The sequence below is a fragment of the Physella acuta genome, unplaced genomic scaffold (assembly GCF_028476545.2).
Source record: "Physella acuta isolate Inbredline_101_S28 unplaced genomic scaffold, ASM2847654v3 ptg000074l, whole genome shotgun sequence".
Classification (NCBI taxonomy): domain Eukaryota; kingdom Metazoa; phylum Mollusca; class Gastropoda; family Physidae; genus Physella; species Physella acuta.
In genome coordinates, this window is record NW_026731594.1 from 430,362 (window position 1) to 502,450 (window position 72,089).

General features: G+C 36.3%; 2 protein-coding genes and 1 long non-coding RNA gene across 4 annotated transcripts; 2 read left to right on the forward strand and 1 right to left on the reverse strand.

The window, feature by feature from the left end:
- Positions 1-18,766: 18,766 nt before the first annotated feature.
- LOC131953040 (putative amine oxidase [copper-containing]) lies at positions 18,767-41,446 on the reverse strand. 2 transcript variants are annotated; one of them, XM_059316028.1, is made up of 18 exons: positions 41,265-41,446; positions 36,446-36,489; positions 35,603-35,886; positions 34,211-34,343; positions 32,953-33,106; positions 32,268-32,331; positions 30,977-31,098; positions 29,085-29,258; positions 28,367-28,520; positions 27,539-27,688; positions 26,779-26,880; positions 24,846-25,003; positions 23,858-23,946; positions 23,186-23,367; positions 22,451-22,605; positions 21,664-21,871; positions 20,865-21,070; positions 18,767-20,235 (listed from the first exon to the last, which is right to left on the reverse strand). In XM_059316028.1, exons 3-18 carry the CDS (start codon positions 35,882-35,884, stop codon positions 20,124-20,126), a joined length of 2,445 nt encoding a protein of 814 aa, XP_059172011.1. In that variant the 5' UTR covers positions 35,885-35,886; positions 36,446-36,489; positions 41,265-41,446; the 3' UTR covers positions 18,767-20,123. The 2 variants fall into 2 exon arrangements, with proteins under 2 accessions (XP_059172011.1, XP_059172020.1); XM_059316037.1 differs by lacking the exon at positions 41,265-41,446 and adding an exon at positions 36,795-36,928.
- Positions 41,447-55,563: 14,117 nt separating this feature from the next.
- On the forward strand, positions 55,564-56,643 carry LOC131953082 (uncharacterized). Its single transcript, XR_009388590.1, has 3 exons — positions 55,564-55,772; positions 56,099-56,163; positions 56,481-56,643. It is a non-coding gene; the product is annotated as an uncharacterized LOC131953082 (long non-coding RNA).
- An 8,959-nt stretch (positions 56,644-65,602) lies between these two features.
- LOC131952917 (uncharacterized) lies at positions 65,603-68,733 on the forward strand. The gene is made up of 3 exons (XM_059315856.1): positions 65,603-65,877; positions 67,307-67,504; positions 68,430-68,733. Exons 1-3 carry the CDS (start codon positions 65,603-65,605, stop codon positions 68,731-68,733), a joined length of 777 nt encoding a protein of 258 aa, XP_059171839.1.
- The last annotated feature ends 3,356 nt before the right edge of the window (positions 68,734-72,089 follow it).

A 72,089-nucleotide genomic window follows, 5' to 3' on the forward strand; every position in this document is an offset into this window, starting at 1 on the left:
TCCCGAAAATGTATTCTAACCGAGAGGAAGAGTGGCATCATCAAACTTATTAAGAGTTTAAAAAGTTGTGATGATTAGATAGTGGGGGTAATTAAAGGAGGGGGAGATTTGCATAATTAGATATAATTATTTGATTGACTAATATTACTGATACAGCTTAATTAATGAATCTCCCGAAAATTTATTCTACCCGAGAGGAAGAGTAGCATCATCAAACTCATTAAGAGTTCAAAAAGTTGTGATGATTAGATAGTGGGGGTAATTAGAGGAGAAGAGATTTGAATAATTAGATATAATTATTTGATTTTAAAATTGGTATAATTTGTAAGTGAAGTCAGCCTTACATTTTGTTTTTACACATTAGTAAAATGTTAGAATTAATGGCATATGTGGGATTCTGAAGGGCTATGTTGTGTTGGGCAACAGTGTGTATATGTTAAATAATGGCTTAGCATATGTAAAGAAAGTGCAATGACATAAAAGGCACTTCACATACGCCCCAACACTTTTTGTAACCTTTGTGTACACCATGCAGTAGTTGTCCATATAGACAGATTTAGGCTCAACTGGCTATTTAAAAAAAAATAAAGCGTTTTGTTAATCTTAGGAATGAAGACATTCAACTTTGAACATACTGAATGTATGTTATTTCTATTTCTGTTTTGGTCACATTTTTCTCACTAAAAATTAGAATTTCAAAAAAAAAAACAAAAAAAAAACTCAAGTCTGGTTTTACATGTCACTTCTCTAGTAAACAGCAAACGTAATTTGAAAAAAAAAATAAAACATCAAAAAGCTTCGGTTACTAATTTCACCAATGCCAAAAACACAAATAATTCGTCTATAAGAGTTATCTGCCAACCATAACTATGATTAATAGGATAATGGGGGGGGGGGGGGGGTAATGCTAACGAAACGCTTCCCCTTGATTGCATAAACAAATAAGCAGATCATATTTTAAGAAAAAAAATCGTTCATCTATTTGACAAAGTACATCAGCGATACCAAATTAAAGCTTCAACATTATGAACAGTGGCATAAATGTATGGTAAAGGACAGTGGCTAATGTCTAATCCATCTGAATACACATAAATTTAGTAATCTAAAAACTTAAATAAACACGAGAGGAATGCATTACAAAATCAAAAGTATCTGGTTTCAGAATTAATTAGAATTCGAGAAATAAAAAAAAGCTTTAAAACATAATGCATGCATTAGTAGTTAAGAATAGTAAATGACAAATTATTCAAAAGTTTACTCCAATAAGTTCATTTTAGTATAATTTAGTAATACAAATATTTTTTAGACAAGTTGTAGGCTACATTTAGAAGTAATGAGGCAAAAGTAAATAATAACAAAAAATGAACTATTAAAAATAAAAACCTAGTAAGAGTTTTCATCATGCATTGCTCCATCCATTTAAATACACAGGTATGTGCATGTTAGTCCACGGTTATGCTGCAGAAATAAACACAATGCTCTTCTTACCCCAGCCACCAGTGTATACGTGAGCACTTTGTATACCCAGCCTCCAGTGTAGAGGTGCACACTTTGTATACCCAGCCTTCACAGTAGAGGTATGCTTTGTTTATAAGTAGCGTCACTGTAACTGTACAAATATGGTTTTACAACAGTCTTCACTAGATGAATATGTAGACTAGAGCTGAAGTTTCCAAAACCTGAAATAGTAGGCCACGTATTACATTTCTATAACTAAACATTAAACAAAACAATGATTCACATAATTATTTTAAAAAGTGAGTGTAAAGAAACAAAACATAAAATGTAAAGAATGTTTAAAAGGATAATCAGGGGAAGCAATCAAACGGAAATTTAAAAAAAAAGAATTCTGGCAAATTTATTCGTTTTTAATTTGAACAATACAAACATTTAAAATAAAATTATATTTTCTAATATGTGTATTTGAACTCGGTGTAACTGTGCTGAAGAAGACCTTATGTTTGAACAACATATGTCGTAATCGTTGGTCTTTTTTAACACATGTAATTTCATGTCAAATGAGGTACTGTACCAGAACAATTTTAAAATTATCTGCCCCTACCGAAGGAAATTTTTGTTTTAAAACGCACCTGACAAAATTTTATACTATTAGATTGCAGATAACCCTTAGCTACACCTGGGCAGATACAGACAAAAATATTTTTTGACAATTGTATATGTAAAAAAAATATATCTGCTATTCAATACACATTACTGGAATAACGGATCCTAAATGCTAGATGCCTGTTTTTAAAATTAGCATTTAAATACAACATAAATCTACACATTTTATTCACACCATACCATGTCGGATGTTTTACAAATTAGTTTAAGCTTGATTGATGAATTAGATGTTAAAAATTTAATTTATATTGATACATTGAGGTAAAATTAAGAATTTAAAAAATATCACTTACTCTCAATCTTGTTTGAACATTTTTTGACCATGTAAATTATATACATTGTATACAGGTCCTGTCCGTAGCTTTATAGTTTTTACCTGCAATGAAGAATACTTATCAGGAAAAGTAATGGTTATTTGTAATGTGATAACTTAGCCTCTCCTTATCAATAACATAACCCATGGTCAAAGTCGTGAATACTAGTAACAACATACGTTTATCTATAGCTGGTATGAATTCAATGTACATTTTTATGAGCCCGCTATGGAGTAGCAATTTAACATGTTTGACGTATATTCTATTTGAAAATTCTCAGCTGCAATGTTTCAATGTTTGGACAGAGTTGCTACTATAAGTTTCATTACTAACATTATAGCTAACAATATGCAGGGACCATTTACGCAATGTTGAGGCATTTAAATGAACAATACTCTAATACTGACTGAAAAAATACCTAAGAATGTTGTAAGCAACTTAAATCATCGAATCTAATAAGTGTATATATAGTTGCTTTATATATATATATATATATATATATATATATATATATATATATATTGATGTAAGCATATATATATATATATATATATATATATATATATATATATATATATATATATATATATATATATATATATATATATATATATATATATATATATATATATATATATATATATATATATATATATATGCTTACATCACTGAATAAATCTTTTTTTTTTTAATCAGTCATAGCTGTGGTGCAAGCTATATTTAATTGAACACTAGCTTTACCAGATATGCTGGAATTTCAGGTTCAACGTTAGAAAAGGGATGTTAATGACTGGAATTTCCAAAGTACGCTCGTTGCCTTCTTTGCGTCTGTCCTCATCACAGGAAATTTTGTAACATCACCAGACAAATCTAGTCAAACATTGGGGAAAAAAACAACACTAAGTATATTATTCTGGAGCAACTATGAAGTATTGAGAAAACGATGTCATAATTTAATGCAAAACATATTTTATAAACAAAGACCATAACCACTTACAGTGGCGTAGGCAGGGGGGTGTTAGGGGGGGTCATAATCCCACCCCCCCCCCATAGACCCCTCGGTATATATATATATAAAGAATGAGGGGGGGTGGAAATTGAAAGTTTGAGGGAGGGGGGGGTGCAAATCGAAAGTTTGTACCCGGGTAAAAGTAAAAATTGGAACCCCCCCCTTGAGACGATCCTGGCTACGCCACTGCCCACTTACATCGGGTAACATCAATAACAATAAAGCTAGGCTGTTTTGCTGTAATGCATGCTATTATTCATTTAGAATTTGTATAACTAGGTTTTGGTTAAGGTTTTATGCTGGTAAGGTTTAAGGTGACTAGTTATAACCTAATATGACAAGACAAGATAAAGAAGATGAGTAATATATGATTTTCTGCGTCTAAAGCCTACACAGTGTTGAAATAAATATTACACTTTTCATAACTAAATCCAAATTTCTAATTTTCTAAGAGTGCTACATCTCTAGTCGAATGAAAATAATAATTACATTTTTGTATGTCAGACTTGTTTAATAAAAGTTAATCAGGATCTGACTGATACGTATCTTAACAAAAATACTATTTTAACATCTACATATTTATTCGTAGTTTTTTTTTAGATATTTTAAGATTATATACACTTACTCTTATCTTAAACAGCTATTTTGAGTGGGATTTCTTTGAAACTTGTTAGTTTTTTCGCTTGATATGTAAACATGTCTCCAATCCTTATTGTCTCATTTCTCCAATGGGTTTGTCGCTTATCTTGTACTAGTAAGATGTTTCCATTCCTATTAGACTTGCCGTATGTTATTCGTGTAAATTAGCTCCCCTAGAAATAATTAGGCAGATAAGGATTATTGTTTCTGCCGCACAAAATTATCCGACACAGAATACTGATTGTCTAGCACACGTTATGTAATAGTGGATATATGTGGGATAGGATTAGGGATTAGCTTAAGTCTGTAATCTAGACTGGATAGATGCAGAATAAATATTACCCGTTTGTTACATTAGAAACGTTTAAATACAAAAAGATAGACTTAAAATTTGGGTTTAATTTAACTCCGTATCTGTGAAAAATAATTGATTCCAAATTGTGTAGGAGCAGGACATATAGCAGCCCATCCACATTCGTAATTACACATAAGGACCGACCTACTAAATGACCGGAATTGATGTAGCCGTAATCAACGACTAATCAGCTCTGTCAAGCTGACCCGTATTGTAGTCCTAAAATCATCCAATGCGACTTAATCTTAAAATAACATCCAGAGTTAAAAATTGTTTAAAGAGTTTCGTTTCAAGAATTTTTAATCCAATTATTATCTAGAGCCTTAAAACCAGTAGCGTAGCGAGGGGGGGGGGGGGGCGGGGGGGGGGGGGGCGGCGCCGACCTTAGGGGGCGCAAAAATGGGTTGGAAAAATAAATTGAAAGGTTGAGGGGGGGGGGGGGGGGGGTACAAATCAAAAGTGCAAATCGAAAAGTTTGTCCCCGGGCAGTTTGAAGAATATGAGTTAAAAGGGAATTTCGCTTCTCGTACAAATTAGTTTTTATTTTGTATTTTGGAAAACCACGACTCTAGTATAGAATATAGTTTGATTATTAGTTTTGTCGAACAAAGTCACAAAACTATTGCAGTCTAAGGCTTGTACCTTAGTGATGAGCCACAACTGGCTGTATGTCTCTTTGTCATTGATATATTGCGAAACGCTACGTATAATCATACTCGTTAGATAGGCTGAATGATTTAAAACACTAGACTAAGTGGTAATCATGTTTGGAAAAAAACAGCCTACCACTTCTTCACATGCTACCTTGCAACAGCAGATTTAATAATAAAGTAAAAACTATATTAGAGACTTTTGAGTACATTCCCATAGGGTTTTAAAAAGATATGGTAAGCATCACCTCAGTGTGAAAAATTAAAAAGCACTAGATAAGTAGACTCACATGAAATTAAGTTTACATAAACGTTCATTATACCAGACCTTCAAACTCTATTGATACAACATCAGCAACCTTGTTGTTGGACACAAGCTTCGCATTTTATAACCACACAAAACCCGTCACTAATACAACAACTAAAGCACTAACAGTACACTTTTTTGTAAATACCTATAAATGCAAACCTAATTATTTTAGGTTCCACATTAAAAATCCTTGTTGTATTTTTTAGTTATAATACTTCTTCGAAAAGAGGAATATGCCCATCTGTTTTGGCTGTTAGGCTGTTATATATTTTGCTGTCTAGATACCATCTTCAGATCTCATGTTAGTAATATCTCTTCAATACAATTGAGGCAGAACATAGCTATAGCAATAGAGTAAAAATATATCTTCCTTCACGTTAAAATTGAAAGAAACTTCTTAACAACAGGGAAAATGTCGTGTCAATAGATTGATCAACCATGTTTTACGTTATGATATATTGTATGTTGATGCAATTGATTTTTGTTCCATGTGTTTACAGATTTTAGTACATAGCCGGTAAAAATATTTCCGATTTACGTTAGCGTGAAAACGCTTTCTCCCCCAAACTGGATCAGTTTTCGGCGATTTTCAAAGGTAAACGACCCTTAAGGGTATATTTTTTTCTCATAACACAAGTGTTATAGAAAGGCTGCGGCTATACGTACTTAACAACAAAAAGCCCTATGAAGGCTATTCGTACTCTAACCAATCAGCGCGAGGCATTTTTTCTGTGATTCTTGAATTCCCTTTTTCATCTTTTACATGCTGTATAGATCTAGAACTAATTTATTTTTTAGATCTTACTAACCCTAACCCTAACCCTAACCCTAACCCTAACCCTAACCCTAACCCTAACCCTAACCCTAACCCAAACCCTATCCCTATGCCTAACCCTAACCCTAACCCTAACCCTAACCCTAACCCTAACCCTAACCCTAACCCTAACCCTAACCCTAACCCTAACCCTAACCCTAACCCTAACCCTAACCCTAACCCTAAACCTAACCCTAACCCTAACCCTAACCCTAACCCTAACCCTAACCCTAACCCTAACCCTAACCCAAACCCTATCCCTATCCCTATGCCTATGCCTATGCCTATGCCTATGCCTATGCCTATGCCTATGCCTATGCCTATGCCTATGCCTATGCCTATCCCAAACCCTAACCCTAACCCTAACCCTAACCCAAACTCAAACCCAAACCCTAACCTTGCGCTAACCCTAATCCTAACCCTAATGCTTAACCCTAATCCTTAAGTAAAATTTTAAAAAAAAGCAAAGAAAAAAACAGAAAAAAAAACTCTAACCTAAAGGGAATTGAACCCAAGCCTCGAAAACAAACTAGCCAATGCACAACCACTTCGACCACCGGAGTTACGATGATTTACAAAATTTGAATGTCATACACAAACTAATAAAAATAATTATGCACGCATGCACAGGATGATACATTTTTTTTAAAATTTTGATTGGTCGGCTAAAAATAGCGAAGTACGAATAGCCTTCTGAGGGCTATTTGTAGTAAAGTACCAATAGACACTCTCTATAGAAAACATTTAATATTCAGCTTGTAAAACATAACTGCAGTCTTTTTACCAAAATTCGACTGTGCATAACTTAATAGTTAAGCTCAAGGTAGCGTTTTAAAACGTTCATTAATGTTGTAAAAAAAAGTTGAGTTCCGTTTCAAACCTGATGGTCTACGAGGAAAGAGAAGTAGAGTTCACTTGTTTCTGTGATCTCGGTATATGAAGGGATAGTGTGGTCAGCACTATGCCCAGCCGCCTTTACTTACCCTAACTTGAGTTAGGTACCCATCAGAGCTGGGCGGACTCAAAGACGGTCTATTGACTTGAACCCGGATTCGAAAGATACTTACTGGTTAGTAGTCTAGTTCTCTAGCACTAGATCTAGATCACTCCGTCCCTTTCATTAATGTGGTAGCGCCCCTAAAAAATTGTTGGCACCCTTGGCGCTAAGCCTCTGAATGAGCAAAAAAAGTGTCTTACCTGGTAGCCTCAAACATTCGTTGTTCAGTACACATGAATCCCTTTAACTTAACTTTCTTGAAATCATCTTTTGAATCTTTCAGACGTGAGCGTGAAAACCTGGAACAGTCCGCCCAGCCTAGCAGAAGTCACGTTGGCAGGTAGGTAAGCAGTTCCCGTCAGCTGACTTGTGTCATGTGACTAAGGTGTCGTGATGTCTGCTAGCCAATCAGACGGGTTTCTATTGGACGAGATCCCCCTCCCCTTCCCCAACCGTCCTGAAATCTAGATCTAGCTGGTCCAACGTTAATTACTTTTTTATAATTAGTATTTAAGTGCATTACCAACTGGGCCGATCCGCTTCTATTGACGTTCTTGCATCAAGGAAAAAATAGGTCGTCTAAATGGTTTTTTTCCATCACGAGTATTGCTAGTGAGTGACCATGACATTGATGTAACCTTACTAAGGGTCCAGGAAATATTTTTTTTTCTTTTTATTTTAAATAGACTACTCACATTGTTATAGGTCTGAATTCTATATATTAGGCTATTTAACTTATAAGTATCTACGAATTTTATTTTATTCTATTTTATTTTGTTATAACGCTATCCAATGCCTTAGTTTGTTATGATACTATTTTACGTTCTAACATTCTACCCCACAAGTAAACACTAGTTATCTCTAACGTACATGATCATACACCCTTGTTTTATTATTAGATTTACTCTACTTCACCGTCCTAATGGACAGTAGACCATCTGGTCAGAATAGCTAGGGTTAGGTTACTGTACTTAACTTCTTGTATGAATCTATCCATACTTGCCATTGTGGACCTGCGCCCAAAGCTAGGAGTTATTAGGTTAAGTCAACACTGTATACATTTTTTTTCTTTGCTGGCTAATTAATACGTAATGCGCAGGCATGCAGGTTAGATTACTATAGGGTAGTGTTAAGCTTGTTTACAATGACATGTAAACGGAAACTATTCAATCTATAATAAGAATTAAATAATTTCATTTTAAAAACTGATTCGTTTTTTTTTTCTCACTCTCTCGTATTCTAAATATATGGAAAAAATATTGTAAACGTGCAGAAAAACGAGGTTTTGAGGCATTTCGAGGTTTTACACCTTCCTGAGTCGGAAGAGCCCAGCTTTGTAGGCATTGTAAAACTTGAGGGGAGAGAGGGAAAGGGATGTAAAACTTGTGGGGAGAGAAGGAGAGAGATGTCAAAATTATGGGGAGAGAGGGAGAGAGATGTAAAACTTGAGGGGAGAGAGGGAAAGATGTAAAACTTGTGTGGAGAGAGGGAGAGAGATGTAAACATTGTGGGGAGAGAGGGAAAGATGTAAAACATGTGGGGAGAGAGGGACAGGGATGTAAAACTTGAGGAGAGAGGCATGTAAAACTTGTGGGGAGAGAGGGACAAGGATGTAAAACTTGTGGGGAGAGAGGGAGAGAGATGTAAAACTTGTGGGGAGAGAGGGAGAGAGATGTAAAACTTGTGGGGAGAGAGGGAGAGAGATGTAAAACTTGTGGGGAGAGAGGGACAAGGATGTAAAACTTGTGGGGAGAGAGGGAGAGAGATGTAAAACTTGTGGGGAGAGAGGGAGAGAGATGTAAAACTTGTGGGGAGAGAGGGAGATGGCGAGAGATGTAAAAGTTGTGGGGAGAGAGGGAGATTGAGAGAGATGTAAAACTTGTGGGGAGAGAGGGAGAGGGTTGTAAAACGTGGGGAGAGAGGAGGAGGGATGTAAAACTTGTTGGGAGAGAGGGACAAAGATGTAAAACTTGTGGGGAGAGAGGGAGAGAGATGTAAAACTTGTTGGGAGAGAGGGAGAAAGATGTAAAACTTGTGGGGAGAGAGGGAGAGAGATGTAAAACTTGTGGGGAGATGGAGATGTAAAACTTGTGGGGAGAGAGGGAGTGGGATGTAAAACTTGTGGGGAGAGAGGGAGCGAGATGTAAAACTTGTGGGGAGAGTGGGAGAGAGATGTAAAACTTATCGGGAGAGAGAAAGAGAGAGATGTAAAACTTGTGGGGAGAGGGAGATGTAAAACTTGTGGGGAGAGAGAAAGAGGGATGTAAAACTTGTGGGGAGAGAGGGAGAAAGATGTAAAACTTGTGGGGAGAGAGGGAGAAAGATGTAAAATGTGTGGGGAGAGAGGGAGAGAGATGTAAAACGTGTGGGGAGAGAGGGAGAGGGATGTAAAACTTGTGGGGAGAGAGGGAGAGAGATGTAAAACGTGTGGGGAGAGAATGAGAGAGATGTAAAACTTGAGGGGAGAGATGTAAAACTTGAGGGGAGAGAGGGAGAGTGATGTAAAACTTGAGGGGAGAGAATGAGAGAGATGTAAAACTTGAGGGGAGAGAATGAGAGAGATGTAAAACTTGTGTCAAGAGAGGGAGAGAGATGTAAAACTTGTGGGGAGAGAGATATGTAAAACTTGTGGGAAGAGAGGGAGAGAGATGTAAAACTTGTGGGGAGAGAGGGAGAGAGATGTAAAACTTGTGGGGAGAGAGGGAGAGAGATGTAAAACTTGTGGGGAGAGAGGGAGAGAGATGTAAAACTTGTGTGGAGAGAGGGAGAGAGAAATAAAACTTGTGGGGAGAGAGGGAGAGAGATGTAAAACTTGTGGGGAGAGAGGGAGAGAGATGTAAAACGTGTGGGGAGAGAGGGAGAGAGATGTAAAACTTGTGTGGAGAGATGGAGAGAGAAATAAAACTTGTGGGGAGAGAGGGAGAGAGATGTAAAACTTGTGGGGAGAGAGAGAGAGATGTAAAACTTGTGGGGAGAGAGAGAGAGAGATGTAAAACTTGTGGGGAGAGAGGTACAGGGATGTAAAACTTTTGGGGAGAGAGGGAGAGAGATGTAAAACTCGTGGGGAGGGAGGGAGAGAGATGTAAAACGTGTGGGGAGAGAGAGATGTAAAACTTGTGGGGGGAGAGGGAGAGAGATGTAAAACGTGTGGGGAGAGAGGGAGAGAGATGTAAAACTTGTGGGGAGAGAGGGAGATCGATGTAAAACGTGTAGGGAGAGAGAGATGTAAAACTTGTGGGGAGAGAGGGAGAGAGATGTAAAGCTCGATGGGAGAGAGGGAGAGAGATGTAAAACTTGTGGGGAGAGAAGGAGAGAGATGTAAAACGTGTGGGGAGAGAGGGAGAGAGATGTAAAACTTGTGGGGAGAGAGAGATGTAAAACTTGTGTGGAGAGAGGGAGAGAGATGTAAAACTTGTGGGGAGAGAGGGAGAGGGTTGTAAAACGTGGGGAGAGAGGAGGAGGGATGTAAAACTTGTGGGGAGAGAGAGAGAGAGATGTAAAACTTGTTGGGAGAGAGGGACAAAGATGTAAAACTTGTGGGGAGAGAGGGAGAGAGATGTAAAACTTGTTGGGAGAGAGGGAGAAAGATGTAAAACTTGTGGGGAGAGAGGGAGAGAGATGTAAAACTTGTGGGGAGATGGAGATGTAAAACTTGTGGGGAGAGAGGGAGTGGGATGTAAAACTTGTGGGGAGAGAGGGAGCGAGATGTAAAACTTGTGGGGAGAGTGGGAGAGAGATGTAAAACTTATCGGGAGAGAGAAAGAGAGAGATGTAAAACTTGTGGGGAGAGGGAGATGTAAAACTTGTGGGGAGAGAGAAAGAGGGATGTAAAACTTGTGGGGAGAGAGGGAGAAAGATGTAAAACTTGTGGGGAGAGAGGGAGAAATATGTAAAATGTGTGGGGAGAGAGGGAGAGAGATGTAAAACGTGTGGGGAGAGAGGGAGAGGGATGTAAAACTTGTGGGGAGAGAGGGAGAGAGATGTAAAACGTGTGGGGAGAGAATGAGAGAGATGTAAAACTTGAGGGGAGAGATGTAAAACTTGAGGGGAGAGAGGGAGAGTGATGTAAAACTTGAGGGGAGAGAATGAGAGAGATGTAAAACTTGAGGGGAGAGAATGAGAGAGATGTAAAACTTGTGTCAAGAGAGGGAGAGAGATGTAAAACTTGTGGGGAGAGAGATATGTAAAACTTGTGGGAAGAGAGGGAGAGAGATGTAAAACTTGTGGGGAGAGAGGGAGAGAGATGTAAAACTTGTGGGGAGAGAGGGAGAGAGATGTAAAACTTGTGGGGAGAGAGGGAGAGAGATGTAAAACTTGTGTGGAGAGAGGGAGAGAGAAATAAAACTTGTGGGGAGAGAGGGAGAGAGATGTAAAACTTGTGGGGAGAGAGGGAGAGAGATGTAAAACGTGTGGGGAGAGAGGGAGAGAGATGTAAAACTTGTGTGGAGAGATGGAGAGAGAAATAAAACTTGTGGGGAGAGAGGGAGAGAGATGTAAAACTTGTGGGGAGAGAGAGAGAGATGTAAAACTTGTGGGGAGAGAGAGAGAGAGATGTAAAACTTGTGGGGAGAGAGGTACAGGGATGTAAAACTTTTGGGGAGAGAGGGAGAGAGATGTAAAGCTCGTGGGGAGGGAGGGAGAGAGATGTAAAACGTGTGGGGAGAGAGAGATGTAAAACTTGTGGGGGGAGAGGGAGAGAGATGTAAAACGTGTGGGGAGAGAGGGAGAGAGATGTAAAACTTGTGGGGAGAGAGGGAGAGAGATGTAAAACTTGTGGGGAGAGAGGGAGAGAGATGTAAAACGTGTGGGGAGAGAGGGAGAGAGATGTAAAACTTGTGGGGAGAGAGAGATGTAAAACTTGTGTGGAGAGAGGGAGAGAGATGTAAAACTTGTGGGGAGAGAGGGAGAGAGATGTAAAACGTGTGGGGAGAGAGGGAGAGGGATGTAAAACGTGTGGGGAGAGAGAGATGTAAAACTTGTGGGGAGAGAGGGAGAGAGATGTAAAACGTGTGGGGAGAGAGAGATGTAAAACTTGTGGGGAGAGAGGGAGAGAGATGTAAAACTTGTGGGGAGAGAGAGATTTTAAACTTGTGGGGAGAGAGGGAGAGAGATGTAAAACTTGTGGGGAGAGAGAGATGTAAAACTTGTGTGGAGAGAGGGAGAGAGATGTAAAACTTGTGGGGAGAGAGGGAGAGAGAAGTAAAACTTGTGGGGAGAGAGGGAGAGAGATGTAAAACTTGATGGGAGAGAGGGAGAGAGATGTAAAACTTGTGGGGAGAGAGAGATGTAAAACTTGATGGGAGAGAGGGAGAGAGATGTAAAACTTGTGGGGAGAGAGGGAGAGAGATGTAAAACTTGTGGGGAGAGAGAGATGTAAAACTTGATGGGAGAGAGGGAGAGAGATGTAAAACTTGATGGGAGAGAGGGACAGGGATTTAAAACTTGTGGGGAGAGAGGGAGAGAGATGTAAAACTTGATGGGAGAGAGGGAAAGATGAAAAACTAGTGCCCATCATTTAGTGAACAACATTAAATAAACTAGAGCATTCAGTCGTTTATTTAACTGGGCCTGTCTGTACTGAACATGTGAGAGGGAGGCGAGGGGGGTGGGGGGGGGGGGCGAGAAAGACAAATATAGCATACTGCCGTTTATTTAATTAAGTGGCACCTCGTGTAATAAATAAGAGAGAGGGAGTTGGGAGCGGGAGGAAGCGATAAAGAGATTACCTGTATTAATGGTTTGTTTACTTTAGGCTGGTCCTGTACTGAACATAGATCTAGATAGAGGGGGATAATTAGATCTATGTTGTAGTTTATCTGGGTGTTCTCTTATACCTGGTGATGAACATGAGAGAGAGAGAGAGATTGAATATTGGCCAGCACATAACAGTTATTGTAACCGCCCCCCCCCCCCAGCAGATGGACAAGCAACGAATGTAATGACCCCACTAATGACTCTGTTAATGACTCCAATGGTGACCCAACGGTTGAATCCTCTCCTGACACTTCTCCTTTTTAAGAAAAAAAAATAATATTTAAAATATAAAAAATAAATGATATTTGACATCTGCATACCGGTGTTACTTTCTTATAAACCTTATCAAATGTTTACAGCATCTTGACCTTCTTCTTCTTCTTCTTCGTTCTTAATTATTAGTGTTGAAGGGGATCAAGATTTATCTGCCAGTGGGTTTGAACTCGAGACTTTTTCGAATTTATCAACCATGAGCTTTTTGCCGACTCGACTACGCCTCCAACACAATTAAGCGTTACGTATCAACTGGTTATGCGCCATTGAGGACATTAACTCCGATTTCAGCCTGCTTTTCTTTTTGGATTTGCTTCCATAGCCTTTGTCCAACCAAGAACAAACTACAAGGCAGCAGTTGATTGATTTTGGAGTTGTCTCTCCTAGAAGAGTGGCTGGAAAAAGCTAACGAGTCTCATCTGCCCGAGGCACCTTGACCAATTAATAGGAAGGTAAAAAAAAAAACCTGCTAAAAGAAACCTCTACAATGAATGTATACACCTCTTATTCAGGATAATTATTACACTATTTTACTTTTACAAAGGTGACTATAAAGTTGTCATTTTCTGACGACTGAACAAATGTACTGGTAAAACCAAGTATTCCAACAATGTAGTCTCAAGATTTAATCTATTCGTCTTGTGTAAATAACGATACAAAACAACAACCCTGATATTCCTATAGAATCATGTCCAAGATAAACAGACGGCTACATTTGTTTCATCAAGTCAAGTATCAAGTTCAAGCCCTACAGCTGTTTCATCAAGTCAAGTATCAAGTTCAAGCCCTACAGCTGTTTCATCAAGTCAAGTATCAAGTTCAAGCCCTACAGATGTTTCATCAAGTCAAGTATCGAGTTCAAGCCCTACATTTGTTTCATCAAGTCAAGTATCAAGTTCAAGCCCTACATTTGTTTCATCAAGTCAAATATCAAGTTCAAGCCCTACATTTGTTTCATCAAGCCAATTATCAAGTTCAAGCCCTACATTTGTTTCATCAAGTCAAGTATCAAGTTCAAGCCCTACATTTGTTTCATCAAGTCAAATATCAAGTTCAAGTCCTACATTTGTTTCATCAAGTCAAATATCAAGTTCAAGCCCTACATTTGTTTCATCAAGTCAAGTATCAAGTTCAAGCCCTACAGCTGTTTCATCAAGTCAAGTATCAAGTTCAAGCCCTACATTTGTTTCATCAAGCCAATTATCAAGTTCAAGCCCTACAGATGTTTCATCAAGTCAAGTATCAAGTTCAAGCCCTACAGATGTTTCATCAAGTCAAGTATCAAGTTCAAGCCCTACAGCTGTTTCATCAAGTCAAGTATCAAGTTCAAGCCCTACATTTGTTTCATCAAGTCAAGTATCAAGTTCAAGCCCTACATTTGTTTCATCAAGTCAAGTATCAAGTTCAAGCCCTACATTTGTTTCATCAAGCCAATTATCAAGTTCAAGCCCTACAGATGTTTCATCAAGTCAAGTATCAAGTTCAAGCCCTACAGCTGTTTCATCAAGTCAAGTATCAAGTTCAAGCCCTACATTTGTTTCATCATTTCAAGTATCAAGTTCAAGCCCTACAGCTGTTTCATCAAGTCAAGTATCAAGTTCTAGCCCTACATTTGTTTCATCAAGCCAATTATCAAGTTCAAGCCCTACAGATGTTTCATCAAGTCAAGTATCAAGTTCAAGCCCTACATTTGTTTCATCAAGTCAAGTATCAAGTTCAAGCCCTACATTTGTTTCATCAAGTCCAGTATCATGATCGAGTCCTACAGCTGTACTGTCCTAAGCCAAAGAGAGAGAAAGAAACACTCTAACTTTTATAATGTATCACACAGAAATGAAGGTCTCGAATTCACATTAGCTAAATAAAAAACATAAAATATTCATGGCATATTATATTGGACTTCTGTACAGAAGTTTCTAGAAGATTCAGAATGTATATTTAGTTAATTTGTTGACTTTAATTGTATAAGAACAATGCCTTCACAACGTTATCTCTTACGTTATTGTTTTTTTTATTGTTAGAATCGTGGGTCAGAATACATTTTAAATAGGATTTTTTTTTATTTGTCGCACCATTATAAGAATGTATACGTAAAACATTAAAAGACAATGTTTTTGATAGTTTTCCACTTTATGATTATCAGCATAACACCTTTACCATTTTAAAATGTCACCATTAGCAAATCTACAAACATTGTTTGACAATTAGGTTTTAAAAAAAATATATTAATGTTATGATCAGCTTTTATGACTGGTTTTATTTCTTGAGTCATAACATTATTCTAGAAAGTTTTTTTGCACAATGGATTTATTTTGAAGACGTGTTCTAATCGTTTTTGAACGCGTGTAAAAGTTATTGGCCGTTATTATTTATCATTTTACCTCTTTGTATCAAAGGTGAGTCATTTCGTTCTATGAACAGGATCGCAAAATATTTTAAAATATTATTTTGATTTATGGCAAGATTATAGCTTAAGAGAGAAATTGTTCTATTTTCTATAAATACTCTAGACAAAAAAGACTATTCGTTTGTCGGCGCCAGTAGTGAGCTGGTTATTAAACAATGTATACCATATTTTGAAGGACAGAGAGCATCCTTAATTAAAGCGGCTGCTTCAGATAAAAGTATACTGTTTTGATAATTTTCTTTAGTTTTACAACATCGTTTATGCTATGAAATTTATTTTGGAAAAAAAACCCACATATTTCTTTAAAAACAACTAAGCGTGTACTATGTTAGAAAAAAAATAACAAGATGTTTAGGCCTATTTCTTATTTAGAGTTCATGTAAAACTAAAATGCTATAAAAACTTATTTAACAAAACAATATTTTTTGTGTGTACAGCTAAAACATTTAGTAAAATTAAATATACTGACAAAGTGTGTGGATTTAGCTGATATTTTTATTTTATTTCTTGTTTGTTTGCGCCTCCGTAGAATACGTGCTTAGTTGTTTTGTTTTTTTTAAATTCAAATAGTGTAACACTTTTCTCTTGATATCGACGAATAGGAGATGCAGACATTTTCATAAACTACACAATGTACGTGCACCTACTGAGCACATTTCTAATTTTTCCTGACTTCTCCCTAGTTGACACAATCGTCTGTTGTATCAACAACACGACCGCTTACGTCACAGTGTGTATAGCCATTGATCCTCCAACACATCACGTGATGTACCACGTCATCAGCTGCCTATACACAATTCAACTGTTTACGCTCGAACAAAAAGTTGCTGTAGTAAATTTTCTTTTGGCGTTCTTCAGCGTCTGTGCATGTTTCAACTACGATGTGTTTTTCATCATGCCACACGGCATAGTCAGTGTCATCACCTCTGTGTTCAATATTTCGGATTTGCTGATGCAAATGCATAACGAAAGAAACACATTTGACGAAATAATAAATTGGTATCTTTCTTTTGAAGTCTCCATCGTTTCACAGATTAAATTAGGTTTTAATACAACAGGATGCAATATTGCTGACTTTGTGATTTTAGATGCTAGTGTTTGTTTGCAAATAGAGTTGTTAAGGTATTATAAAGTAAGACTCAAAGTATGTGTTTTAATAATTATAAATGTTACAATAAGCTACTTCTTGTAAGTGTTGATAGAGGTAAACCACGTTTGAGTCGGGTTGACCTATCGGTAGAGATCAGTGTCTGTAATGTATCCAGTAAATGCGAGAATGGACCGCATTGATTTCTCTGTGAAAATAATTTTGATGAAAACATTGCATTAATCGTGATCGTACATAAATAAATTAACTTAAACATTATAGACAGTTTAAGAAACGTAATAATCGAACATGACTTTTAAAACTGTAAAAACTCTGCAATTTGACAATACATCGCGTATGACTTGGGTATTGGACGCATAGACATACTTTTGGAAAAAGGATTAAACTGTTGCAGATGTTGATCACAAATTTCCAGTAGATTTTCGTAAGCATGAATTCGTTTTAAGAATACAAACATTGTTATACTTGTGTTATTTTGAATGTAACCTATTTAAAAAAAAACACATTAGTATTCATTTTCAATACGAATTGTGAAGGACATGACATACTGTAGTAGCCATTATTTAAAATATTGGTAAAAAGGCCATATAATTCAGGAAGAGTATTAGACTGCTAACAGCAAAAGACTCAAGTTCGGATTCGGATTCCAGTCAGTGGAATGTACCTGAGTTCATCCATCTATGATGTGTTCCTGACTCAAGTTAGAGAAAGTAAAGGCGACTGGACGTAGTGCTGACCATAATATCCCTTCATATGACGAAGTAAAAAAATACATGGATTATACTACATCTCTAGGTGCAAAAAGGAATGTTTATATTGCTTTATGATACATTGTAATTTTACTTCGAAAAAACACATTAACACATCTGGAAAATAATATTTTGAAATGTGTGTTTTTTATATTTTATAGGCCACCAATTATATATTACCTGTTTTTATTACGATAACTGTTTGCGTCGAAAATATGTGTGTATCGTTAGAAATATTTGTAATTGAGTATATTGCAAGTATACAAAAAAAAAAAAAAAAAAAACAAGTACTGTAGCGCCAACACATAAAGCTAAAGTCAAATCTACTATACAATGCTCACATATCTATTTCTAGTATGTGCACTTTGATTTACATTGTAGTTATGTTGCAAATCGCAGTGGATTGTAAGATGTTGGTATTAAACTTTCTTTGTAATAGAACGATTTCATTTGTAAAGAACGAAATTAAATATGTATGAAGGCTATACATGATTAGAATTTTCTTTAGATCAAACTTTTTTGCAAAAACATTTGTTTTAAATATTTCTATGTTTGTAAGTAATGCCCATATTTTGCAAATAAATTATATGTAAAATAATTTTATTGCATACCACTATTGTAGATTGCATAAAATTATTGTAAGTATTGTAAGTGTCTAATCACTTGTGTAAAGCTGATTTATTGGGATAACATACGTAAAGTAAGCTAACCGAACACAGTGAGTTTTCTAGAGTCGAACTAATACTCATGAAGTTTGAATAAATTTGACAATGTTTCAATTGTTTGATATTTAAAAAAATATTTTACAAATCCCTGCCCCATCTTTTTCAGTTATTTTCACACAAATTCATAAACCAAAATACTAAGATGATAATTATGATAAAATATCGGTTTCGCTTTTATAAAGGATAATTTCAAACTATAATTTTAGTATACTTTTCAACAGTATTTGTGTGTACTAGTTTTTTATCCTGCCCTTTGTAGCACACAACTTATATATAACTGGTATTGTTTTGATAGAGTTGTGGTTATAAAATCATAGTTTATGTTGTTACAACAATACCTGCAGGTATACGCAAAGTTACGTTGTTTGATTACGGCAGTAGCAAGATTAAAAGGTAGAATGGCAACTGATAATTATATTTTTTTATGTATCAACTGTCTGCTTTCTGATATTATCACTTGGTAAAACCTTTCGCTTTTTTGTTCATAGTGTTTTAAAAATCGTTTTTTAGACATATGTGTATCACATAAGACACATAAACAATTTTATAATTTATTCTCATTATTTTTGTTTATTCACAATGTATACTATAAAACCCTTAATTAATTAGGGGTAACTCTTATTTATAACATTTTAACAGTACTCAGATAATGTTGATGAATTAAAATGACATCATTTTCACATACATTCCCAATACTTTATCATTGAACTATCTCACAAAATGAACAATTTATCAGCATTCAATCAATTTTATCATACACATAAAAGCTGTATTACCATTACATTTTCATAAGATCATTTACAAAGCTGAATCACAGGCAGATGGGCATATGACACTAGTTCTACTAGATCCGCTTACATGTGAAAGTAATCAAAACACAAAGAGTAAAGTAAAAACAAATGTGCAATACATTATATTAAAAAACACTTAATTACAATATCTAACCAATTGTGAAATGCATTAATAAACATATTTTCTATTTAAATATATAACATTGGATTTTTTTTTCATATTTAAAAATTTTTTTTGCAAAATTCTACCTGTTTTCTTATTTAAAGCAAGCTATTTAAAATAACAGGCTTCGGAGGTTTTTCTAACTACAAACATTACAATATTTTTTTTTTCAAAAGCAACAAAGGTATGGGCTTTATACAAGATTTTGAAAATGTACATTATGTAATGTTCATTTTCATCTATTTATAATAGAGTTATTTTTGCAAAACTGTAAGCTGAACTTGCATTTATATCTGAATGCTATTGTTTATACAATTCTTTACGTGTTCATGTATTTTTAAGAATTTAATATGTACTTGTCAAAATAAACATAGCTTCGAAAAAAGTCTATATTTATTGAGTATGTAATGAATATAAAGCAGTAGGCTACTCCTTCATTTGTTAGTGACAAACCACTCTTTATGTGCTAGGCTATACATATGTGTGACGGTTACCCTACATCTGTTAAAAGTGTCAAGTTTTACTACAACTACTAAATTACACTTTGACGTGTATAACAGTTACCGCATAATTGCTACACCACAACTTTGATTTGTTACGTAGTTTCCCTTCTTTTGATAGATTAGAAATATTCGATGTTGTGAAAATTACCCTACGATTACCATTTCTATAACACTAGTATGTGTCAAAATAACCCCACATTTGCTAGACTAAGAAATTGATTATTCAAAAACACCCTACAACTACTAGACAAAAACATTGATGTGTTAAGTAGTTAATCTACATTTGCTACATTACAACTGTGTTTTGTACAAAAATTTACCCAACATTTGATGGGCTACAACTTTGATGGACGAAACCATTCCCTTAGAACTGCTGAATTACATTTTTTGATTGTGATATTACTACCTTACATAAGCTACATTACATCAGTGTGGCTTTCAGTTCATTAAGTTTACTCTACGACTTTCTAATACTTGGTCTGGGTTTTTGGTCACATCATCCTCGAGAGTGGGTTTAGCGATCATGCACTGTCCAACAGAGTTGCCGTTCCTGGGGAAAGTTTGGATTTAGGTTAATGGAGTGTAGAGTGAAGTTTAGCATAATGGAATAAAAACAATCTTTATTTTAGGTTAATGGAGAGGGGGAAAGGCTTAAGTTATTGAAGATTTGAAAGTTAGAGTTCGATTATTAAAGAGTGGAAAAAAATTGGTTTAGATTACACTATGTTATATGCAAACGAATAGTTATGACGGCCATGCAAAAGTTTAGTGATCGCCTTACTACGATTATTCAATATATAACTAACAACAATGTTCTAAAATACAATCTTTTAATTTAATGAAATAACCCTTTTAAATTATTAAATTGTCTGTTCTTCTTCTTCGTTCTTTTTTTAGTGTTGGAAGCTATCCCCTTCAACACAAGTAAGTAAACGTGTCTACTGCTTATGCCAACGAGCTTCATCTGCCCGAGGGTTTGAACTCAAGACTTTTCGGTTAAGCAACCATGAGCTTTTACCGACTCGATTATTTTTATCACTTTTTAAAATATTTTAAAACCTATTTATAAAAATTGAACAGATTTATTTCAGTTTTCGAAGTAAATAATTAAAAAAAAAAACTCAACCCCCCCCCACCCAAAAAAAACAGCATGAATGAATACACAGCGAGTCGACTCACCTGTCTACGGTAACCCCAAGTTTGGGATCCTTGGGGTCAGTGTGTCGCACGTACACAGCGTCACGTGACGACATGGACGGACACTCGGGGAAGTAGTTGAAGGGCAGCAGGTAGAAGGTCAGGTGGTTCCCGGTGGTGGACACGGTGGGCAGGTCCTCGGTGTGGGGGATGTGGTAGGTTCCCATGGTTACCCAGAACACCAGATCCTGCGAGGGGAGAAACAGGAACATGGGATATTAGGTTCAAACAGTTTTTGTCAGGATATTAGGATAAAATAGATACAATAAATATGTATTAGGATAGCAGGGGATGAGGCTTCATGGATTGGGAGAAAATAGTTTACCTTGAATGGATTTGGATATAACTGTATCCAATTCATGAATCGGGATAGAATTGTAAATCATTTACTGTATACTCTTATTGCAAAAACAAAACTCTCATGATCAACAATACTTGACTAGAGAACAACTGATCTACAATAACCCCATTGAACTCATCTGATCTACAACACACTCCTATAGAACCCACCTAATCTACTCTCCAATACAACAACTGATCTATAATACCCCCTCCCCCATATAACTCACCTATTCGACAACACACTAATATAGAACCCACCTAATCTACTCTCAAACATAACTTACCTGATCTACAATACTCTCCTATATAACTTACCTGATCTACATTACTCTCCTATATAACTTACCTGATCTACATTACTCTCGTATATAACTTACCTGATCTACATTACTCTCCTCTAAAACGTTACTGATCTACCCTACTCTCCTATAGAATTCACCTGATCGACAATATTCTCATCATCCTCATAGAACTGAGCGAAGTTGACCACTGGGTTGGCACTGTCCAGGTTAGCATAGCTTGAGCTGCTGCCCCTCTCTGTGTCCTTTTGTTTGGTCACCGCCAGCTGGTGCCTGGCCCACGGGATGGACTTCTCTGTACCCTGACCCTCGGGGAGGAGACTCTTCGACATACTGTCAATCAGTATTCTGGAACATTCATATTACAGTTAACATTTTGTTTTTTAATAGTAAATGATCTTTTATAGCCTACATGGTTAAACAAAAAAATATGTTTCAAATACATACAGTTAAAAAATAAGAAGATACATTAGAATTACAGGAAAAAAATATGTTTGCGTTGAAAATAGTAACATAAATACATATGAAAAAGATTTTTAAAAATATGATTAGATTAATAGATAATTGAAAATTATATGTGAGTTTTAACACATCTAAATTTTGACCCCACTGTGCAAACTAAATTGCTTTATTTTTCAGTTAAATCGTTTATTTTTCATGGTTGTGAATGTATTCGTATGTTATAGACAAAAAACAATTATTAATCTCTTCTCTGTTATATTTATTTTTAAAAAACTAGCAACAACAATATCCATATACAATCACATTGCTTAAGTAGATTTACACAGTTTAGTACTTTGCATTCTGCATTTATTACTGAACACATTTTACACATATTTTATGCCTTTGTTTTTAACGTACTAGAAAGAAACATGCATTAATGTTACATTTTAACATTGTTAAGACCTATTGAAAATTTGTATTTACCTGTAAGATTTGTGTTGTGAGTAGCTCGTCTTTGAGGCGTTATTGTAGACAACGTGGTACTTTGGTTGTTCAAAGTTGAAGTCCAGCAGAGCTTCTTTTTCTGTTGTCTTGAGAGTTTTGACCATTTTATTCTGGTACAGCATTTTTGTTGGATCCTACTCAAGAGGACGGGTTATGTGTGAATATGCATTTAACATTACACGATCTTATTCATTTTATTCAAGACAGTTTTTAAGTACGTCGCTTATACATTTCTTTAAACTTCTGGGATAAAGTGGTCTTAATTTGTGTTATTTATGCCGACATATGGAATACTTCGAGATGGCTTTTTTGGGGTATTTTTTTGCTTTAAAAGCGGGACTGCATATATAGACTACCCATTAACAAAAATACATTATTAAAAACAAATAAAGCAGCAGAACTAGCATGCACTTCTGCGACTAGTTTTCCTACTATCCTAATTAAGAAATTATGAGGAATCATAAAGACTCAGCAGCAACATACGCAACATACTGGGCCATCTGTAAGATATCCATGAGTAGTCAAATAAAATCATAAATGACGTGATCTTCAATGTAATACTTAAGATGAAAGTATTTTCTTAAAGATAGAACATCTCAAGATTTCTTATTTGCTTTTCTCTTTACAACAAAAAAACATTAAAAAAATTAAATTTAAAAATTTAAAATTTAAAAAAAAAAAAAAAAAAAAAAAAATGAATCCATAAAATCTCACGTCAGTTCTGTTGGTCTGGTCCTGGACGATGTTCAACGTCTGGTATCTGTTGCTGGTGCCGCCAATGTCAAGGTCCACCTTAAAATGCGCCAGGTGGTGATGCAGGTTCCCGAACAGAGTGTCTCCGAGTTGAAAGCCATACATCTTCTCGATATCGCTAAAGTAGTTGGACTGTATATAGCCTAGAGACAATGATTCTATTAGAATGTTTGAAGATTTTTAAATTGTTTACAAAACAGCTTGATTGAAATATCGATAAACAGTTGGGACGTTAAATATAAAACATTAACATAAAAAATTAGCAGATAGAAAAATCTAAATATGGATATACTAAGTATTCTAGCAAACCCTGTAATGTACCAAAGCAATGGCAGAAAAAGAGCTAATGGCCTTAGTGTGAGATGTGTTTTTAGATTACTAATTTAAATTAAAATATATCTCTTTATTAATATCGAACGATGAGACTTCTGTAAAAGAAGTGTCACAATACATTGCGTATTGTATTATAAATCGAATATATTCATGAACTATAAAGTAAACTTAGTAATACATGTTAGTAAAAAAAATCTTTGGCTAAGCTAGCATATGGCTCTAATTTAAATATTGCATTCAATTTGAATTGAGAAAAATATAAGGTTGAGTTTTATTGCTGTATTTCTTCTATAAACTTACCTGTGGGCATGATCTTTGTCTCTAGGGCGCCATTTTGGTGGAAAATAAAATCAACGATGTAGTCGTAATTGAACACTGTAAGGGCTGATCTGTTAGAAGAGAAGTACAGATATCCCTTATGACCGCCAAAACTGTGAATTTTATAATGGTAATGGGGACGTGTGAGCTAGAATGCTAACCCGAGAGTCTTGAGTTCGAATCCGGGTTCAAATCAGTGGAACGTCCCTGAGTACGTCCAGCTTTGATAGGTACATAACTTACGTTAAGGAAACAAATGCGGCTGGGCATAGTGGTGACTACACTATCCCTTTATATGCCGAGGTCAATAAATTAGATGAACTATACTTCATCTGTCCCATGTGTCTTGGGCACGAACGGGATTAAGAGGAAGAAGAATGGGGACATGTGGGGGTTGTATGGTAAGGGTCAGGTTGGTTAGACTGTAGAGTACAGGACTGCTAACCGGGAGCTCTATAGTTCGGATCCTGGAATCGGATCTGCAGCTCTGATGTGTACATGACTCACGCTAGAGAAACCAAGGCGGCTGGACAGGTTTGTTTGGAAGTTATCGAGTTCTTTGTACATACGATGTGATAGGTAGTATAACGGTACCATTGATGCGTTTAAATTCAAACATTTAGAGAAAATATTAATTTTTTTAACTAATTTACAGAATCAAAAATAGTCTTTATATCCGATAGCTCCAAGCTTTTCAGCCCGATGGCCGCATTAACAGTCAAACATCAGTTCGGGGGCCAGAGTTTCTTCCAGGCATCTCTTTGGAGATGAAGTAGATATAACCCATACTAATGGCATATACGCACCCGCTTTTAGTTTCTTCAGTCAGTTAAACTTTAAGCGGTATCCGAACATTTTTTTTTTTTTTTCAGATTAATACATGTTTGTTCTATCCTCTGATCACGTTATTAAATGTTTTCCCAATGTCTTAACCCCTGTTAGTAAACTTCTATACACGAAAGTGACTGACCTAAGGATCAGAGCAGAGTCCAGCATGCCGCCATAGAAGGCACGTCGGCTGTTGCCATAAGTCAAATGTCTGCGAAGTGGGAAGCCGTTGTTGTGCTCGAACAGACAAAAGGCGGCGTCGTAGACACCTGGTGTGTCGCTGGATTGGCTCATGAAAGTCTGGAATTACAGGTGTGGTTAGTGGTAAAAGTGTGTTCATTTGACGGTGCTGGTGTATGTTTGGTAGTAAATGGGTGTGGTTAAAGGTGTAGGAGTATGTGCGATAGGTGTCACATGTTTGTGTGTATGTTGTTGAACAAATGTGTGGTTAATGGTTCAGGTGTGTGTGGTTAATGGTTCATGTGTGTGTGGTTAATGGTTCAGATGTGTGGTTAATGGTTCAGGTGTGTGGTTAATGGCTCAGGTGTGTGTGGTTTATGGTTCAGGTGTGTGTGGTTAATGGTTCAGGTGTGTGTGGTTAATGGTTCAGGTGTGTGTGGTTAATGGTTCAGGTGTGTGTGGTTAATGGTTCAGGTGTGTGTGGTTAATGGTTCAGATGTGTGGTTGATGGTTCAGGCGTGTGTGGTTAATGGTTCAGGTGTGTGTGGTTAATAGTTCAGGTGTGTGTGGTTGATGGTTCAGATGTGTGTGGTTGATGGTTCAGGTGTGGGTGGTTAATGGTTCAGGTGTGTGTGGTTGATGGTTCAGATGTGTGTGGTTGATGGTTCAGGTGTGTGGTTAATGGTTCAGGTTGTGTGGTTAATGGTTCAGGTGTGTGTGGTTAATGGTTCAGGTGTGTGTGGTTAATGGTTCAGGTGTGTGAGGTTAATGGTTCAGGTGTGTGGTTAATGGTTCAGGTGTGTGTGGTTGATGGTTCAGATGTGTGTGGTTGATGGTTCAGGTGTGTGTGGTTAATGGTTAAGGTGTGTGTGGTTAAAAGTTCAGGTGTGTGTGGTTAATGGTTCAGGTGTGTGTGGTTAATGGTTCAGGTGTGTGTGGTTGATGGTTCAGTGTGTGTGGTTATTGGTTCAGGTGTGTGATTAATGGTTCAGGTATGTGTGGTTAATGGTTCAGGTGTGTGGTTAATGGCTCAGGTGTGTTTGGTTAATCGTTCAGGTGTGTGTGGTTAATGGTTCAGGTGTGTGTGGTTAATGGTTCAATGTGTGGTTAATGGTTCAGGTGTGTGTGGTTAATGGTTCAGGTGTGTGAGGTAAATGGTTCAGGTGTAAGTGGTTAATGGTTCAGATGTGTGGTTAATGGTTCAGGTATGTGTGTGGTTAATGGTTCAGGCGTGTGTGGTTAATGGTTCAGTGTGTGTATGTTTAATGGTTCAGGTGTGTGTGGCTAATGGTTCAGTGTGTGATTAATGGTTCAGGTGTGTGTGGCTAATGGTTCAGTGTGTATTGTTAATGGTTCAGGTGTGTATGTTTAATGGTTCAGGTGTGTGTGGATAATGGTTCAGTGTGTGATTAATGGTTCAGGTGTGTATAGTACCGGTGTATGTGTCGTTGTACATGTATGTAATTAGTCGGTACAGTTGTATGTGGTCAGTGTTCATGCGTGGCTGGATCGTGGTCAATTAGGTGATCAGAGTTATATGTGTGGGTGGTTAGTGATACAGGTGTGGATGGCGATATAGGTGTGTGGATGGTGATAGAGGTGTGTGGGTTGTGTTACATGTGTGAGGATGGTTGTACAGGTGTGTGTGTGGTAAGCTGCTCATGTGTGTGTAGCTATTTGTACAGGTATGTATATTGTCAATAACACGTAATAACGTACACATATAAACCGCACTAATTATCAAGTACCTCACTACACGGTGTGAGTATTCACTGCTGAAACCTAAGTTATTTTATATCGTACCTCATTACACTGTGCCAGTGTTCACTAATAAAACCTAAGTTATTTTACATCTAAAACATAAGAGGATGATTAAACCATGTAGGAAAACCCACCTGGTTTACTAGTGTAGCTGTATCAGGACAATCTGCCCCAGGTACAAGAGCCTTGGATTGGGTCCCGATCAAATAACCGCTGTCCACGAAGTTACTGAATTGCTGGAATAACATCAAGTAAATAATGAATTACGTCCCTTGTTTATTAAAATAGCATGCGTTTTTTCTTTCTTTTACTACTGCAATCCTAATTGTGTGTGTTAAATTATGTAGACCTTAGGTAAGCACATCTATGTTAAGCTTCTTTGAAGCATCTTCTCAGAGGGGTGGGGTGGGGGGAAGCACCACACCCCAAAACACGTCTAAGCGCCCCCCTCTCCAAACGAAATATTATATATGTACAAAATATATACATTAACCACTGTCCGCCCTTTGGAAATTTAAGTCCGCCCCACCACCCACCCAGAAAGTTTCGTGTCCCCACTCCCTAATAATAATTTCTGAAAGAAACACGGCATCTGTGTTTGATAATTGGTCTCAATTTTGGAGGTTACTAAAATAATCAGTTTATTTTTTACTTTTTTGTATTAGTATTTTATCCAACAGCTATTTGCGTTTAATTGGTTAACACAAAACCCTAACCGTAACTACAACACCCCCTAAGTAATTGTATTATTTCTAAAGCCTCCACCTCCCCTCCACACTTTCAACACATTAGGTCCCCAATTAAAATACCTTACTTTCAATCAAGAGAAGAAAATAAATAGGTTCGACTGAGTATCGAAATGAAAGTTTAAAAAGGGAGACAATCATGACTTACCACTGAAGGAGTTGCCCCCGAGTAAAAGACAGCAAGTTCCGATAACCCGAGCTCGTATGCGATTCTCTCCCCTTTAAAACGGATATCGTTCAACATTGGCCCAGTGAAGGATGACATCCGGAAGTTGAAAGCCCAGTTTAAGTAGGTCACCTGTACATCACAACAAACAAGTTATAATTATTTAAACTAGAACACGATATATCAACAGTTGGGGTTGTCTCTATGCTATATGCACAAGTAACAATACATTTGATATTTTAATGGAGCTGTCAACTATTTGTGTATGCAAGTGTTTATAAATTATCTATTATCTGCTTACTTAAAATAGTCATAAAAAACATGGCTATTACACTTTTATCTGCATTCTACTACTATAGGCCTAACTATCTAATATTTTCATTTTTACTTTTTTCGTTTATGGTATACTAATAGTAATTATGTTCTACTATTTTAAGTAATTTGTAATTTTAATGTGTATAGATTAAATCGATTTCACCTTAGTTTACGAGCTTTTTAAATCTTCAAAAAGATCACCTTACACACACGTTTTAATGTTCTACACACTGTTTAGTCTACTATTATTATTTTCATAAATTTATGTTTTAATCTAAATAAATGCCATGAATTGTATTTTATTATTTACTAATCAATTATGCCCTCTAATTTTACAGGGTTTTTATAGAACCCCACTCTCCCATCCAATTACTTATCACTATTTGGACTGACCCTCCTGTCCCTATATTTAGACTCACCCCCTGTCCCTATATTTAGACTCACCCCCTGTCCCTATATTTAGACTCACCCTCCTGTCCCTATATTTAGACTCACCCTCCTGTTTTTGACGGAGTACCGTTTACCATCGGGTTCAACCAGGACCGGCGCCCTCTGGGGGTTGATGGGCTGGGGGTCCCCACGTCTCTGAAGTGATGAGTACAGCTTGTCGTTGTCCACTGGTTTGGTCATGTTGATCTTGTTGGTCAACCTGCTCGGTATTAATTAATTAATTAGTAAACATACATGTTGATCTTGTTGGTCAACCTGCTCGGTATTAAATAATTAATTAGGAAACATACATGTTGATCTTGTAGGTCAATTTGCTTACCATAGAACAATTAACAACTTGGTCAATCTGCTCAAAATTAAACTATTAGGTAATTAATTAGGAACCAGATTTGTGGATTTGTTGGTCAATCTCCTAACATTAATTAGTTAAATATTCAATTAGGGATTAGACATGTTGACTTTCTTGAACAATCTGCTAATAATAATTAAATAAAATTAAGCCTGCTTCTAAATCAGTATACTTGTTATCATAAAAAAATGTAACGACACACCAGGATTTCTTTTAGAAAATCTTCTCCGAGTTGGGAGGAATAAATACTTCTGAGATGGGGGGGGGGGGGGGGGGGGGGCAAAAAAAAATATTTTAAAATTCAATGCTTTTGTTTCATCCCAGTTTCAGAAAATATTCTCGGGGTAGTGGAGGCTTAAGCAATGGCTGAAAGAAACGCTGTACCACATACATTTGACCTGTGGGTCGACTTACGTGTTATACTTGGAGCTGAAGTCCGCAATGCTCTGGTATAGGGCGCCATTGTACCAGACTTTACCCACGGTCCAGTTCTTGGGGTCCACGCCATCAACCGACAACTCGAAAGCAAACCCGATAGGGTGGAGGGGGGCGTAGGGTAGGTTGTAGAACCCCACGATCCAGTTACTCCTGTAGGAAGGAAGGAGGTGTGGATAGTTTCACAACACAGATTTAAATTACCCTTTGATACTCAAGAAAATATTGTGTAATACATAATCACACAATCCATTTACTCCTGTAGGAGGGAATGTGGTGTCGATAGACTCATAACACAGGATAAATTTACCCTTTGATACCCAAGAAAACATTGTGTAATACATAATACCACAATCCATTTACTCTTGCTGGAAGGAAGGAGGTTTGGATAGCTTCACAATACATGTTAAATCAACCTTTTGAATCAAAACCTTTTTAAATAAAAAATAAAGCCAAGTAGTAGTCTATTTGCTTAAAGTTGGAATGAAGTTTTTATTTTATTTTTACTACCCCTTTTGGCACCCCTTTGAGTCGGCTCCCGGGGCGACAACGCCACCAACCCTCCCCTAGTTATGCCTATGTAAAGACCCGTTTTCTTCTTCATTTTCTCAATCTAGTTCTTCATATATATATTTTTTATCTGCTTATATGAGCTAAATTTGAAAAACAAAATATATATGCAAAGGAACATGACACTACACAACTCAATAAAACCGAGTTACATGATGTGCGGAATGTGTACACTTTGTGCAGTAAAAAAATCAAATTCTGCAGCTGTCAATTAAATACAATCGTGTGCAGTCCTTAACTCAAAACGTTTAGCATTACACGTTGATCATGGCATCGAAGCGTGTTCATTTGCAGAGCTAAGCAGACATTACGTTCTGAAAACTGTCAGTTAAAAGTCGGTCAAGCGGAGGAATAGAATGCGAGGATTAAACATTGTATACCATACAAAAAAATGGATAAAGAAATGAATAAGGTTAGGGCGACTTGACATTTCTAGAGTTGGGTACACTGGTGTCATACTGAGTTTAGAGGTTATGTTAGGATTAGGTTGAGATCCAAGATTATTAAAAGTTATTTTTGTTCTGTGTGTTTGCACGTATGACTACATGTTTGTGTGTCTGTGTGTGTGCGCGTTGCGCGCGTGTGTATGTGCGTGTGTATAAGTGCTTAGTCTGTGTCTATGGGAATCTGTTTTTGTTGTGTAAGTAAATATAATAGTTTACGAATGTGTATGGCAAGTGTGTGCTTACATGTTGCGCAGTTGTATGTGCGAATATATAATTGTGCATGAATTGTGTCTATTCCGTTTTGTTTGATAGAAGGTGTAAATGTGTAAATGATAAGGTATGTGTATAGGCGTGTAGTACGAGTGTGTGGCAGTATGAAAGTGTGAAGTAAGTGTATGTGTATGATGTATTTTAGTAATACGTGAATCTTCATATGTGTTTAAAAATTATGTTTGTTTATGTCTATGTTGTATTTACTGTATGTCTTATACTAATATATGGGACGGCGTGGGCTAGCGGTAAAGCATTGGACTGCTAAACCGAATGTCTAGAGTTAGAATCCATGTTCGAGTCAGTATAATGTCCCTGAGTCCACCCAGCTCTTATTTGTACCTAACTCTCGTATAGACAGCTGGGCGTAGTGCTGACCACACTAACCCTTCATACGCAGAGGTCAGATAAACAGGTAAACTCTGCTTCACTTACTTCATGTGCCGTGAAGTTCGAAAAGGGACATTTACTATTTTTTACTATTTATTATATTTAAGTAATATGGGCGTTTCTGTGTATCACAATTCATATCGCCCATACTCTCTGTTACAAGTAAATACACAGATGATGTAACACATCGCTTACCTTTTGTTGATGTCACCTAGGTAGTAGGTGTTGATGGGCATGTTGCCGAAGTTCAGGCAGTCAGCAGAGTCCGTGCACTTTGTAAAGGTGGCGTTGTAGCTCTCTGTTAATATGGTACCTAACTGCAATAAAGCAATAATTGAAATTCAACTTACTGACTGTTTTAAACTATTTTAATCGACTAGTCTCTTTCTTCATCTTGTTCTTTCTTAATTTTAGCGATGGAAGGAATCCCCTACCACGATTATTCAATATATAACTAACAATTGTTCTAAAAAACAATGTTTTCATTTATTGTAATAACCATTTTCATTATTAAATTGGCTGTCCTTTTTTCTTCTTTGTTCTAATTCTAGTGTGGGGAGTGATCTCCCTCAAGCACAATTGAGGCAATTGACTCCGATTTCAGCCTGCTTTTCTTGCTTTTCTTTTTGGATTTGCTTCCATAGCCTTTGTCCAACCAAGAACGACCTACAAGGCAGCAGTTGTTTGATTTTGGAGCTGTCTCTCCTAGAAGAGTGGCTGTCCTCCAGCTAACGAGCCTCTTCTTATTTCCAACACATTTCACCTACATTTCTAATGAGTTAAATATCAATACTTTTGGTTTAATCACATTTCTGTGCCACAATTAATAAAAATAATACATTGTATTAAACTAATATCTAATGTAGTGGTTCTTAATATGGGTTCGATCGAACCTTTCGGGTTCAATGTGTTACAGAGGCGTAGCTACCCTCCCCTGCGCCGGGGGACAAACTTTCAATTTGGCGCCCCCTCGGGATCATCCTTTCAATTTTTTATTTGCACCCCCCCCCCCCCAAACTTTCGATTTGCACACACCTCATATATATTTTTTTTAATTTATGAAGCAAAAATGCAGCTAAAATGATATTTTAATTTGTTTTTCCAACCCATTTTGGCGCCCCCCTAAGGTCGGCGCCCAGGGACATTTGTACCCCCATGCCCCCTACGCCTCTGATGTGTTAGTCTCAGGAGGGCAAGACGCACATCCAACGCACATGATTCACGATTAGATTTTGTCAGTGCGGATAACAGATACAATAAGAAGGGTTCGATGAATGCGCATTTAAAACGGTAGGGTTTGGTACTCCAAAAAGTTTAAGAACCACTGATCTAAATAATGTTGTGTTTTAGTGATAGGTGACCAGTTTTGACATACAAGCTAAAATATTTAAAACATCAAACGAAATATATTGTATTGTGATTTTAAGCTCTGAAAAAAATTATAACTGTTTTAAAGTAATACAATTAATTACATAGTTGAAGTTACCTCATTATCAATTTTAGTTAAAATATTTTGTTTTATAGCCGCGTACTCCAGGTTGCTGAATGGTCTACAAGAAGAGAAAAAAACATAATTTATTATTTTTTTTTTACTAACAGATAAAACATTGTACTAACAGTAAAACAATTTTAAACCAAATTTCTATTGTTACTAAAGAGATGACATATCATGAGTTATTACTTGAGATATGAGAAAACAGCCGCTAATTACACAATTAATATAAAGTGTGCACACATTTAATTGCATAAAAGCTACTTTGCACTATGATTTTACCATTATTACGATGTATAATCAATTTTTTTTCCCGGCCACTCTTAAGTCATTTCACATAAATTCGAAACTGAAGTAACATTTCTTATATTTTCGGTTTATATATATATATATATATATATATATATATATACATATATATATATATATATATATATATATATATATATATATATATATATATATATATATATATATATATATATATATATATATATACATATATATTTTTTTATTTTTTTTTCTTGAAATGTATTTTAGAGTAGCTTGAAATGAATTATTCACTACAATCATGCCATGTTTTGAACTATGTTGACCAAATACACTGAACAATACCATGTGTTATCTAGTAAGGAACTTCACCCAACACACATTCTACAACAACATATTGCTATCTCACCTGATGGAGAACTCTACAGGGTTCCTACTTCTTGAGTCGTTGTTTAGGTTGCACGAGAAGATGTTGGGTAGCGGCCCACACCTGAACTCCTGGACTACAGGTGGGGTAAGGTCACCACGGAACACCATGACACGGGCAGCTCTGTTAGGCGGGACTGGAAGAGGAAGGTGTAGAACAGGACGTCAGGCAAGGGGTTTTAAAATATCATGGATGTCAGGAAAGTAGGGTTCAAAATATGAACGGCAGGCAAGGAGGGTTTTAAATATTGACGGCAGGCAATGAGGGTTCAAAATATCATGGATGGCAGGCAATGAGGGTTTAAAGTATCATGGATTGCAGGAAAGTAGGTTCAAAATATGAACGGCAGGCAAGAAGAGTTTTAAATATTGACGGCAGGCAATGAGGGTTCAAAATATCATGGATGGCAGGCAAGAAGGGTTCAAAATATCATAGATGGCAGGCAATGAGGGTTCAAAATATTGACGGCAGGCAATGATCATGGGTGGCAGGCAAGGAGGGTTTAAAATATCAAAGATGGCAGGAGAGTAGGGTTCAAAATATGAACGGCAGGCAATTAGGGTTGAAAATATCATGGACATCAGGCAATTGGGGTTGAAAATATCATGACCGGCAGGCAAGGAGGGTTTAATATATCATGGAAGGCTAGCAAAAAGGGTCGAAAATAACATGAAGCGTTATGAAAGGATGGCCCACAATATAATCATACGTCAGGGAGTGTCCAAAATATAGTGGTAAGTTTTAGACATTAGAGATTTAATAAGTCAAGGAGCGTTACAGAACCAGGGTTAAATATGTAATAAAATAAGACAATAACATAAAGGGTTTAATATAAATATTATATCGGGAGGTCTCACCATGTCATGGGATATGAGATATGATTTAAAATATCAGTAAATGATCAAGGTCGGAGAAAAAAATAATCTTTAAATAGGGTGGATTCAACATTAGATGCATAGCTCGAAATCAAACGTTAAAATGTTATAGAATAATATACAGGTTGAAAATACATTAATAGTATTCATCCACAGACGAAGCATGACGTTTTAAACAAATAAAATAATATAGTGAAGTATACAAACATCGAATCCAACTTTCTATTTGTATAGAGTGTTTATATTTTGTTTAGGGTTGGATGACAAGATCATCACTATTGAAACAAGTTTTCGAAGCTGATATATTGATATTCTATTTGTGTTTGTTTTAACTAAATATTGTGTACGGAAATATCAGCACACACCTCCGGAATTATCTAGAAAACTGAGCACTTCAGCTTTGTTGGGCAGGAGCAGATCCATCATGTAGATAGAGCTGGAACCAAGGGCTGCGGTGCCAGATGATATGATCTTCTCGTTCAGAAGATACGTTCGAACCTGATGAGGAAAACAATACGGATTGGCGGGTTATGGTACGTTAGTTTAGAAATATAAATTGTCAGATTAAGGAACTTGAATTTAACAATATAAATTGTAAGAATATGGAATCTGAGTTTAACAATCTCATTGTCAGATTAAGGAATCTGAGCTTGGAAATACAAATTGTCAGATTATTGAATTTGAGTTTAGAAATAAAGATTGTCGGATTTTGGAACTTGAATTTAACAATCTCATTGTCTGATTATGGAAATTGAGTTAACAAAATAAATTTTCAAATTATGAATCTTGAATTTAACAATACAAATTGTCAGATTATAGAATTTGAGCTTAATAATATACATTGTCAGATTATGGAAGGAGAGGTTAACAATATAATTTATCAACGTGTTATGTCATTTCTTATTTCGAGATTTTTTTAACCTGTTTGTTCAGAAAATAATATAAATTGTCATTATAAGTTGTGCATGCTTAGACAATAAAATTTTCTGTGGTTTATCATCAATGTACCGACGATAATAATACACATTAAGTAGCTTGATTCAAAAGTGCTTTAGTCAAACTTTTATGAACATCTACACTATCAAAGGTGTTTACTACCTTAGAATGACTTTATTTTATGCACACATATTAAAGTTTGGGGATGGGGGGGGGTATTTATGTCATACTTTTCCAAAATATATATAAAACAAAAAAAATAGTTTATAGACAATTTAAACATAAAGGTTTTGTTATATTATCATCTTTATTTTGTGACCAAACTTGTTTTAGCAGTTCGGTCTTTATGTTGTTATAATAGACTTTTCTGTTGTTTGTTATAATTTATTTATTCGCCAACACAGGAATCAGCGATATTGCATTGATTTTAACAGTAAAGTTTGCGTTCGTGAATTGTTTTTTACTTTTAAAATAAAATGAATAGACGCATCTGTTAAGGTGTTGCGATTACGTGTATATCTGTAACATTTTTATAATATTAGAACCGTGTGATATAGCAGTAAATAATTTTTTTTTACTTTATTTGTTCATTTATTCATACTTATTATCTCGAATTTGTTTAGAAATTAAAATTTTCCAGACGAATTACTAGCTGATTATGCCCCGAAAAAAAGATACAGAAGTCTTCTTTCAGTATTGTGGGATGAATACCGCAATATGAATGTGATGTTTACGATTTAAATATTATTAATCAAGCTAATTAAAATAGAAAAACGGTAGAAAATGCATTGACAGAAAACATTTACAAAATGAAAACTTACGTTTTTGATCTCTTGAATGGTGAGGTCGTGGAAAGGACCCGGCGTCAGAGGTTCCATCAAGTTGATGGTGTTGTCGTTAGTGTTGGTGGCGCCGCAGGCTGTGGACTTGGTGGTGGTGTTGGTGGAGGCTGCGGTGGTTGCGGTGGTGCCGCTCTGTAGCGCGTCCCTCTGTTTGCAGACGACGATCAGGGCGATGGCCAGGCCGATGGAGAGGACGACGAAAAACATCGCGACCAGGCCCCAGAACCACATCTTTAGCAGACCGACGATCTTCTTCGCCATTTCTAAAGGGTATAAATATATCATTGTAAAAACTGTGTTAGGCTAGAGTGTACTTGTTTTTCGCTATATAATGAAGTAAAATTATACTTTTTAGTACAATTTAGTACCTAACTCACGTTGGGAAAAGTATACACGGATGGGCATAGTGCTGACCACACTTCATATGCCGAGGTAGCAGAAACAAGTGAACTCTACTTCTTTTACCCCATATAATGTTAGGGTTGAAAGTACAATTGCTTAGTACAATTTTAGGTATGTAGGATATTAGTAGGCGTTGGGTAATGAGGATAAAGTACAGTTTAGTTCGTGGGCTAACGTTCATTAAAAGAGTTAAACCAGATCAGTGAACACCCAACTCGAATCGGTGAATGAATTGTATGTACAGATTACCTTAGTTCTGAACACAAAATCAGCTAACGAGGTGAGCAAAATTAAGCCATTGACCTTTTATCTACACTTTGAACTTTTAGTTCTGAAATTGTCCAGTTTTTTAAAGGTCTGAAAGTATAACTTTAATTAGCACAAAAACTAAATAAAAAAACTAAGTAACGGTGTCCTTACTTGTTATGTTCTTGAATCCTTGTTTTAACTTTTTCTTCTCACTTCTAAAAATAAAAAAAAATTAATAAAATTACATTCAATAAACCATGTAGACATCACAGAAAATAAATACACAAAACAATTAAAAACGCATTTAGTGAATATCGTATTAAAATAATATATAATCAATATGGTAATTAGTTTTACGGATTTGTTAGTTAATACTAGGCCTATGATTTATATAGGTATCATATAGATACGTCCTAAACCTTGAATTAGTATATCAGACATATCGGTTTTATGTTTTATAGGTCCTACACATTGAATGAATAGATCCAATTAGAAATAAAAGGACAATTTTTTTTTTCACCTGTGACGAACAGAAGCCAGTGACTAAGAGACTCACTACACCAAAAGTTGTTCAGGATCAGACGACTGATCTGATCACGTCTGAATGTTTATCCAACAACCCGCAACCACGGGCCAACCACGACCCGTACCAAAAGTGACAGCGTTATTATACCGTGACGGACGCGGAAACTGATTTCTCTGGGTGGCGCTGAGGCGTGCGTGCGCATCGAGGTACAGGTGTGTTTGTTAATGGGGGAGGGGGGGTGGGGCATTATCACTACCCACATTCACTGATGTAAACCAGCTACCAAAGCACTTTGATGTACGGAGGACACTGTTCACTACGACCGCACACCTATAGTAGTAGTAAGTAAAGTATTAATGCGCAGTGGCGTCAGTTTAAAACTTATAGGGTAGCCCCGTTTTTACACACACACACATACACACATACACACACACACACACAAACACACACAACACGCAAGCACACACACACACACATACATACAACCAGCTAAGATTTATGCAAATGTATCTTTGATGTGACCGAATAACCCAGTTTCGGTTTTTCTATATCAACTCGATAGACACTCATATATCATTCCATCAAGTCACTGATCGAATTTGGGTCTCCCCCCCCCCCCTAGATGATAACATCATCCCTCCCTCTGCCATCTCCAGGCAAAGCTACCATTCTGGTAACCCATACGGCAGAGGATATGTTTGGATAGTGAACATAAAGAGAGTGTATGAGTCAAAGTCTACACGAATCTGTTTACATGTGTTTAAATGTGTTTAAACGCTGCTCGTGTATCTACTACAACTGGGAATGTAATTTGACGTCTCATATACTAGAATTCGAGATTCGAACTAAAAAACTTGGGTACCGAAATCTACGCCCTAACCCTCAGCCATAGCAGCCAATGCGAAACGTAATTTAAAGACGTCAAAACGTAATCTCGTTACTTGTACTTAAAAATTACAACGCCCCTGATTACAACAAAGACGCTAACAACATTAGGTCGGCCGTAGCAACACAGTCATTAGCCTGCTGTCAATGATAATGTATGCAGCACACAATGGCTTCAAAGTTGGTTAAACAAAAACCGTATCATTAGCCTGTTGGGGTTTCTTTACTTTTCTTCCACCTCTTCCTCCCCATTTGCAATCTTAAAGCTCTAGTGTAAGACTACAACCAATATCACCCCCTCCCACTGAAACACATTTCGCTCTATCATTATAAAAGTTTACGAGTTACAGACCCTCCTCCCTCCCCCTCCCCACTTCTCTATTGTATTTTAGTTTAGGTAATACATCCACCCTTTACGCCACCCCTACGTCTAGTTTTTTTTTTTTTTTTTTTTTTTTTTTTTTTTTTGCGTAGATCTAGTTTAGATCTAGAATAATATTCTAGATCTAGCTATTATCTAGATCTAGAATCCTAATAGATGAAGTGAATTTTATAAGTTTAGGCCGAGAAAATCGTATTGTATACATTTCATGGCGTACGTAGCTCTAAATCATATTTGAATGAAATAGTTTATTTCTTTTTATTCTAAACTCGGCAGATGACGTCATAAGTTTCGTGCTCTTTTAGTGTAAACAATACGCGATGACATTGTTAAATGCGTTCTTGTCCCAAGTATAAACACTTTTCCGGTTGCATAATTAAAACTGTTTTTCTACATTCGAATACGCCTTTATTTTTGATGTTTCTTCTTTAAATAAAATTGTGGTTATACATTTAAAACATCTAACATATTATTTTCAACAAAAGTCCGTATCAAGTTCTCCACATATCGCTGAAGATTCTGATGTGATATCCTGCGAAAATATTTTGCGGACAGAGAGAGAGAGAATGAGAGAGAGAGAGAGAGATAGATAGAGAGAGAGAGAAGTGCGCACATGGTCTTTTATATATTAGGATACATTTCATCCCCCACCATCTCACCCTTACTACGCATTTTATAATTAGGTATTACATCCACCCTCCACCCTATCCTTACGTCGCATTTTGCATATAATTATTATAGCCGCCACAACCCCACCACTATGTCACATTTTATATTTATGTATTTCATCCACCCTCCACCCCCACCTTATATCGTATTTCATATGTGCGTATTTAAGCCCCCTACCCCTACCTAACATCACTATAACATAGTTTTGAGGTATGTACAATTACAACCCCCCCCCCCCCATTCACACCTCTATTACTTTTTACATTTAGGTGTTTTATACCACCGTTTCACACAATACGTAACCACAGCTCCCCCTTCCACTGCCACCCCTCCCCTTTCCCACCAACCTAGGCTACTTATCTCTCTCAGTACAGATGCAACGAATACGTCAATGCCGTGGACTATGAAGGTGAATTATCACACATTAAAATCCTTTTGACGTGAATTATGAATGCAGCGGCGTGTGTGATATATCAAACACGTACAGCCAAGGTGAATTATGAATTTCTTGAGCGGTTAATTAGATACAGTCTCTAATGACAGCGCGTTATTAAGTAAATTAAACGCTTAATTAGAGAATAGATGGCTGGTAGAAATTGTACAATGTCTCGTCAACATACATAATATAATTTTGAACAGTTGAACGCTTTGCCGAAAGACACAACCCCGAATGAAGTTTGTTTAAAGGTCGTTTACCGAATGGACATTTGCCCGAATGCGACAAATGCTCGAATGGACTTTTGCCTGAATATAACAAATGCCTAAATGGACATTTGCCCGAATGCAACAAACGCCCGAATGGATACTTGCCCTAATGCCTTTAGACTTAAGCCCGTTTTCCCGAAATGACACTTGTCTGAATGCGAAAAACGGCTTTCGGGCAATAGTCATCCGAGAATTTGTCTTTTTTAATAAGATAAAACTATGAAAAGTTCAATGAATAAAAGCATTTTTTTTTTAAATTTGCGATTTTGCAGACAACATTATCGGGGGATTGGAGAGACGTACTCCCATATTATGGGCATAGTGCTGACCACACTATCTCTTCATATGCCGAGGTCACAGTAACAAGTGAACTCTACTTCACTTGCCCTATAAACCGTCAGTTTTGAAAAGGGAACTTTTTAAACTCACATATTAACATGTCGTAGCCCTCATATAGATTTGCATATTATATGAGAAGCAGTAACGTCAAGACATCAACAATCTTTGCAAGATGTCTGCTGTGAGGTCGGTTTAACAAAAGTATACTCTTCTGTATATAAACAATTGTGTTATACGTTATTCCCTATTACAAGGGAGAGTACCTATCAGGTTTGTTTTTTTAAGCTATCATTGCTGTTACGACGAAGGCTATAATTATACAACTAAAATATGTTTTGCGTTTAGAACCTAGTTAGTAAAAACATAAACAGGGACGTATTTACATAATTCTTCCCACTATAAGTTGAGCTATTTTTTTTTTATAACAGTGGTTGACTCTTAACATTTATTATTTGCATACTCGAGTTCAAACTCTGACACACCAGGATCTAGTGTAGATACAAACACACTAGGCTGTGGTTAGCCTAATGACAGGATAACACGCCAGCCAGCTAATGATATACACGCAGGGCTATTAAACAAACATGAGGTCGGCATCTCTATTCAAGTCTACAGTTACAAAGTTACATGTTGACTAGACGTCATAGCTTTCTTAACTCCATTATATTTATTTTACACAACGTTTATTTATCTCTCTTATTATAGTTCAGAATAACTATTTTCTAAGTCGGTCAAGATTATATAAATACAATAGTTTTTTTTTTTTCATATTTGAGTGTGTTTTTTTTTTGGTTATTTATAAAACTATTTATTTACTCCCTAATCTTTTCAACATGCAGTTACTGTTCTTAACTCCCCTAAATGTTATTATTATTAACTTTTTTCTTTCTTTTCCTCTTGTTTTATATGTTTAACGACTCAAAGATTTAAACTTACATATTCGACATATTAAAACAACTGCTTGGATAAGGCTATGAAAGCTAATACAAAAAGAAAAGCAGGCTGAAATCGGAGTCAACGGCCTTTATGTCGCATAACAAGTTGACACGTAATACTTAACTTTGATGAATGGCATAGCTTCCAACATTTGAAAATATAAAATAAGACATATTAAAAAAGGTAACACACATTTATGACAAGGCTAAAATATCAAAGGTTACGAAGTTTTTTCTTTTTAATGCAAAGCTGTCAAGCTGGACAGCAGTAAAAAACAAGGTTTCTGTCTTTAATTTTAGTTTAGGATTTAGTGTAAAGTTAAAATAAATTATGTAGTTAAACCAAGTTCAGCGATATCGAATATAAGTATATCATGTCGGATCTGATTTTGTCTTAAACTAAACATAAATGCATTCATACAAAAGTTAAACTCAATTCAATTTTCTCTTTATGTTAATGAAAACTAATAAACATTTAAAAATGAATTTAAAATAAAGTGCCAATTTCAAGATATGATATAAAGCCATAAACTAAATACATGCGCTTACCTTTTTCGGTTGTGTTACTAGAGTAAAATACAGGTAAACTATTCTGGAATATCAAATAGAAATTACAGGTAGATGGAAGGACACGGGAAAGTTTAACACACGATTGTTTAGTGCGGCTTTATAAGACAGGTGAATGCCTTGAAAACACCTGGTGACGTCGCCAGGTAAGTCGACCCGTCGCCGCTGTTTTGTGTCCTGACAAAAGGTCCTGACGTCACGGCCTGAGACGGGGATCACGTGGTGTCTGTGATCCAAATGATGGTCTGTTGTGCGCGGTTCACCAACACTGATTGGTTGGTTGTGTAAGGGCCGTAACTTGATTGTTAACAAAAGTGTTTAATCATAGGCAAGAAAGAAAGTTTAAGAAATGAACATAAACAATGAGTGTTATAACAATGATTGTGAGATCATCATGATAATGATTCATTTACATATGGTTGATACTTAATTAAATTGTGTCCAGTAATGATTAATTGAATGTTGTGAAAATTGAATTACAAACTGATTACAAAGACTAACAATGTTTATCAAAAATGTGTAAGAGCAAGTCGAATCTCTCATTTAAACATAAAGTCATTCTAGATTAGTCTATGTACCCATTGGTGGTACTGGTTAGAAGGTATTGAGACCGGAATACATGTAATGTCGGAATATTTTAATGAATATAATCAATTAGTAAAAGAGATCTAAAGCCCTTCATATTAAAATTAGCATACGCGAGCTAAATGTGTAATTATATTATTTTATATTTTTCTAGATTATTTTAGTATTACTTTTACAATCAGTATTTACTATATATATATATATATATATATATATATATATATATATATATATATATATATATATATATATATATATATATATATATATATATATATATATGCGTATATGTGTGTATAAATACACATACATATTTCTAACCCATAACTACGTATTGCATGTGGTTTCTGTCATTATGAAGTACTTTATGCTATATTTAAGTTGTACTATTCATGCCGTCTTGCAACCCTTCACTGCTGTCGTCACTTGCAGCGTCGGCCACAGCGTTCTTGAACTATTTTTACTTCTAGAATCGGTACACCACGTACACACAAACAGAAATGTTGTGGCATGTAAACAGCATGTTGTTCACAAAATAGTTTGACCGTACATATTCTCATAGTGTTCTATCGGAAGATAGTTTTTTGTAGTTTCGCTAAACCGAACGAAAATCTAGACCGTAATCTCTATTAAATCAAAGGCATTTGTTAACTGCAATCCCAGTTGTAACCCTTATACACTAACTCGCCTAGGCAAAACTGAATACAAATAATTTTACTTATATTTTACATATATTTTACATAGTGACCAACGTGTACATGATTGTACCTTATATTTTAAAGATGCAATTTAAAGATATTAATAGGTTTATTATAATTATTGGTGGTTGATATCTACAAATATATTCAGTCATAATACTCCGATTACAAAAAAAAAACAACACAAAAAATCCACTAAGTAACCATATATTGCCGGGGTCTCCAAACTACGGCCCGCGGGCAGGATGCGGCCCGCGAGGTCCTCTCATCCGGCCCTCGGAGATATTTTTGTCCACGGAACAAATTTTTTTGTTGTAGGTGGCTTTGGAAAAATGCCACCCCAATGATATACCTAAAAAGAAACTCTGGCCCCCGAACTTATATTTGATAGTTAATGCGGCCCTCGGGTTGAAAAGTTTGGAGACCCCTGATCTATTGTATTAGCCTTGATTAGCGTTTAAGAAATGAAAGAAAACAATTCCTTATTCTAGCTCTCTACCATCAAATGGTATCCATGAACTATTTTATCGACCGCTTTAAAACAGGCGTGACGTCACGTGTGAACGACCTAATAAAATCTACATAATGACGTAGATTCACACGTTCATCACTGCGGGTCTTCCTCCCCCCTCCCCCTGCCCCCCCCTGCCCCCCCCCCCACCCCCACCCCCACCATGCCGCCACTCTCTCTATCTCCCCCACAGGCAAAGTTCGCCGTTTGTTACAATATTCTTACACAGACAGTTCTGATTAACAAGGGTTGTTCCCCTTTACAAAATTAACGCCGCTGCTGCTGTAGATAGGCAAAATCGTGATGGCGTGGCCGACTTCTTGAAACCGGACACTCGAGTTGTAATTAGACCTGAAATACTAGTAGTGGACTAGCTAAATTTTAAAAAAATGAGGAATTTATTACAGGTGTGGGGTGGATCTGTCACGTTGTCTTGCCTCGTTTTTCATTTATGCTTTAGCCGTCCAAAGATTTTGGACACGATATATTTTTATATAATCTTTTTTTTACATATGAAACTGTATCATGATATCACCCTTTTAATGATGTATTGTCTGAAGTGGGTATATGACACCATCCCATCGGTCTTTTACCTAATTGTAATATCATCGACCATTATCATTGTATTTACATCGACCATCCCTGCAAATTTAGATAGTTGTTTGGTAAACAACAGGCATAGGCCTACACATACATAAGCCTACACACACACACACATATATATATATATATATATATATATATATATATATATATATATATATATATATATATAGTGGCAGAATATTTCGGGCAGAAGGTAAGGTCACCTTTATGCAGGTAGTTGGTGCTTGACCAATAGCACTAGTGCTAGTGTGGTAGAGAAAACTTTACGGTAGAGGTCATTACATCAAAGTTAAATGTAATTAAATTAGCTGAAACATGGTCACGTACTCGGGTATTTGCATAGTTTGTCGCTAGCACCTTGTAGCGTTTACACACAACGTCCGTCGGTGTCCCAAACTAATACAACCTACGCTAGTAACTTCACCCAATCGGCGTATTAATATCGTTGATATAACATTTTGCAGGGTATCGGGTTTACATTAATTATAGCAGGTAATCACATTTATATGTCGTGTAACAGGGAACTACGTTCATATGAAGTCTAGCATGGTATCACGTTTATATGTTGTGTAACAGGGCATTACGTTCATATGAAGTCTAGAATGGAGTCACGTGTATATGTTGCGAAACAGGGCATTACGTTCATATGAAGTCTAGAATGGAGTCACGTTTATATGTTGTGTAACAGGGCATTACGTTCATATGAAGTCTAGAATGGAGTCACGTTTATATGTTGCGAAACAGGGCATTACGTTCATATGAAGTCTAGCATGGAGTCACGTTTATATGTTGCAAAACAGGGCATTACGTTCATATGAAGTCTAGCATGGAATCACGTTTATATTTTGCGAAACAGGGCATTACGTTCATATGAAGTCTAGCATGGAGTCACGTTTATATGTTGCGAAACAGGGCATTACGTTCATATGAAGTCTAGCATGGAGTCACGTTTATATGTTGCAAAACAGGGCATTACGTTCATATGAAGTCTAGCATGGAATCACGTTTATATTTTGCGAAACAGGGCATTACGTTCATATGAAGTCTAGCATGGAGTCACGTTTATATGTTGCGAAACAGGGCATTACGTTCATATGAAGTCTAGCATGGAATCACATGTATATGAAGTTACGTAAGGTAAAGATGAAGCCAGGCAGGGCATACTGTTTATATATATAACGGTAGTAGGGCATAGCGTTTTACATGCAAATTAGCAGAGAGTACAACTTGCAAGAAAGTAGGACATACAGTATAGTTAAAATCGAGCAGGGCATTCAATTTACCAAAACTATGGTAGCGCGGACACTTTAACTTAACCACAGCTATAGGCATTCAGTTTACATGAACTATTTCAGTACTATAACACAAACAGTGGCGTAGCGAGGTCGGGTGTCACCCGGTGCGGCACTTAATGGTGTCACCCCCCCCCCAGAGGCATAGAGACCCTTCCCAGGGACAAACTTTCAAATTTTCGATTTGCACCCCCCCCCCCTCAAACTTTCGATTTGCACCCCCCCCCCCCCCTCAAACTTTCGATTTGCACCCCCCCCCCTCAAGTTTTCGATTTGAACCCCCCCTCAAACTTTCGATTTGCACCCCCCTCGAGTTTTTCTCTATATATTTTGCTATTTTTTGCCTTGGTGTCACCCCCTAAATGGTGTCACCCGGTGCGGTCCGCACCCCCCTCGCTACGCCCCTGAACACAGCCACAACTGGGCATTCAGTTTACATAAACCCTTGCTTACAGAGCACACATTTTACATACACAGTGTTCCGGTCCTAGATTAAAACTCAACATTAAATGTGTCAATGTAGTAAGTCTTAACACAGACACACGCATACACAACACATACAGTTACACATTAAATATCTCAGCATACGTTAAGCTATGGAGAAAACACCAACTACACAATTCACTTATGAATGCACATATGTTTAATGAATACCAGTAGTTACCATATCTATAGTAGGGTATTGGGCTTGTGAACTATACTGATTGGTACAATTGTACTGTAATAAAATTCCCGTGGAAGTTATTATCTTTTGTCCGTGGTTGTTTAAAAAAAAAATAGAATACATTCCATTTTTAAACGATACATAGCTTTAATGTTTTTATAGAGTTAACGAGGTTTAGCTAAAACCTAATATGTTTCTACCTTGAGCACCGAATGTTACATTTTAATAACTTTGATCCGCGCCGTAAAGACGTTATTAACTGCGGCCCAGTTTCTGTTTGGGAGAAATTAGTGACACACATGTAGGCAATGGTGATACACGTGTACTCAGTGGTGACACATAGGGAGTATTGGATGGAATGTCATCACTATTGAGCTTACTTACGTCATATGTGCGTATGTCTGTCAAGCGTGCGTATCAAAAACGTGACATGTTTTTATTTATACCTGTAAAAACGTGTGGGTCAATTACCACCCCATGCGGATCATCTCAACGACAGAATCGTTGAGCCTCTCTCCGACTGTGTCGCTGAGAATAAAACCCTTTGGTGGTTTCTCAGTCAACACTGTCGTTGAAAATAAAACAACAATTAAACATGCTCTCCACAATTAGGAAAGCATAAACTGTAGGTGTTTTGACGCTAATATTCCAGCCATTTTGTTTTGACGAGAGCTAGTCCAGATCTAGACTAGATCTACTTGATCAACGATTTACACTGATGTAAAACCTACGTAAATCAAATCTACAAGATCAGGATTTACATTTAGATCTAGAAATCTACATTATTGACTAACTAGAGAGAAAAAGTTAAAAGTATGCCTAGTGCGTCGAAAGTAAAGTAAATGATAGAATCTAGATCTAGAAAATCTAGTAATTTTTCAGTAGCACTAGTCTAGATTGACTAGATAGAAAGATAATTATTTCTGTGGCATACTGTCCTTTAGGATCTACTCAATTTTAAATCTCTTCTATTTCAAATTGTTTGTAGATCTATATCTACAAGATTAGGCTTAGGTCTAAAAATATACTAAAGTTAAAGCTACACAAGTACACATCATTCCTAAACTTAATGCCATTAATGGCTAAAATTCACTGAGCATTGTTGCACTTAAGACTTAAACGTAAGGCCTAAATACTAAATAAAATTATTACGTTAGCTTAATTTTCGTGACAGCTTTTCTCTTCTTTTTTGCCATGCTTAATTTAAGTCACTTTCGTGTGCTGGTAGCTTAAAATAAAACTTGTTTAGGAAGTTTATTTCTTTCCCCCGTTTCATAATGCTGCAAATATGAGTAATACGCTTATTATTATAATTAAATAGCTGCGATAAATAATCATTTGCATCTTTTTGGGGGTATTTCTTTTACATGAACTGTGAAATACGGTATCTCAAATTTTGCGCGTAACTCAAAGCGAAATATTACTCGCTCAACTGCTCGTATTTAAAAAATCTGGTATGTCGAGGCACTAGAATGTTGAGGTACCACAGGATCTACTATGTATTGAAAGAAAACATAAATTAATTATAGAATAATAGGCAAATATAGTAATAAAGTATAGCTTTAGATTTTATTCAGCCTACTAATAAATAATTAAATAGGCCTAAAGTAGTACTAGATATTAGTTAAATCACTAGTATTGTGTAGGGTTATTTTTATTAAAAAAACAGATCACATCTTATACATTAAGGCGGGCTCAATAAAATAAAAATAATTTATTTAGGACCTAGGCCTATCTTTTGGAGATCTAAAATTCTAAATGAAAAATAAATTATTAATTAGACCAACAATAGGCATAGTATGCTAAATCTATTTTAGTATTTAAATTTAAGGCTCGGCCATCATAAAATGGCCTACTTAATTATAATTACTAATTACTATTAGGCCTAAGTTTAAACTAGAGATAGCCTATTTTATTAGTAGAAAAAGTATTAGCCATAGTTAAGATGGTATAGCCTTATGTAAATTAATGTAATCAGTGTTTGATATATATTTATTATATAATATCGGAAAGGGGCCTAGCACTCTCTTAGTCATTAGTCTATTAGGTCTTACAAGTAGTTTAGCCTATTTATATATTATATAGGCTGTTATTTAAATTAGGCCAAAGGCTTATTAGGAAAAGGCTTAATAGGCTTTAGTTTTTAATTAGGCATCAAGGCAGAGGCTTAATGTTGCTTATAGATTTAATTTGAAATGATTATGATATACGCTACTCTGCGACTACCACTATAGACTGCTATAGAGTATATTATAGCCTAGACCTATCTAAATAAAATAATTCAACTCACTTAGCTTACTATAATTTTTAAAAATGTTTAGTTAAGTATTCAGCTCTCTATGTCAGCTAAGGCCCATAATTGTAATTATCCTACTGTTAGATCTATTAATTATTTAATAATTAGTAGGCCTAATTATAGGAATTAGGTCTGATACATTTAGTCCTATACATTGGTCGTAGAGTAATACTATTGGGCTAGTAATTATATACAATATCTATACAAGCCTACTTATCGTTAATTTGGAAGTCTTTGCATTGACCTTAGTTTTCAGATGTAGCAGCCTAATTTTTATCAGATTATACCATAAAATCAAAAGTAGACTTGTAGATCTTTTTAAAACAAGGCATGAAATATTAATTTAAATAATATAAATTAAACAAATAGCCTAAATAACAACTACACAAAGTTAAAGTCATAATAACTTTTTATAAAGGTATCTTGAATTTCAACTGGAGGTAGTTTTGATAAATATTAGTATTCTGAACATTAAAATAGGTAGACTTAACATAAATTTGTTCTGAAAACATATTTAGAAATTGGTTTTAAAAAATGAGGTTAGGATTGGGGTGATAACTAGTTGAGGATTAGATATGATATTCATTGTGTTTATCAATGTTGTAATTTCTCTTTTACAGGTTCATCCAAAAAAGGGAAGATCTGATTTTTACCAGTAATAAGACTACAGCATACTAAATGACACAAGATGTTCTTTCTCTATTACCTCTTACATTTGACATAAAAGTAGGAAAAGGTATGACAATTATTAATGTTGGCTGGTACCAAATTGTTGATTCTTAAGTAAGCATGTTGGCTGGTAATATATTGTTTATTTTTAAGTAAAATGGTAACTTGGGTGCTTATTAAAGGGGTTTAGGTGACTAGGACTAGTTACAGAAACCCAAGGGGTTAATCTAAGATATTGGGGATGAGCAGGCCGGGGATATCTAAAATTTAATTAAATGTTATTGGCTCACTCTGGTCGTTAAGGGCTACGAGCTCTATGCAGGTGCATGAGTGGCACGTAATGATGGGAAGACACCCGCGGTGATTTATGTCTAAAGTTGAGTTTGGACATGCCGCTGGACGTCCCGGTAGAATCATTACTCATGATCTCTGTTGTGGTCAGTTGTCAGGTGTGAAACGCAGCGGGAGTACCGCGTGGTCGTACGTTAGCTCGAGCGGTGTATGACACGATCGTTAGCCCTGAGACAATGTGAAGATCTATAGCTGTCAATTATCAGGTGTGCAACGCATGGGTGCATAGTGACCGGTGTTATCTCGAACGTCGAGAGATGGGACGGAGCCCAACTCGGGTTCTATAGCTCTAGGGAAATGATAAGGGGGTGAGACTAACCTATATATGAGGAAGGGCGACTATGTTGAGGTCTCTTTTCTCTCTTTCTCTGACAGACACATAGGCTAGACACCATGGTCTAGGCCTCGGATGGTGGCAGCCTTATGGCTGGCCACTAAGGCTGGATTATTGTCCCAGCCGATGTTTTGTTGCTGTACATATGTGCTTCGTTCCAGATATTTACATATGTGACCTATGTTTATACATGAGGCCAATGTTGTACCAGTGGCCAAACGTCTGTCGTGTAGATATGTTGTTCGTTCCAGTGGCCATTATCTTTGTGGCCCGATGTTGTACCAGTGGCCAGATGTTTTATTCCAGTGGCTGGAAATCTTCCTGCTGTGTAGATATGTTCTTCGTTCCAGTGGCCATTATCTTTGTGGCCCGATGTTTGTACAAGTGGCTCAATGTTTTCTTCTAGTGGCTGGAAACTTCCTGCCGCTTGAGTGTCGAGCTAGATTGTTGTGAGTACTGATGAGTATTCATAGATGGACTTTAACCATGTTTATTAGTGGAATCAGAATTAGTGATGATAACATTTACCCGTGTGATCCTGGGATTACATAACAGTGCAAGTAGTAAAGTTAGAACTAGAGACGATGACATTTACGTTTTTGATTTTGAGATTACATAGCAGTACAAGTGAAATTAGGACTAGGAAGAATAACTTTGACAAGTGTGATTCTGAGATTACATAAGCAGTGCAAGTAGTTAAGTTAGGACTAGAGGAAAGGACATTCATATGTATAAATTCTGAGTTGTGTAAATGTAGGTTTGCTATCCACACTTATATATGTGTTTTCTATGAATTAATGTCAGTTACCACGGTGACTAATTCTGCATTGAAATGTAAGTTTGATTATTTTTGTCTTTTTGACTTGTATTAGAAATTCAAGGGATGTTTTCTTGAATATGAAAGACTGGCCAGGTCTTATTTGTATTGTGTCTTTGCTTTTAACATATAAACCTTTGTGACGTCAAACAAAGATAAATAAATGCATATTATGTGTGTTTACTATGTTTTATTTTTAGTTTAATATTGGGGTTGTATGGATTTTAATTAGTTTTGCTCAGGTCTTATTAGACCCCTTTGTCACCACGCAAAGGTGCACGGATGTGTGAATAAGATCACCTCTTCGGTTTAAACCCCCCTAACATTTGGTAGCAACGAGTGGGATCCGTGCTTGAGCAAACTAAATTAAGATTTTTTAAAATTGGTTTTTGAAATGTTGAGTATGTGTTGGTTTACCTCAGCATAATTTGTTATGTTATTGCCTTTTATTTGCATTTTTAACGTTTGGTATGTGTATAATAAGTCTAATTTACTGTAAGAATTTTTGTGTGATTACTGTTATTTTTTTGTGTTCTTGATGAACACATGGTGCTAATGTTACACATTTTATTAGCACTGACAGTACTATTTTTAGACCATTTTTTAAAGAAGAATTTGGGTAGACAGTTGACATGCAACCTTTGTAAGTTTTGACGGTGTTGAATTTTTTATTGGCAATTATGGTATTCGTTGAATAGTAATTATTGTAGATGAAACATGCTGTTACGTAATTTTATGACTGGGAAGACTTGGCTGATATTGGTACCAGATGTACATTATCAGGCCTTGTGGTATAAAATTATGTGTGACTGACTGATATTTATCTTTATTGATGGCCATTTATTTGTAGTCGAAAGGCGTGATTTGTCCATTTTGGTTAACTACCCTTTAAAGATAAGTACGTGTTTATACCTGGTTTCAGTAGATGTTCATTTTTGAGACATTTCAGTATGCTCATTGATGTTTTTGCCTTCAGTGGCCTTTACTGTAAATTAGAGGTATGTGTTGTGTCAGTAGGGGAACAGTAAAGTAGAATGTTTATCTCAATTAGTTGCCATGGTTAAGTTGATTGCGGGGACGCAATCATTTTTGCGGGGGAAGCGTGTTGGCTGGTACCAAATTGTTGATTCTTAAGTAAGCATGTTGGCTGGTAATATATTGTTTATTTTTAAGTAAAATGGTAACTTGGGTGCTTATTAAAGGGGTTTAGGTGACTAGGACTAGTTACAGAAACCCAAGGGGTTAATCTAAGATATTGGGGATGAGCAGGCCGGGGATATCTAAAATTTAATTAAATGTTATTGGCTCACTCTGGTCGTTAAGGGCTACGAGCTCTATGCAGGTGCATGAGTGGCACGTAATGATGGGAAGACACCCGCGGTGATTTATGTCTAAAGTTGAGTTTGGACATGCCGCTGGACGTCCCGGTAGAATCATTACTCATGATCTCTGTTGTGGTCAGTTGTCAGGTGTGAAACGCAGCGGGAGTACCGCGTGGTCGTACGTTAGCTCGAGCGGTGTATGACACGATCGTTAGCCCTGAGACAATGTGAAGATCTATAGCTGTCAATTATCAGGTGTGCAACGCATGGGTGCATAGTGACCGGTGTTATCTCGAACGTCGAGAGATGGGACGGAGCCCAACTCGGGTTCTATAGCTCTAGGGAAATGATAAGGGGGTGAGACTAACCTATATATGAGGAAGGGCGACTATGTTGAGGTCTCTTTTCTCTCTTTCTCTGACAGACACATAGGCTAGACACCATGGTCTAGGCCTCGGATGGTGGCAGCCTTATGGCTGGCCACTAAGGCTGGATTATTGTCCCAGCCGATGTTTTGTTGCTGTACATATGTGCTTCGTTCCAGATATTTACATATGTGACCTATGTTTATACATGAGGCCAATGTTGTACCAGTGGCCAAACGTCTGTCGTGTAGATATGTTGTTCGTTCCAGTGGCCATTATCTTTGTGGCCCGATGTTGTACCAGTGGCCAGATGTTTTATTCCAGTGGCTGGAAATCTTCCTGCTGTGTAGATATGTTCTTCGTTCCAGTGGCCATTATCTTTGTGGCCCGATGTTTGTACAAGTGGCTCAATGTTTTCTTCTAGTGGCTGGAAACTTCCTGCCGCTTGAGTGTCGAGCTAGATTGTTGTGAGTACTGATGAGTATTCATAGATGGACTTTAACCATGTTTATTAGTGGAATCAGAATTAGTGATGATAACATTTACCCGTGTGATCCTGGGATTACATAACAGTGCAAGTAGTAAAGTTAGAACTAGAGACGATGACATTTACGTTTTTGATTTTGAGATTACATAGCAGTACAAGTGAAATTAGGACTAGGAAGAATAACTTTGACAAGTGTGATTCTGAGATTACATAAGCAGTGCAAGTAGTTAAGTTAGGACTAGAGGAAAGGACATTCATATGTATAAATTCTGAGTTGTGTAAATGTAGGTTTGCTATCCACACTTATATATGTGTTTTCTATGAATTAATGTCAGTTACCACGGTGACTAATTCTGCATTGAAATGTAAGTTTGATTATTTTTGTCTTTTTGACTTGTATTAGAAATTCAAGGGATGTTTTCTTGAATATGAAAGACTGGCCAGGTCTTATTTGTATTGTGTCTTTGCTTTTAACATATAAACCTTTGTGACGTCAAACAAAGATAAATAAATGCATATTATGTGTGTTTACTATGTTTTATTTTTAGTTTAATATTGGGGTTGTATGGATTTTAATTAGTTTTGCTCAGGTCTTATTAGACCCCTTTGTCACCACGCAAAGGTGCACGGATGTGTGAATAAGATCACCTCTTCGGTTTAAACCCCCCTAACATTTGGTAGCAACGAGTGGGATCCGTGCTTGAGCAAACTAAATTAAGATTTTTTAAAATTGGTTTTTGAAATGTTGAGTATGTGTTGGTTTACCTCAGCATAATTTGTTATGTTATTGCCTTTTATTTGCATTTTTAACGTTTGGGATGTGTATAATAAGTCTAATTTACTGTAAGAATTTTTGTGTGATTACTGTTATTTTTTTGTGTTCTTGATGAACACATGGTGCTAATGTTACACATTTTATTAGCACTGACAGTACTATTTTTAGACCATTTTTTAAAGAAGAATTTGGGTAGACAGTTGACATGCAACCTTTGTAAGTTTTGACGGTGTTGAATTTTTTATTGGCAATTATGGTATTCGTTGAATAGTAATTATTGTAGATGAAACATGCTGTTACGTAATTTTATGACTGGGAAGACTTGGCTGATATTGGTACCAGATGTACATTATCAGGCCTTGTGGTATAAAATTATGTGTGACTGACTGATATTTATCTTTATTGATGGCCATTTATTTGTAGTCGAAAGGCGTGATTTGTCCATTTTGGTTAACTACCCTTTAAAGATAAGTACGTGTTTATACCTGGTTTCAGTAGATGTTCATTTTTGAGACATTTCAGTATGCTCATTGATGTTTTTGCCTTCAGTGGCCTTTACTGTAAATTAGAGGTATGTGTTGTGTCAGTAGGGGAACAGTAAAGTAGAATGTTTATCTCAATTAGTTGCCATGGTTAAGTTGATTGCGGGGACGCAATCATTTTTGCGGGGGAAGCGTGTTGGCTGGTACCAAATTGTTGATTCTTAAGTAAGCATGTTGGCTGGTAATATATTGTTTATTTTTAAGTAAAATGGTAACTTGGGTGCTTATTAAAGGGGTTTAGGTGACTAGGACTAGTTACAGAAACCCAAGGGGTTAATCTAAGATATTGGGGATGAGCAGGCCGGGGATATCTAAAATTTAATTAAATGTTATTGGCTCACTCTGGTCGTTAAGGGCTACGAGCTCTATGCAGGTGCATGAGTGGCACGTAATGATGGGAAGACACCCGCGGTGATTTATGTCTAAAGTTGAGTTTGGACATGCCGCTGGACGTCCCGGTAGAATCATTACTCATGATCTCTGTTGTGGTCAGTTGTCAGGTGTGAAACGCAGCGGGAGTACCGCGTGGTCGTACGTTAGCTCGAGCGGTGTATGACACGATCGTTAGCCCTGAGACAATGTGAAGATCTATAGCTGTCAATTATCAGGTGTGCAACGCATGGGTGCATAGTGACCGGTGTTATCTCGAACGTCGAGAGATGGGACGGAGCCCAACTCGGGTTCTATAGCTCTAGGGAAATGATAAGGGGGTGAGACTAACCTATATATGAGGAAGGGCGACTATGTTGAGGTCTCTTTTCTCTCTTTCTCTGACAGACACATAGGCTAGACACCATGGTCTAGGCCTCGGATGGTGGCAGCCTTATGGCTGGCCACTAAGGCTGGATTATTGTCCCAGCCGATGTTTTGTTGCTGTACATATGTGCTTCGTTCCAGATATTTACATATGTGACCTATGTTTATACATGAGGCCAATGTTGTACCAGTGGCCAAACGTCTGTCGTGTAGATATGTTGTTCGTTCCAGTGGCCATTATCTTTGTGGCCCGATGTTGTACCAGTGGCCAGATGTTTTATTCCAGTGGCTGGAAATCTTCCTGCTGTGTAGATATGTTCTTCGTTCCAGTGGCCATTATCTTTGTGGCCCGATGTTTGTACAAGTGGCTCAATGTTTTCTTCTAGTGGCTGGAAACTTCCTGCCGCTTGAGTGTCGAGCTAGATTGTTGTGAGTACTGATGAGTATTCATAGATGGACTTTAACCATGTTTATTAGTGGAATCAGAATTAGTGATGATAACATTTACCCGTGTGATCCTGGGATTACATAACAGTGCAAGTAGTAAAGTTAGAACTAGAGACGATGACATTTACGTTTTTGATTTTGAGATTACATAGCAGTACAAGTGAAATTAGGACTAGGAAGAATAACTTTGACAAGTGTGATTCTGAGATTACATAAGCAGTGCAAGTAGTTAAGTTAGGACTAGAGGAAAGGACATTCATATGTATAAATTCTGAGTTGTGTAAATGTAGGTTTGCTATCCACACTTATATATGTGTTTTCTATGAATTAATGTCAGTTACCACGGTGACTAATTCTGCATTGAAATGTAAGTTTGATTATTTTTGTCTTTTTGACTTGTATTAGAAATTCAAGGGATGTTTTCTTGAATATGAAAGACTGGCCAGGTCTTATTTGTATTGTGTCTTTGCTTTTAACATATAAACCTTTGTGACGTCAAACAAAGATAAATAAATGCATATTATGTGTGTTTACTATGTTTTATTTTTAGTTTAATATTGGGGTTGTATGGATTTTAATTAGTTTTGCTCAGGTCTTATTAGACCCCTTTGTCACCACGCAAAGGTGCACGGATGTGTGAATAAGATCACCTCTTCGGTTTAAACCCCCCTAACATTAATAAGCTGCTTTAAATTTTATAATTTGTTTTTTTATAACTTAATTGTACCATTTTTATTTCCAATAATGATAAATATAATTTAGTGTCATTTATATTTTAAAATATTTATATTATACTAGATATAATTTACTTCTATAATATTACTATCCAGGTTTAACAGTCTATGCCTACAACATAGATCTCCAGGACTAAAAGTGCACAAAATGGCAATCAGTATATCACAAGTGTTATAACACATGCATCTAATCTGCTTCAGTGGCGAGAACTGGGTGAATCCTCTCAAACATTAATCAGGTAAGTTATCACAAGTTTGCTTTGGTTTATTTTGAACATGTTGATTGAGATAGATTTTTATTTGTATAAATATTGTATTTAAAAAATATTTTACCTAGTAAAACCAAGTCAGTGGTGATGATTGATACAATATCATTATGTATTTTTTTAAATATTTGTTTTGCAAAATATGCTGATTTGCAGGAAGGATATATATATATATATATATATATATATATATATATATATATATATATATATATATATATATATATATAACATTATCATTTAGTGGTTTGTCTTACAAATTTGTATTATTTACTTAATCTGTCTTAACTGCTCAACAGGAACTAGGCATACCTAATGAGCGTCAAGCTGATACAGTAGATGTACATAAGAATTTTTACACAAGGTAAATATTGATAAATTTTAAGTTTTCTTTTTTTAAGGATACATGTAGTGTTTTGGGAGAAAGGAATTAAATTATTTAAATTAGGCCTAATAGTTTATTTCTCTAGCATATGTTTCACTTAAAATAACTTAAATTTTTCCCCCTTTATCACTAAAGCAAAATTTTATAGATATCTATGCCATGATTCATCTCATTCAATCACTTTTTTCTTGTTTTGTTTTGATGTATTAAACTAATTTAAACTAAAGATTTATTTTTTTTTGCTAATTTTATTATTTCAGATGGATGATTAAGAAAATCATTTTGTTTTGTTTCAGGAATTGAAAAGTGATGTAAAAGGCAACTAATACTTCCATCTACCATAGTTAAACAAGAATCTGAAAATGGTGATAATTGCAATAATCTTGATATATTAATGTTTGGCTTTATAATTATATGCAATTGTCAGGTTTCATAAATAAATTATTTCTCAAAATTTGATGTATTTGGTTTTCTTACTTAGTACATAAGATGCAAGTGATTGAAAGCTAAAGGGTTGTATGTAGTTATAGTATTCCCAGCACAAGTTGACATTAAAACAGCTGAAGCCCTTTAAAAAAAAAGAACAAAAAAAAATAAAATAATTTAGGAATGCTGTTTCTATTAGCTGAGCATATATTTGGAAAAGAACTTAATTGTTTACCAGAGAATACTGTGACCCAGTTTGTACTCCAGGCAAAAAGTGTCTATGGTTAATATTATTAAGTTAAAGAAAAGTATCAAACAAACAGGATAATATTAATAATAAAGACCTCCACACTAGAGAAGCATAGAATGAGTGTTGCATGGAATCCAAATCAACTTTGATGTTGCTAATTGCTACACTGGCCATAATTGGCTTACATTGACTTTTGCTGAGGTAGGCAACTGTTTTTGTTTAACTTTAGATGTCGACTAAATAAAGAAGAAAACTGACACGCCAATACCAAAATCAAAATAAAAAAAGTTCGTGGTTGCTAAACCGAGAAGTCCTGAGTTCAATCTCCCGTGTAGATGAGGCTCTATAGTTGGGGATAGCAACCTATCTTGGGGATACAACACTTGTTCTTGGATTGACAAAAGATAAGAAAAGAAATCCAGAAAGAAAAGCAGCTGAACGAAGAAGAAAAAGGCTGGATATATTCGGTATCAACTGTACAATTTTAACAGACACACATTTCAAACTACACATGCATTTCATGACAAAGTTCAGTGAAGCCATAATGTTGAGTTTGACTGAATGAAGAACGATATTGTTATTTCAAGCAAAGTTAAGGTTTATTGTCTTAAAGACATTGTCGTGGATTGATTTAGACTAAGACTTCCCTGTTAAATAAGCCGACAACGATGGCTCTTCTTGTTTCTCGTCTTTGATGTTGCTTTCAAGAACTTGTATGAGATTAGATTACCTACATAAGGCTACAAAGTTTGGAATCTTGGCTTTCTAATAGTGGACCTGACATTACCCCCACCCCGTCAATTACCCCCCCCCCCCCCCGGAGGAGACCCCCCTCCCGTATTTACCCCCCGGGGCAATTACCCCTTGTCAATAACCACCCTGGAGAATCCCCCCCCCCTCCCCGGCCTCAAGTTATGATCCTAACTCAAACTCTATACCTATGTATTTCCTTAATCCTAACCGATAAAAAAATGACCAAACCCTAAGCATTCACCTCAGCCTAAAACTTAACACATAACCAAAAACAACTCTAGACTTAGGTTTCAGCCTAAACTTGACCATAACACTAACCCTAATCCTAGCCTTAATCCTAACCCTGACCATAACACTAACTCTAATTCTGAACCTAACCCTAACCTTAGCCCGAACGCTAACCCTAACCTTAGCCCGAACGCTAACCCTAACTCTAGCCCTAACTCTAACCCTAGCCCTAACGCTAACCATAACCCTAACCTTAGCACGAACGCTAGCCCTAGCCCAAACTCTAACTCTAGCCCTAACTCTAACCCCAGCCCTAACGCTAACCCTAACCCTAGCCGTAACCCTAACCATAATCCTAACCTTGGCCAGAACGCTAACTCTAACCCTAGCCCTAACGCTAACCCTAACCCTAGCCGTAACCCTAACCCTAGCCGTAACCCTAACCATAACCCTAACCCCAGCTGTACCTTAAGAGGTGTGTCCGGGGGGGGGGGATGTCCTCCTTGGCGGGGGATAAATGACAGGGGATAATTGCTTCAGGGGGGGGGGGGGAGAGAACTAATAATCTGTAAGTCCTACTATTCAATACATTTGGTTAACACAATGTCGTCACACATGTAAAACAAAATAAGCAGTGTTTTTATTATTTGTATCCTTAAAAAATGCAAAATAAATGCTACGCCATTAACTCAACCCTCTTTTTTCTCGTTACATATCGTCACATAAAGCCACCGCCCAAAATGATGGTGACGTCATCATAAAGTGGTCATCCATTAACGACGACTCACTCTTCAGACGATTTTGCACCCAACCCCCCCCCCCCCCCCCCCTTCTCTAATTGTAACACATTTTCACAAAAAGCCAGATCTTCGCTCCCCCCCCACCACTCTCTTTAAAAACACCACTCCTCAACACATAACCCCCTCCGCCGTTCCCCTGAAACTGCATTTTTACTTTCTTGTATATACGAAGTATAGAGAAAGTCTTGTAATCGTGCAAAAATAAAATCGAGATTTTTTTTAACAAATCTCGACGTTTTACACCACACTGATACGGAAAAACAAAATTTTGCAATCTTGTCCGTATGTCTGTGTGTCTGTGTGTGTCTGTGTGTAAACACGATTACTTGAGTACCGTTACAGCTAGGTTGATGAAATTTCATATATAAGTATTTTATCAAAATCGTAGATCCGTATAAACTTTTGAGCGATTTCCGATAACCGAAAGTGGTACTTTTTCTACTTTGAATTTTTCAAAAGCCTATCACTTGAGTACTATTTCAGATAGATAAATGAAGTTTCACATGTAAGTAAAAGATCTAATTCTCTGCCTTCTGACACATTTTGAGTAATTTCCGTTGACAGGAAGTACTAATTTACGCTATTTCCGATTTCTCAAAAAACGCACGTAAATTTATAAAGTACTAATAATGTTGCGCACTATTATGCACATCTTTATTTGGCGTTCACTTGGTGTGCAATTCTTTTTTCTACGAGGTTTTATTCTATTTTAAAAAGTTTAAGTATTTAAAGTGGATTAAAAATCATGTCTATTTCCCGAGTTGCCATTCCCCGTAGTGTTATATTAGAATATTCGAGAAAGTTTAGGGGAGATCACTCCCGGTTTATTATAATATGTACTTACCTCGATAAACATTGAGTTAATAATTGAATTAATACCAAAAGCAACCTTTTAAAGCCCGAAATAACGGATGAAAGCAAAAATGTGTCGTCACACTTTCCGATCACCCCTTCCCATAAATGAAAAAAAAAGCCTGAACATACTAAAGGAGAGTATGGATGTTGATGGAGGATCCCAACGTTAAAAATTAAAACAGGGCAAAATTTCAGGAATCCATGTTACATATTATTATTTTCCTTAGGTATAACAAAAGTATTGACATTGTGTTTTATATTTTACGAGCCGCTATCATACACCGCTATTTAGTTGTTTCATTTTCTACTTTTCAGTAATTCATAATTTGTGAATTCGACAGTAACAATGCTGCCACTGAAAATATTTGCTTTAAAACACTATCACTAGCTCGTTAAGGACGATAACCTCCCCCTCCCCACCCTCCTTTCCCACAAACCCTACCCCCCCCCTCCCAGTGAAAGCAGCCCCCTCTGAGTTACCTCCACTAAGTTTAAAATCGTTTCAAACTAAATTATCTGCCCCTAATAGCTGTCAATAAACCCGGCTCTACGATTGTAAACATTTAGCTTGAACCACAGCTCACCAGACCATGTATGGATGGGGGTAGTAGAGATAGAGAGAAAGAGAGGGGGCTGCTAGGGGCGCTTACCGCTTGGTGTTTTCTATGGTAACCATGAAGAGAATTATTTATATAGAAGAAATATATATTAAACCAGCGTACCCGTCCCGCGCGTTGCTGCGGTCTCAGAAGACAGACTGACGCAATATTTTAAGAGGATTCCATAATTACATTAGCAAACACGTATTTTTTTTACGCTTGACATTGATTTCTAAATCTAAACAATTTAAATGTAATCAAAGCCGGTAATATATTGCTTTCATCATAGTTGTTGAGGCGCAAATTCTACCGCACACAGTAGCCCATTGTATCCATAATGTATCGCACTCTTTAAAACGAACGTAGGCGCAATACTGTTTATGAGGGACCCACACAGAGGCGCTAGACCACACGCCAGTGGTGCAGTAGACAAAAGTTTCCCTACTGTAGGGCGCTCTTTTAAAACTCATAGTGTTCCTCCCGAAGCCAGGGGCGCACCGGGTCAAACGAATTGTTATCGAATGTCGTGTGCTACAGAGTCAATATTGTAGAGTGCTCTTCAACACAACCTCAGGATATCCCAGGGCGCCAAATCGCATCCTGCCGGGGCGCCGGCAGACGCGCCTAATTCCATATAGTCAACAATTATTGTTGTCCATCGTGTCTTTAGTGTATAAATTAAAAAAAAAAAACGAACGAAGGCGTCATAGTGTTCACATGGTAGCACGGGGCGCTTCGGGTTACGTAATATCCGGGGCGCCGGCGGCTGCGCCTGTTGTTGCTTTTTTACCTTAGCCCCCATGCAGAAGGCTCAAGTTTTAATATCGCCGCCCTGGATTTTCGGGCGCCAAGCCCTTTATAAAAAAATCGCACCCTCCAGGGAAACGCCCATAATAAATTTTAATTTTTGTTTTCGCAGAAACCTTCTCGTGAGTGGTTTCATTAACTCTCGAAAGTTTAACGGCACTCAGATGAACGATGTCAAACAGCATCCGTTTTGTTTTTTACAAACTGTGTAGAGAAAAATTGCAACCTCCAGGAGCGCCGCCCTGTTAAAATAAAATAAAAGAATTTCTTACTGTAACCTCCCCTGAAGTTTTATGGCGAGCGGATGAACGGGATTAAACCGCAATCTACTTTTTCGTATATATACCCTATATAGGGAAGAATCGATTCGCGCCCTGCTGGGGCACCATGCTTGTGAAATATATCCAGTGGTATTCTTAAGTTGCATGGCCATAGGATGAAAGGTGTAGTGCTGCATAGAGGACAAAAACAAACCCACAAACAAACAAGCAAAACTTCATTATATATATACATAGAGAGAAATATACATAATTCTACATATGCATATATATATATATATATATATATATATATATATATATATATATATATATATATATAGCTACATTTGGTGACTTCCCATTTTCCCCAATGGCGTCAAATTTTGCACATAATCCACCTATTAATTCATGTGAAAAAAAGCATCGTTTTCATCGTAAATTATTAGATTTTGGTATCAGCCTCTCTCCGGTCGTCGCTTAGCAAATCTGTTATCCAAAAATTCAACAAGCATGTATTCACCTGTACATTTTGCCGTTTGTGTCATCTCCCTTCAACCCCCCCCCCCCTGGGTGATAGTTTTTAAACGTGCACAGTTAATTGTATATTTTTTTTATCTGCAGTCAGTTATTAGTACAGTTAACTCTCATTAGTCATTTATTGAACTGGCAAAATGCTTACTTCTTCTATATATTTTGCTATTTTTCGCCATGGTGTCACCCCCGAAATTTTGCCACCTTGCGCAGTCCTCAGCCCCGCCCCCCACCTTGTGACGCCTCTGGTTAGGGGTACTACTTGAGTACAGTAAATATGTATATATATATATATATATATATATATATATATATATATATATATATATATATATATATATATATTTATGGGGGGGGGTATAGCCCCTTGGCACACCTTGTACCTACGCCACTACATAAACATGTTCTTAAGATTATATAGCACATTCTATGTATAAATTCGATAAAAATAGCTATTACGTATTCTACAATTTTATATTTGTAATAACATATTGTAAACGAAATGAGTCTTAAATTCGATTACAAAATGGGCCTTTATATTATGTATTTTTTTTCTATTTTGCAATCATATCATGTATTACTTGTTGTATAGCCTAGATTCTATAATAATATACTAATATATTCTATATTACATAATCCTATATTATATCGTTTAGTAATCTCTACCCTAATGTTTTCTATACCGAATAATCAATATTCTGTAATTCTAATTGTGTATAAATTAATCATATAATCTCTAAAATTAATCATAACTATGATCACAATTAAATTCAGCAATCCACTGTATTAATTTATATTGCTAAAAATAATTTAATTTTCAATTTTAAAGACAGAAGATACATTTTTTATAATATTAATTATTATTAGCTCTGTAAAGTGAATGGTTGTTTAATTTTTCTTATATTAAATATTTTAAGCGATTAATTAATCGAAATGGTTTTATTCCGTTAACTAGTTTTTACAGTTTATAACTATAATTAGAGTCTCAACGACAGAATCAAATGAGAAAAAATCTATAGCGTTATTATATACCGACACTGTTGATAAGCCACTCAACGACAGTGTCGTTGAGAATAGTGTATGATCGGCTGCAATTACCTAAAAGTTTATTATATATTTTGGTTTAACGGTTAAATATTCGGAATCAATACTTAAATATCGTACAAGGTAATTTCTGTCGGTTGCTTAAAAAAAAAAAAACATCAATAAATGTAGATTTGAAATATACGTAGTGCATTAGTTAATACAACGGAATACCGCCAACCATTTTTAAAGTGTGAAGGTCTATGTTGGGCTCATAGTGAGAGTCGTTTTTAAGGTTCATTGTGAGGATCGCTCAAGAGTTTGTAGGAAGAGTCATTTTGGGGATCATTGTGATGATCGATTTTAAGGTTCATTGTGAGGATCAATTTAGGGTTCATTGTGAGGGTAGTTTAGGGTTCATTGTGAGGGTAGTGTAGGGTTCATTTTTAACGTTGATTTTTAGTGTTTATTGTTGTCGTTTTATGGTTCATTGTGAGGATAATGTTTAGGGTTCATTACGAGGATCGTTTTTTAGGGTTTATTGTGGGAATCGTTTGTAGGGTTCATTGTGAGGGTCTTTGTGGAGTCGTTATGAAAATCGTAGCTAGGGTGTATGTATGTTTTGTTATGCGAATGATTATAAGGGTAGTTTTAACGTTCATTGTCAGGGTCATTGTGTGAATCATTGTGTGAATTTGTTCAAGGTTTATCTTGAGTGTGTGTGTGTGAGAGTTGTGATAAGGGTGGTTGTGACTGTAGGTATGTGGATCGTTGTGAGGTTCACTGTGAGGTTCGTGATGAGGGCTGTTCTGAGGGTAGTCGAGAGTGTATGTTTTGAGGTTAATTCAAAGGGTCGTTATGATGACCTTTTTGAGGGTCAATGTGAAGGTCATTGTTGGGGTCATTATGTAGATCGTTATAAGCGTAGCTAGTTGTAATAGGGTCATTTTTTAGTTCATCAAATTAAACGTTCTAAGGGTCTTTGTATACGTCATAAGTGTTTTATTGTGATGGTTATTGTGAGGATCATTGTGTTTTAGTTGTAGAAGTTCTTGTTAAGGTCATTTTTAAGGTAATTTTAGGACCATTCAAAAGATCGAAGATTGCTGTGATTGTAGAATTACATATTTCACATCGAGGATCATAATTGAGAAGATAGATAAGCTTATCATATATGGTGGTTATAGCCGTTTTTTTTTATATTTTAAATAGTAAAGTAAAAATATCCATAACATAAAATTGTAACTATACCTTAACATAACCGTTAACTATTCATCGTCCTAATGTTTTGTTAAATGTTTTTGTAATTAAAATATTGATTAGTGAGTTGGCATTCAACATTGTCGCGAATTATCGGTCCATTCTTTTATAATGCGTTTATGCACTACCAGGTTTATAAAAATTCAAACTGACGTGAATACATCGACGTAATACTCCACTGAAGAAAGGCAGTCGATCAATAGAATTTTTAAGAGAATGAACTCACCGATATTTAAAACCCGACAGAAAATTCTTTTAACAAAGTCAACCATTTGACATAATTGTTCTAGGCTGAATTGTTGTTAAGTAACAATGCAGACTCTATTGACGTAAATAATTTATCAATAGCACGATACACGTGTATAAGTTAACTAGTTAGGTTTGGTTTAATCTGATGTGGTCTTAGATGTTTCAATGCAAATTCATTCCCACTTTGTGGTAAAACGTCTTCAAGAAAAAATATATACATTTTTCGGGGGGAATTTTTGTACCAGTGTCCGATATTGGAATCATCTTAATTAAAGGGGTGTAAGGTTACTGGTCGTTAAAAAAAACTAACATAAACACATGTCTTTCTAATGTCAATGCTAACCCTATCCCTAACCTCAACCCTAGTCCTACTCTACGCCTAATCCTAATTTCTAACCACAAAACGAGTCGAGTTACAATACAACTAACAACCTAACATATATGTTTTTGGACGAGTCTATTATCGCACATCAGTATCTTGAATAATCCCAAATTCCTTAACGCAAATTCAATTTTACTTTCTCGTATATACGAAGTGTAGAGAAAGCCTAGTAATCGTGCAAAAAAAAAAATCGAGATTTTTAGAAATCTCGACGTTTTACACCTCACTGATACGGAAAAACATAATTTTGCAATCTTGTCCGTATGTCTGTGTGTCTGTGTGTGTGTCTGTGTGTCTGTAAACACGATGACTTGAGTACCGTTACAGCTAGGTTGATAAAATTTCACATATAAGTATTATATCAAAATCGTAGATCCGTATCCACTTTTGCGCGATTTCCGATAACGGGAAATGTTACATTTTCTACTTTGAATTTTTCAAAAGCCTATAACTTAAGTACTATTTCAGATAGATAAATGAAATTTCACATGTAAGTAAAAGATCTAATTCTCTATCTTCTGTAAAATTTTGAAGAATTTCCTTTGACCGCAAGTAGTAATTTACGCTATTTCCGATTTCTCAAAAAAACGCATGTACATTTATAAAGTACTAATAATATTCCGCACTATTATGCATATTTTGTTTTGGCGTTCGCTTGGTGCGCAATTCTTTTTTCTACGAGATTCTATTTTTAAAAGGTTAAGTAATTAAAAATCATTTTTATATTCCGAATTGCCATCCCACGTAGTTCTATATAAGAATATTCGAGAAAGTTTAGGGGAGATCACTCCCGGTTTATTTAAGTTGTATATAATAAATTGTTAACGTAAACTTTTCAAACCATTCATCAATATTTTCATTAAAACTGTTCATTCTATTTTCCTAAATGGGGCTTGTGCTATCAATTTTTGTGGTCACCCTTTAAGTGATACAATCAAAAACCCTTCCCTGTCGATCGCTCACCATTCGTTAATAGAGACTCATGCTTGAGTAAAATGGCGCCTGTGTTGTTAATATTTCTTCTGTACATCACAACCATCTGTTTTGTGACTGAGGCTCTGTTCAACGCAGCGCTTTACAAACCAGCGTACATGAGTTCTGTTTATGTAGGCACTGCCTACAAGCCCAGTGCCGACCGTGCTAATGATGGGAACCTTGATGCCATATTTTCACACGGGTCATGCGCTCACTCAAGTGTCAACAATCCAGGTTGGTGGATGGTCGACTTGAATGGTCTTTACAGTGTGGAGCAGATTGTATTGGTCAACAGGTACGTTTGGTGACTTAGTCAATAGAATAGTTAATTGACTTAATCAATTACTCGTTAATTTAGACAAAGCGTACTGACTTGGTCAACAGGTGGGTTCATTAATTTGGTCAACAGGTGAGTTCGTTAATTTGGTCAAAAGGTGAGTTCATTAATTTGGTCAAAAGGTGAGTTCTTTAATTTGGTCAACAGGTGAGTTCATTAATTTGGTCAACAGGTGAGTTCGTTAATTTGGTCAAAAGGTGAGTTCATTTATTTGGTCAAAAGGTGAGTTCGTTAATTTGGTCAAAAGGTGAGTTCATTTATTTGGTCAAAAGGTGAGTTCATTTATTTGGTCAAAAGGTGAGTTCATTAATTTGGTCAAAAGGTGACTTCATTCATTTGGTCAAAAGGTGAGTTCATTAATTTGGTCAACAGGTGAGTTCATTCATTTGGTCAACAGGTGAGTTCGTTAATTTGGTCAAAAGGTGAGTTCATTTATTTGGTCAAAAGGTGAGTTCGTTAATTTGGTCAAAAGGTGAGTTCATTTATTTGGTCAGAAGGTGAGCTCGTTAATTTGGTCAAAAGGTGAGTTCATTTATTTGGTCAAAAGGTGAGTTCGTTAATTTGGTCTACAGGTAAATTCATTAATTTTGTCAACACGTAAATGTATACATTTGGTCAAAAGTTGAGTTCGTTAATATGGTAAACAGGTGAATTCATTAATTGTAAGTGTGTTTAGAAGTGTGTGTGTATTTGTGTGTATGTGTACGTTTGTGTGTGTTTGTGGGTGTGGGTGTGTTTGTGGTTGTGTGTATGTGCGTGTGCGTATGCGTGCGTGTGCTTGGGAGTTAGCGTGGGTGTGTTTGCGTATGCGTATGCGTGAAAGCGTGCTTGTGTGTGTGTATGTGTGTGTGGACATGGATGTTTATAATTACAATTGAACCCCAACGTGTGTCCCACAAACTCACAGCGCACTAATCATCAAGTCTTATAATGTGCTGCAGATGTCCATTCTGCTGATCACACAATCCCTTCATATTCCAATGTCACTGAAACCAGTGCACTCTACTTCTCAAACCCCATTGACTTAAATTACTTAGCATTTGCTATTTGCTCCTAAATATTAACTTATGATCCACGTGTAAGATACCAGAATTCAATATACTGGTCTTATAACACGAGATTAAACATAATTAAAAAAAAAATATATCATATTTGTGTTTGGTGTTGCTTACCAAGACAAATATCGCACTAAAGCTGCTTTTTAAATTTAAACATAATCTTCCTTTAATACACACACTATAAGGACCCAGTCTTTGTAGATATTAAGTAGGCAACGCCGTATCGTACACATCCGAATAAACAACATTTTTTGCATGGTCCTATATAATAAACGAGCACGACCAAATCCATTATTTCACAATAATTTAATTAACACTGTTTTCTACAGAGGGGATCAGTATAACGCATCAGCGACTACCAAAAACTTCCAATTCGATGTGTTTGAAACTGACCCAAGGTCATCTCCTGGTTTTCCGATGGAATCTGGCCAAGTTTGTTACGCAAGAGTGGACCCAGTAGGGCAGGGAGAGAAGTTTATACAAAACTGTACTTCACCAATTCTTGGGAGATTTGTCAGATATATCAGGTTTGTCTCTACATTTTTGCAATGGTTTCATAGTTAATAACGTCGGTGTATGTGAAATTTGTGTTAAATTTTAACTATTTAAAAGATTTAAAGGGGATGGTTTGGCCTGGAGGTAGAGCGCTATTTCGAAAAGACAATTACTGATAATCATTATACTTATAATACTGCCAATGTTATTGAAATAAAATTATTTTTCTAAAAAAAAAGCAAACCATCTGTAACTTATTTTTTATTATCTTAGCCTAATGTGTGATTCTTAAAGACAATATAAAAAATGTTTAGTTTATTTTTTCTTTTCGCTTTTATGCTTAGGGTACATGTGGCCGCCACAGAAAGTTATTTTTACTTTTGCGGTTATCTGGCAACTTTCTTGGCAATTTACCAATATATTATTGCTCTTGCCAGTTATTTTCCCAATGTAAATCGTTTTTATTAATCTATGTTGCTTACAGAGGCGTAGAGACCCTTCCCGGCGCCCGGGGACAAACTTTTCATTTGCACCCCACCCCCCTCATACTTTCGATTTGCACCCCCCCCCTCGAACTTTCCATTTGCACCTCCCCCTCAAACTTTCAATTTGGCGACCCCCCTAAGGTCGGCGCCCGGGGACATGTCCCCGCCCCCCCCCCCTCGCTACGCCTCAGGTTGCTTAGCAGTGGAATAGGTCAACTAAGGATATAATTTACTTAAAACAATATTTGAATTTTATAGTAGCCTCCCTTCAAAGTTATTGCGTATACGTAAAATAATTAAGTAAAAGAATGTTAACCTCCCCTTCTCCCTAGGGCTTCCCCGTTTTCTTTTACCCTGAGTCGTAAGGTTTAGCGCCACCCATGTGATACCATCTGATTTCATTCTTAAAACTCGCCCAACCAAGTGCCATCGTCTTTATAAAATTAATTTTAAACGAATAATTCTTTCACAGGTTTACAAATGACGCGCTAAGCTTCTGTGAAGTGCAAGTCTTGGCTAGTTATACGACCTACGTGATGAACAATTTCTCTTCAAGAAAGAATTCTATCCTGCAAGTGACCCCCGTCAGTACAACCTACACGATCAGCGACGTGGCCTGCACGTTACTGTGTCTACAGCGTCGTGACAGCGATACGTGCACCGCCGTCAACTGGGTTCGAACCACGAAACAGTGTCAGATGTTGAAGGTCGACCCACGAAGCATTCCCGCCCTCACTCCTAACTCCGATACTGACTTTTATATTGAAGCAAATTAAGAAACGGCTTCAGTGTTTATTTATATTTGAGAATTATAGATTGGCCTATAAAGGCGATAATTACAATCACCTAATAAATTACTAAAAATAATTTTTGTTTTCATGCCAAATGAAAACATCTGGTAAAACTAAGATCCATAACAGAAATTGAATTTGGCTCTTTTCAAAAATTATTTTCTTTTTTTTTTCTTTTTTTTTTAAGCCATTGTTTTTTTACAACATTAAAGAACGGTAACCGATGGAATGATGTATACAAACAGAATTAAGATAAATTACCTCCCCTGTAAGAATAATAAATCTAAACTATGTAACCTATTTGGTATAAAGTAGCGTATGTTTATTTATAAAGAAGGACACTACATGCAAAACCATTTTTAGCGCAATTTCCATTCTGGAGAATTGCGTTTATTAACTCGTCATTTCTGGGAATGGATGGATGAATGTATGGATGTATGAATGAATGGATGGATGAATGTGTGTCCGGGCTTTAAGTCGTATATCCTCCTCAACGAAGCAATATCGATGACTAGTTCCAAAAGCAATTATGTTAAGCAAGTTACGAGGATGAACATAGGCCATAAAAATTACGGGTTTCTTTCATGGATTTCCCAGAAAAGCAAAAAAACCTCGAAAAAAAAGCAGTTTTTTGCCCATATCTCGGCAACCAGACAACTTAGCGACTTGAAACATGTACCAATCGATTCCTGCCACAATTTAGAACAATATTGCCGAAGAAAGTTTTCAAAAATATCCTTTCGTTCGGTCACAAAATTTTTTTTGAATTAATTAAAATTTGGACCGAATTAGTAGGCATTTTTTCCAACCACACCACACGCGTCATCACGTTCAATAGCTGCGCCATCGCGTTCCATGGCTGCGCCATCACGTTCAGTAGGCGCGCAATGGGTTTTAGTCATGTAACTCTATTGTAAATAAAACATGTAAAATACTGAAAAAAATTAATAAAAAACGTTTTGATAACTAACCAATGGTTTTCCTAACCCTGCTCTTGATTTACGCTACGACAGAGCTATTTTTAGATAACATAAGGAAATTGCGCTAAAATTGTCACTAGACTTTTTAATTAACTTGTTTAATAAACGTATATTGAAACATTCAGTGTTTTTTTTTAGATATATCGATAATTTTACAAGGGTTTATATTGAGTAAAATGTATAGCCTTTAATATATATATATATATATATATATATATATATATATATATATATATATATATATATATATATATATATATATATATATATATATATATATATATATATAGTTATTGATTCAATTTTTATAAATATACAAGAAAATGCACTACAAAAAATATACCAAAAGTAATTTAAGTAAACAGTTTATTATCTTATAACATAAACACAATTGAAAAATTTTTTCGTGGTTTAGGCTAAGCTTCAAAATTGTTTAATCTTAACTTATAAGCATGGCTAATCAGTAGAGCTACACTGCTAACCCGAAAGTCTCGAGTTCGAATCCGGGTTGAAGTCAGTAGAACATCCCTGTTAGGGAAAATAAATATGGCTTAGCATAGTACTGAAAACACAAACCCTTCATATGCTGAATTCACAGATTCCGGAAAACTCTATTTGCCCCATTGCCCCATCATAAAATTGAGGTTCTAATTTTAAGAACAACATATTTTCTTTTTACATTAGATTATTACTAAAGTTTGTTAGTACCTGCAATAATGTCGCCATGTATATATGCATGTGATGTTCATGACAATATGACATCATTATTTAATAATTCTAAAAATAGAACTACAATTCATAACCTGTACTTGGTTGAATCGGTGAACGAACCAGCTTTTAATTAGCTTTAGCTTGGAAACGATCATATCGATCATGTACAGCTTTGGTTGAGAACACGGACTGTTGGATGTTGTACAATGTTCTTTAAGACAATATTTATATGAGAAACACGGAGGGGATCACTTGAAATTTGTCAAGGTGGGGCGGAGACAGACTAACTTTTTCAGGTGGGGGTGGGAAGGGACACTGGTTACAGTATATATTCCAAAGAAAATTATATACTTTTTCTATTTAGTTGTGGGTGGGTCGGGCTGAGGACTTGCTTTCCACCCCCCCCCCCCCCCGAAAAATTGACTTAAAGAAACTCTGATGTAGTTTATCAGCCTCTGTACCACTGAATATTTTATTAGATTTTTCAAAGCAACGGAGTTCTGTTGTTTTCAGTTCAACTTGAAAGCCAATACTGAAATCCATCGACTGCGCTATAGAAATATTTTTGAACTACTTTTTAACTATGGACAACGTAACAGTGATATCAAGTAACGTTGTCAATAGCATGAATGTAACGAGCCGTGGTAAAGATACGATTGGTTTGTTGTTAGTGCTGAACTCACACGGGAGGTGTACTTGCGCAGCTTCGTTGAGAATAACACGATGTTGATGCTGTTGTTGGCTGCATGAAAGATAAACACGAATTAAACTTATACTCTGAGTTTATTTTAGGCATTTGTTACAAGAGAGAGAGAGAGAACACTTACTCCCCCTACCACAACCACATAACGGAACACGTATAACACTCTCTCCTCCCACATAGTGAATATAAAAAAATAGAGAGCTATTATGAATGGTATATATATATATATATATATATATATATATATATATATATATATATATATATATATATATATATATATATATATATATATATATATATATATGACATTGTTATTTGAAATATTTGTGCGAATATGCTTACGATAATGTGATTTACGTTTACACATTCACTGTAGTTAATGTTTAACTTTATCGGACTAACTATTGATTTTCTTTCACAGAATCCGAAAGAAAGTTAATGTTTGTAGAACAATTCAAATATAAGAGACTTGGGAGACAACCTCCTTCTTTGGTACTTCAATAAATCACACAGCCCTTTGTTTAGCTGGGAGATATCATGTTATAAAAGTGAGAATATGTGATTAAATATGCATAGATTCATAATTTTTTGTTGTGGCGATCTGTCAGATCGATTTAGTGTTGAAGTATCAACGCGCTATGTTGAACGAAGAATAGGAAAAAATATTGTGACTGGTGTTTGATTTTTGTATTTTGACCAGCTATGCTGTATGAGAGGACTGCTACATGGTCAACGATCGGATGAACGGTGTCAACCCGCCATCAATTTTTATTTGTATATATTGTATATACCAGTGCGAATTTGATTTTTTTTCCCGCAGACACCTCCCCATGAGTATTCTCAACAACTCCGCAAAGTTTTATGGCGATCGGATGTAAGTTGTAGTAATGCATAGAAGACAGACAGACAGACACACATACACACATATACACACACATACTTTC

Excerpts from the sequence above, each read along its gene's own strand:
- LOC131953040 (XM_059316028.1), bottom strand. The coding sequence starts at position 35,884 with ATGGCGAAGAAGATCGTCGGTCTGCTAAAGATGTGGTTCTGGGGCCTG. Across the intron at positions 29,259-30,976 it reads CTAGGTGACATCAACAAAAG|GAGTAACTGGATCGTGGGGT; the intron begins GTAAGCGATGTG and ends TCCTTCCTACAG. Across the intron at positions 27,689-28,366 it reads ACTCCGTCAAAAACAGGAGG|GTGACCTACTTAAACTGGGC; the intron begins GTGAGTCTAAAT and ends TGTGATGTACAG.
- LOC131952917 (XM_059315856.1), top strand. The coding sequence starts at position 65,603 with ATGGCGCCTGTGTTGTTAATATTTCTTCTGTACATCACAACCATCTGT. Across the intron at positions 65,878-67,306 it reads CAGATTGTATTGGTCAACAG|AGGGGATCAGTATAACGCAT; the intron begins GTACGTTTGGTG and ends TGTTTTCTACAG. Across the intron at positions 67,505-68,429 it reads AGATTTGTCAGATATATCAG|GTTTACAAATGACGCGCTAA; the intron begins GTTTGTCTCTAC and ends ATTCTTTCACAG.